The sequence below is a fragment of the Ptiloglossa arizonensis genome, chromosome 3, assembly GCF_051014685.1.
Source record: "Ptiloglossa arizonensis isolate GNS036 chromosome 3, iyPtiAriz1_principal, whole genome shotgun sequence".
NCBI classification, from domain to species: Eukaryota; Metazoa; Arthropoda; class Insecta; order Hymenoptera; family Colletidae; genus Ptiloglossa; species Ptiloglossa arizonensis.
Window position 1 is genome coordinate 23,195,484 of NC_135050.1, and position 72,089 is coordinate 23,267,572.

At 44.1% G+C, this 72,089-nt stretch overlaps 1 long non-coding RNA gene across 1 annotated transcript; it reads left to right on the top strand.

The window, feature by feature from the left end:
* Positions 1-37,491: 37,491 nt before the first annotated feature.
* Positions 37,492-39,239, top strand: LOC143144576 (uncharacterized). Its single transcript, XR_012991453.1, has 2 exons — positions 37,492-37,960; positions 38,890-39,239. It is a non-coding gene; the product is annotated as an uncharacterized LOC143144576 (long non-coding RNA).
* The last annotated feature ends 32,850 nt before the right edge of the window (positions 39,240-72,089 follow it).

A 72,089-nucleotide genomic window follows, 5' to 3' on the forward strand; every position in this document is an offset into this window, starting at 1 on the left:
GCAAACCGTGACTTATAACCCTGAAGAAATTCGAGTAACCAGCTTAAAGCTCATTTATACTTCCTCGTGTGTATTAACCTCTGTTCGTGAAAAAATTGTCAGAATTATCGCCCAACGACGCTTATATTTCCCACGGTACAGGAACCTTTGTCAACTTAAAAAAGACCGTCAAGAATATCGTTCAAAGTGCGTACATTGACCCAAGACTTTTTTTACAATCGTAAAAAAAAAAAATTCCCAACTATCGGGATTTCTCTCCACCCGGATGGCGGTTTATTAACGACCGTTTCGTTGAAATCGAGAATACACCGGAAACGTCTAGATTTCCCATTAGCGGCGTCAGCTAGACACGGCAGCGAGATTAGTCATCTATGTTACGTGCTCGTTGCAACAAATTCTCCCTATTCGCAGTTCGTACGTGCGCAGTTCGCACAAGATTAACCTGTAAGTCAGCGGTATCGGTCGCGAATACTCAATTGTTCCTCGTTCGGTGTACATACTGCAGTCAGACACGGAACACAGAGCGACGTAAGACGGCTGTGTACGCCCGACACGACGCCCGAATATAAACACGCGTCGTCTGTTCTCTCGCGGTGTGTACCGGGTGGGCCTATAAACGCGCACAATGGGTGCCAAGTTTGTCCGGTTACCGTGGAAGGAAGCCTCGACGCGACACACCGACGTACTACGGTTCCTTGCAACGGTGCGTGGCGTTAATTCGGACAAACACCGACCGACAGAGAGGAACTGTTTGTGTTTGTTTCGTGCGCATGACGTTTGCGGGACCGCGAACTATTCCGACACGGACCGAGAAATTCGACGTACCCGCGTACGAACCCGCCACTCCGATGGACAGGGATTCGTTACAGCCTGGCAGCGTCAAAATCGATCGAACCTCGTTATCCTCGCCGGGGTACGGAGACACTCTCCAACGGTGAAGAATTCTTTTTTTTCTCGCGCGGTTCTCCCACGAATTTCACGCGAACTTCTACGCGATCAGACGCACCAGTCGAAGTACTTCCAATTGAGTTTTTATCACAACAGATATCGTACATTTATACTCCGAATTGATTTTTATTACCCATATATTGCGAATTCTTTTATTATTGTGTATGTACATATACACTTTGAATCGATTTTTATTACGCATTTATACTTCGAATTTATTTTTATTGTATTTCTCTACTTCGAAATCACTTTTATCGCATTTCTGTAATTCAGAATAATTTTTATCGCACTTCTGTACTTCGAAATAATTTTTATCGAACTATTGCATTTCGAAATAATTTTTATCGCACTTTTGCATTTCGAAATAATTTTTATCGCACTTCTGCATTTCGAAATAATTTTTACTGTGCTTTTATTCTTCGAAATAATTTTTATTGTACATCTATACTTCGAATTATACATCTACTTGATACAATATTTCCATTATCGGAATAAAGAATAAATCAATCCCTTTATTTCATAGAATGTTACCGTGACACGAAATTTCAGACGAGATAATAATTTTCTATAAATCGTAAGCATCCGAGCTCAATTTATTATTCTTCCAAACACTCGTGTGCTTTGGGAAAAACTATGATTAATCTACGCATATCCGTAAAATGGAACAATCACCAAAGAGAGAGTGTTAATAATTGAAAATTAATTATCGTACCTAATGGGTGAACAATTTTTTAACAGACAATCTACAAAAAAATTACAAAAATAAACACTGTAAAGCTGTTACATCTACAGCGATTATTTTTACACGCAAAATGTTACTCGACAAACTGATCACCCGCGCAATTATTCACCATCGAGACACAATTTAAAATCCACGATTCGGGTACTGTTCGAACAAAACACGGAATAAAAACTCGCTCTCCACTCTCGTTGAATTATACGCCCGTAAATACCCGTCCACGATTTTTGGTAAATTTTACAGTTAAATAGGGAAGTACTCGTGACCGGGTCGTTTCGACGAGACGCGTATTAATCTTGTCTTTTTTTCCGACCGTTTGTCACGTCGGGACATAAGTTCGAGTCTCCGCCTATGCGGACACAATGTTCCGGACACAAATTGAATATCGATCAACATCGTCCGCGCGGACCAATATGAGAACAGATACATCGCGGAATCGGGTCAGAGCAAGGATAAATCGTTCCAATTTTACCGAAATCGATGCGGCCCGCGCACTTTTATTAAAGTCGAACTTGCGTGGTGGCTTTCCAGCCGGCTCGACGACCATCGCGCGTTCCGTCCATCGATCTCGGTGATTAAACCGACGGTAACACCGGTGTCTGCTAATTAAATAACTCTCTGCTCCATATACTTAATTAACCGGGTACAACCAGCCAATGGCTAAGGGAACCTATTCCGCCAGTGTCGCGCGTCAATAACCTGCTTCGCGCGATGACGAATTTCGTTTTCATTGTTCGCGTCGGCCTAATTGCGGCCTCGCTTACCCCGTTCCCAATTCTAACGCGCCAGAACCCCGACCACTCGGATTTCCCTTTCTCGTTCGCGAAACGGTGTCACGAATTTTCAAAAATTCCCCCTTCCCCCTCTTTACTTCTGAAAATGGAAAAGAATTAAAAAAGGAAAGAAGTTATTTCGTCGTGGGGAAAATATGGGTCGAATTCGCGTTCATACGTTGGATTTAGGTCTCTTTAAAAGTTACAAACTTATCGTGGACTGTATCGATGAAGAACAGGAGAGATGGTAGCGAGAGAACGTTTCACCGGATGCAAAATTTTAGCTTAGATTTATCGTGAATCCTCGGAATTTTCAAATTTATTCCGATTGAAATAATTGAGAACTTGAAGGAATATGGAGCAGTCAACACGGTGGAAAAATAATCGGTCGCTCAGAGATCCAATTTATGGTCCATATTGTACGACTGGAATATTATCAAGTGTACGGATATTACAAAATATATATTTCAGTGTTTTGTAGATAGTATAAAGTCTATTGTATTCTTTAGGTATTCTTTAACAATGAAAACCTCGTCTCTGGTAGAAATGTTTGGGAAAACGTCCTCCTTTCGATTAATATTATGCAAACGTCGAGGACGAGAATAATTAATCGATTCGAATAAAATTTAACGAGCACGTTTTTACAGCGAATTTCGAGTTGCAGCCACGTAATCACTCGAAGCTAACCAGTGAGTTTTTCTAAGTGTGTCGGAGAAGAAGAGGGAGCAAATTTAATAGCGAGTGCATCCGGTAAATGACTTACCGCGTATATTTTGATTCGTGCACTCTCGCGTGGAAACGAAGGGCAGATCAAACACCGCGATGGACACAACATGTCCGTACTGAACGATAATTGACACAATCTGGCTACTAATGGTAGCTGCCTTCCCCATAGGATTACGGGGAAGGGTACTGCCATGTGACTAATGACGTACGCGAACATGTGATCATTGCTAATGAGCGATACGACACGCGCGCAATATGAATATGTAACGTGGATAATACCAAAGGTGAGGATATTGCAACAAGTTGAGTCTCGCGATACCGTAAAACACGTGTTATTTTCACTCTTCGCTCAACGTCCAATTTCCGCTAGGGAAAGTATCCCTCGTAATTGGAAATTCGAGAGTACCTGGTCTCGAATCGTGTCGGATATTAGTCGGGTCGAGTCGAGTAACGTCGTAGACGTAGAAACTTCCTAACGAAGTATATCCGATACTTCTTCGTGATTCTTCGATCGGGTTTTTGACTTAGAGAATACAATAATCGATCCAAATCGGAGAATTTAAGTTGGAAATGAACTTGAAACATTGAAAATTGTCACGAGCCGAGGCCGAACGTCGATAATTTTCCGTATCCGAGCGATCCCGAGAAAAATCGTGCTAACACACCTTCGTGGAGGGTCTGCTAGGCGCGTGCGAGCGGGAACAACCGAAGAAAAATGTACACGGCGGGAATTCAGCCCGATATAAGCTGTCTAATATTTCTCAGCGTTTCTACCGATACCGTAGGAGGATTCTCGGGTTTGGAGTCGAGTGTCAGCCGGCTAGGAGGTGCTAAAGCGGAACAAAGCAGCGAATTCCGGGGGAAAGAATGCGGTGTGTGCGTGGTGGAAGTCGTGAATGGGGTTTCGGGATACGACATACGACAACGTCGACTACGCGCGGGACCGTGGTGTGGGTGGTACGTATTGGAAAAACTCGACGTGGAATTCACTGATTTTACACGCGTAGTGGAAAGTATTTCTGGGAATCGGTAGCGGGTAACGGGAGTGGAAAAGCTGTGCCGGTGTGCATCGCCATGGGAAACGGAGAAGACCTCGCCCGTCTCGTACGATCGCCAGCTGCGAGGAACACTGGCGAGGATAACGCACGAAGAATACTAACGACGTCCTTTTCGCGGCGTACGAGTCCCGGGATCGCGGTTTCCTCCAGAATTCGGATCCATTCATGAATGCATTATCGCCCCAACTTTCCCGCTGTCCTCGTTTGTTTTCCCTGGCGCAACACCCTTGGACCCGGTGCTGCTATTCGGGGAAAAGTCGCCGGGCCAACTTATACCGTGATACCTTGCGCCCGTTCGAGACCCGTCCACGAAAGTCCTCCGATTTACGAATTCGAGGGATGAACATTGACTGCGCAGACCCAGTGATGTAAAATTCAGAACGGGAACGTTTTTGAATATATTCGTAGATGAGCAAGATTTGTATCTAGACGGAAAATAGAAGTTGAAACGTGGACAAGGTATTTAGGGAAAGTCACTTGCAACGTATAGCGTGGTAAGGGTGAACATTGTGTGCACAGGAGAGTGATGTAAAATTCAGAATGGGAACAGTTTTGAATATATTCGTGGATGAGCAAGATTTATCTGTAGATAAGGACTGGAGATTCTTGTACCTAGATAGAAAGTAGAATTTAAGGTGTGGATATGATATTTAGGGAAAGTCACTTGCAACGTATATCGTGATAAGGGTGAGCATTGAGTGCACAGGAGAGTGATGTAAAATTCAGAACGGGAACGTTTTTGAATTTATTCGTAGATGAGCAAGATTTGGCTGTAGATAAGGAGACTGGAGATTCTTATACTTAGGTAGAAAGTAGCATGTGACGCTTGAACGCAGTATGTAGGGAAAGTCACTTGCAACTTATACCACGATACCTTACGAACGTTCAAGACACTACCGCAGAGAATCCCTAGGTTTACCTCGACGATGGTAATCGAACCGAGGCAATGTAAAATTTAGAAGAGAAATTTTTAAATACAAAAGTGCGATAAGCTTCAATTTAAATAAAACTTAGACTATCAACTACAGAAATTTGAACTAAGACCACTGCCGAGAGTCTCCACATTCACATTGATTCTACCAACGCGGATGATTATCAAAGACGACCGCTAAAATGGAATACAAAATTTAGGGGAGAAATTTTTAAATACCTAATCCGGACAAAAATTAGTACCTAAACCATAGCTATCGCCAGACCCTTCCAATGCACATTTCTACCACTGCCTGTGAACACGTTTAAGAAACAAAATAAGAAAAACACTGACCGAACAAGGAAGTAGACAAAACCTCCCAGCAGGTGGGTCAAAAAAAAAGAAAAAAGAAGAACATATCCATCGAAAGGTATTTTTACGAAACGCACCGCAAGACGCATAATTGCGAAAAGATTCCAACCCCCGGCGCGGTATCCGTTCGCTCATCTAACCGGCGCATTTCCTATCCTGTCCGTTTACGATCAATCTCGTTCTACTCAAGAAAATTACATCCAACTGGAATCCGCAACGACGATACACGTATACGAGAGCGAGAGAATCCAAGCGATCATCGCGGCGCAAAGGAACGATCGTGTAAATGCTTACCAGGGGATATCCATCGAACGGTCCCACCAACCCCGTATACCTCTCCTCCCTCCTCCACGTTCGATTTAAGCCGCGGAGTGCTGTTCAAAGATTCGAGAGTAATCTGAGATCAAACTAGATTTAAATCGCGGAAACCTGGCGAAATTCAGCTATAAATGCGCCGGAGGTCCGCTATGATCCTTTGTAATAGCATTACCGCAATTTCAACCGGCGCGCGGCGAAAGGTTTCTTCGCGAACTCGGTATTTTCCTGCCTTCGGGGGCAGTACCTACAGATTACGTCGAGCACATAGAAGGTTCAATAGCACCGGGGCGAATTGCATCCTCGGCGAGAGTCCGTGGATACGAGCGGGCGAGCGGTGGCGGTGGTTTTGGTAGCTACCGGTACTCACCTACGCTCCGCCGACTTCGAGAGATTTTCAAAATACTGGAACCTCCAAATAGATTTAACCGAATGGAAATTATACGAGCGAGCGAGGCGCGTTGTACTTCCTACGCCGAGGGGCCCGGTTGGGATAAAACCGGTCGGTCGTTTCGGTGCACGGGACCACCGACCCACCCATCGACCACGGTCGCTCGTTGAAACACGGTAAAGTTGAAATTCGCTACAGTAAGATGAAACAGTGAGCCACGGAGAACTTGCTTTTCGGCGCACTTCGTCGCCAGGGAAAAATTATTATTGCCCCGTATCCACGGGGAACGCTTCCCTCCCGATGTAACGCGCGAATGGAAAATTTCCTCAAAGAAACTTTCCTGCCGTAGCAACCGACAATATGGACGACCACGGTGAACTTATTTCCAACGCTACCGCGTCGTTCAACGAACGATTCGTTGCTCTACAAACGGTACTAATACGTTCTTGTAATGCACGGTTAACTTCTGCGAAAATCTACACGGTTAACTTTTCGCGATCCATTCTCGATCCCTTCTACCGAGGATTTCAGAGCTCGAACGAAACCAGAGCCAGCGGAAAAGAAAAGACGCACTCTGTGTATTGCGCAATGTCGCGTGTATCGGGTAAATTAATTGTGGCGCGATTCGGGGCGCGTTTGGACTCGTTTCTGATCGGAAGAATCAGAACGTATCGATACCATTTTTTATAACAATGAGGAGAAACATACGGAACGTAAAATTTTGAATAACGAACGACTTCTTTCATCACAACCTGGGAAACATTCACCGTTGGGTTTCGAATCTTGCGAAAATTAACACGACTTCGATAATTTTCATTCGATGTCTCAAAATGAATTCGATTCTCCAATTTCCCAGGCATTTGGATTTGAAGTAAATGTACTTAAAAAAAAATTTCCTCCTGAATCGCATCATATCGTGGTTCCAAAGAATGCTCCGTTTTAAACGAAAGAATCTTTCGTTCCGTTTGTATTTACACCTCGAAACTTTTCGATTCAATTCCCGGGTTACTCGTAAAAAAAATGCACCGGGAGAATAATAACGCTTGCGCGGGAAATGAAGCGGAACGAAAAGCCAATGTATCGAGGTGCGTGTTTGATGCAGCTGCCGCGAAGTTTGCCACGGTTGGCGTACCAGTAGCCTGATTATCCTCGAGTTTTCTCCGGCTGGAAATGCATTCGTCGGTGAATTCGATTACGCGTTCGCGCGTCTGCAGCTTGGAGAACGCACGCATCGGGAAAAATCTAAACGCGTACTCCCCGTGTAGTAATTTCTCCGTAGAGAAACGGGTTTTTCGCGCGTGGAATTGCACGCGTGCCGTCGTCGCGGGGGATTGACAAATATGATTCTATCGACCGTGGCTGCAGACGTTACTTGGACGCGTCGCGCGCAAATAGCTCCAAGGTAAACGCCGCGAGCCACCGGTGAATATATTAGTCGAAACGTCAATACCGTGTAACGATTCGAAGAGCATCGGGGGTTAGCGCGGACAAATTTCGCGTTACGGTTGTATCTCGATCCTAGTTTCCATCTACGTAAAGATTGCGTTGTCCGCCCACCGTGGACCGAGTTTTCAATTTTCGATAGGAATCAAATTTCTCTCGCTCGGTCCGCAGACGCGTACGTCCCTAGTACTGAGACTCGAGGTGAAATCATTCGACGTTCTGGCAACGACGATAACAATGTTACGCGAATCGATATAAATCCCTCGAAAGAGCTTAACCGTCGTTCCAGTTACAACCACGCGGCTTTCGAAACTTATTTACACGTGCATTTCGATAATTTCGGAAATGAAATTTTTCACAGAAGGTCGTTCGGTATTGTGTACCAAGGGTGGAGTATCTGAACGCACTCGCGACGTGGAAATAACTGTTAACGAGGATAAGGTTTGTAAATTTATTTACGCGTGCATTTCGACAATTTAAGAAACGGAATTTTTCGCAACGGATGACTACAAATTATACACTGCGGATAAATGTCGTTGAAATCACTTTTAACGTGTGTTTTTAAAGATACTTACGCGCCCGTATTAACCGTTTAGAAAATCAAGTATGCCGCAACTGATGTCTCAAAATTGTATACTCGGGATAGAATATCCAGCCGCGTTACTGTCATCGAAATAAACTTTCAAACGTACACCTGCATACGCGTTATAACCGTCCAAATGATAGGTATCTATTGCAGAAAATTGCTCAAAATTATACACCGAAGATAGTGTACCGAAACTAATATCGTCGAAATAACTTGTAAATACAATTCCACGGACCTTTCAACCGTCCGAAAAATCGAATCTCGCAACGCATCGTCTGAAATTACTATACACTCCGGCTAAAGCGTCCGAACGATCTTCGATGGACGAACCGGTGTTTGCAATTTGCATCGAATCGCTCGTAAGAGAATACCCAAACGAATCGACGAATTGCCCCGTCTTACAATTTTCCACGTATTTACGGAACTTCGATCGAAACTCGGGACGCGCAGATTGTTATCCGCAGACCGTAGCTACTCCGTAACATCGTTTCGAATCGAGGCAATTTAATCAGCTCTCAAACGTTGCATCAACGAGAAACGGAATTGCGATTCTTATCGCGGCGGGCTGCTTCTCCACGGACACATTGAAAAAGCTTCCGGTCGCGTCTACCTTCCACCCCTCCCCAACCCTCCCCAACCCTCCCCAACCCTTCTCGACTCTCTCGTCGTACTTTTTACACGGAGGATGGTTTCCTAGCGATTTCTTCCTCCCGACGCGAGTTGTCGAGTACAAAAATTGTTTCGGCATATTACCCGAGCCATCCGCGAAGACAGCTCGCGACGAAAGCTGTTGTACGTCCCGTGGACGTGCACGCGCGATCCTTCCACACCGAAACGGAAACTCGAATAATGACTGTGCGGTTCCAAGTCTGGAAAGAGGCTTTTCCCTTACCACCATCGCCCCTTACCAACGTGTACCCAGCCCGACTACTCGACACGCGGTGAATATCAACAAGTTCGGCTCGCTAACCGAGAACCAGCGAGGCTAGTAACCGACTATCCTGCGAGAACGACGCGTAATTAAAACGCACGGTGTCTCGTTTATCTTCTCGGGTATAAATATAGGTGATTAACGACCACTGCTGCCGAGTCGAGATCATTTTTTCCCGGTGTTACCGAGCCGTTAACGTACCTTCGCGACGACACATTTTTATCGCCGCGATCGCGAACCAAGCGGCGAACTCGAGAGACTGGACGCAATCTGTGGAATTCGAAAAGTTGCAACTATTTCGGGAAAGTTTACTATTCGAGAGACGACTCTCGATCAACGTTTCGATACAATTTTTATAGAAGTCGATTGTGTTTCGAGGGAATCTAAAAATACGAGGAATATCGAAACGAAAGACTTCTTGTAGGAATAACGGTTCGAGTTCAAAGGTGTGAAATTTTCGTGTATTTACGCGTTGGTTGAAAAATAATTCAAATCGACATATTCTTGACGTGGACGAGTGGATCGATCTTTCATAAACGGTGTAATTGAGCATCTTATTCGGGATAAAAATGTGGCAAATATAATTGGAACAGTAAACGATGGATAAAAGCAACTTACAGCGATTTATTCGGGAACGTTAATTCGATCGGAGGTTTCAATTATTAACGACGCGAAAATATTTCATTCGAATGATTTAAAGTTTCATTTTCATTCGACCGGTAACGGATAAAACGATCATCGAGCATAGAATAGGAAAGGTCATTTTTTTTAGCTCGGAAAAGGACACACGCTTCCAAAATAAATAGACCAGAATGTTTGTAGTTTGATGAATCGTATGTAAATTGTTCAACGTATCGTTTCCAACGAGACAATAGTCCCAAACACAGCTCGCGCGTTGGTAGGGATGATTGCTTTATAATGTCCCCAAATTATCGAGGAAGCAAGCCTAATTACCGGATCGTGATCCTATAGATCATTTATGGAGAGAGCTAAAAGCTCGATTTAAAAATAGAAAATAAAGAAACCGCGAAGGAAGACGTAGAAGAAATATGAAAAAACATTCCTATTTCCTAAAACGATTAATTGAATCGACGTCAAAACGTTTCTGCAGGTTGTACTCGTTATTACTCGGTTCCTTAAAAAAAGTATGCTTCTAATATACGTATACGTTCAATTTAGCGACTAGCTGTATCTCGTCCATGTTGTTGCTCAATGTTTTGAATAAACACGCTTCGAATTTAATGCTCAATTTTGCAACTATTTCGTCCATTTCCGCTCGAAAGAGTGTTTCCTGAGCGTTAAAATTCGCGACGAAGTACACGAATGGCGGAAGTGAGAAAATTTCGCGAGGAGAACGAAATTACAACGCCCAGTAACCGACTGGAACATACCTCGGCTCTGCGAGCCGGAGAAACGCGCGCCGTGGCTCTAGCCGTGACTCCAGCAGTGGCTCTAGCCGTGGCTCCAGTCGACGGGACGTCGCGCAGGGATTTCGGCGTCGCTCGAACGCGACCGTGTATCGTTCTCCCGTTAACACGTTCACTGTCACGCCAGCTTCCCGTATTTAAATACGTCCTCGACATTTGTACAAACCGTAGCGTAAAAAGTAGAAAGATTCGATCATTTGTCAGTGTTCTTATTACTCCAGAGTACTACATTGCGATTAATCCATACTTTAAAATACTTACAATTAATCTTTACTTTTCATTGTATTCTAAAGAATTTATCTCCATTAATGAACAAATAATAATTACTATTATCGTAGTATTAGGCATTCAGGCAGGATAACGACAACAACTCTTCGATGATAATAATGTAAAATATATTTAATCACGAAACTCCCACTCCACAATCCACGCGTCTCGACGTTCTGACCACGACCTGTTCACACGTAACAAAACCCTTTCTTCGTTAATCTCCTCCAGTCTAAAAACTCCAAACCCGTTCCCAATGTACACACTAGAAACCGATATCCTACTGTAAACTATAAACATCCGCTGGATGCCTTTCGCCCTGTCCCAAACACTATTATCTCGTACCTACTTATCTTTATCTTTACATTTATCTTATACCTACGATAGGCACACTTGTCTGATCGTATATACCAAATGTTCCTTTTGCTGCGTTACAATTCGCCACAATTTTTACTCTCGAGTGAAAATCGGACTGAACAGAAAGGAAGACGAAACAGGCGTGGTATTTAACGCGTTAAATAGCGAAACCTCCCTCCCGTTTGGCCCAGGCAGCCGAATATGAGGGATAACAGAGTCGGTCGCCCGTTACGGATGAAACGCGAAGACCTGGCCCGGGGCGCAACAGGAATTAGTAACCAACGACGTGTACGGCTAGTCGCACGGGAAACTCGCTGGACGTGACGGGAGCGTGTACGGCCCCGCCCACGCCGCGTACACACTGCGCTCCCCTTTCTCGGCGAGCAGACGGTGGCCGTTATTGAAATTTATATTAATGCCCCGGGTGAGCCCGCGGTCGAACGATTTTCGTAATTTTCGTACGGAAGCGGACACGTGCGTGCGCCTCGCGAACCCACGAGAGAGAAGACGAACGACCGCGTAGGCAAAGGTTGTTCGGGGTCGCGTGTCGGGGCCAACAATGTTGCTGCCTCGCTTAATGAAAAATGTGCCACGATGACGTAACGTTCTTCGCGAGCGAGCACTCCGTACTGTATATACGTAAACAGGAGGCGGCGCCCGAGCGAGCCGATGTTACGACCACGGGGAGCGCGCGATCGGACCAAGGGAAACCCACGCCTACGGGTAGTCATTTCAGAGGGGACGGGGATCCTAGTTGCGGACCAGTTTAATTTTTATAGAAATTAAATTACGCGCCGCAACACGGCGGTCGTTATCTTTTTTCTATTTTTTTTTCTACGAAGGAACGATTCTTTCTTGAGAGTCATTCTGAAGGAAAGAGAGAAGAGTCCAACCGATATCCATTTATCGCGAGTATTTTTCTACGAAGGAATGATTTCTTCTTGGGAGTCATTTTGAAGGAAAGAGAGAAAATTTCGAACCGATATCGATTTATCGCGAGTGTTTTTTTTACGAAGGAATGATTTCTTCTTGGGAGTCGTTTTGAAGGAAAGAGAGAAGAATCCAATCGATATCGATTTATCGCGAGTGTTTTTTTACGAAGGAATGATTTCTTCTTGGGAGTCATTTTGAAGGAAAGAGAGAAAATTTCAAACCGATATCGATTTATCGCGAGTGTTTTTCTACGAAGGAATGATTTCTTCTTGGGAGTCATTTTGAAGGAAAAGTCCGATCAGAATTGACTCTGGTTAGATCGAGACACGGCGTATAATTGTATCCCGCGAAGACACTGATAATCTATGTATATATATATGGTTAATATTTCCGGTGATTCTTAAATCTATACGGATATCATTAATACTTCCGCTGATTCTTACACTCGTGTGTACATGATTAATATTTCCGCAGATTTTTACAATACGAAAGTGTCTCCGGAAGATACTGGTTTCGAAAGCATTGAATTCATTGTTTTGGTGGAACTCCATGGTACTGCAATTATATAAAAAATCCTTCGTCGTGATTACTCAAAGTTTTTTCTTTTTTTTGTGTCATCTTGTTTATAAAAAAAAAAGGTATCGCCAACCTCGAAATCTCAAGGGAGACAACATTTGGAAAAAAATTTTATTCGTCGCGATACCACGACGTCCTTTGAATATTTATAGTCGTCGCGATAAATGGGACACCTTGTGTAGGGTACGTTTTGCATTCCCGTATAAAAGTTACCTACCTATTGTGTCACTTTTACATGCAAGAGAAAGATATCGTGTCTGTTCTACGCGAACAAAAGAGAGTTGCATAACGCAATTGTACATTGTAACAGTAGGAATATCGTGGTTTGGAAACACTGCATCGGGTCCGGGTCCGAGGTCTTCGCTATCGAGTCCCAGGAGCCCGAGGTCGTCGGTAATGGGTAGTATCGTATCATCTGTGTCAAGACCCTCGACTCCAAGATCGTGTACATCGAGTTCCACGAGTCGAAGATGGACGCTATCCTGTTTCACGGGTCCGAAATCAGGTGCATCGTATTGCAGGCCTCTGCGGGACCCTGGCCCGTATTAAAGTGCACTCTTTAAAATACAATTACACCCCTTTCGATACGCTGGTTCGATGTAGACCGTGAACCAAAATTAGCGACGCAAACCAAGTTAGAGAGATTCTATGATCACGAGTAAGACGAAAATATGGAACGACGAAATTGCATCAGAGGCTTTGTTTTCGAGAAAGTTGCACTTAAGGATCGGTTTAGCACAGATGCAGAAAATTGCACGTGTACACACCGTGAATCAAAATTTGTGATACAAACGTGGTCAGAAAGATTTTGCACCTGGAAATAAGACGAAAATGTGGAATAACGAAACTGCATCGAAAACTTCGTTTTCCAGAAAAATGCATTCGTAGATTGATCTGGTGCAGATGCAACCAACTGCTTATGTAATACACCGGGAGCAAAAATTCGTGATGCAACCGGGGTCAGAGAGATGTTGCAGCTCGGGGTAAGACGAAAATACCGAATAACAAAATTGCATCGAAGACTTCGTTTTCGAGAAAAATGCATTCGAAGATTGATCCAGTACAGATGCACCTAACTGTGTATATAAACACCTTGAACCAAAATTCGTGATGCAACCGGGGTCAGAGGGATTCTGGGGCTCGAAATAAAACGAAATACTATTCTATATGCTCCGATGCAATTTTGTTGTTCCATATTCTCATCCTATTTCGAACCGCAGAATTTCCACGACTCCATTTGTATCACGAATTTTATCCCACGGTGTATACTAACCAACGATGCATCGAATAACGAATACGTATTGATCGAGATTTTTCCGCGTAATTTCAATATAATAAACAAACTGTATCGTCGCGGAATAAATTTCAAATTCAATAAGAATAAATACTTTTATCTATGATATAATTTCTTCCATTCAATTTTTCGAGTTATCTTCGGTACGATAATGTTCGTTCGAATCCAAAAAAGGGAATGCTTGAAACTTTTAATCTTTTCTCGTCAAATTTAAAGGCACACCTTAACATTGTCAGCGATGTAGAAAGATATAGAATCTTCCGCATTAATTTGCATCGCGGAATCGGAATTATGTAACGCCACGCCTACCGATAATTCCCGATGAAAAATTACAATAAATGTACACCGTGGGATGGGTCGGGGCCGATCGAAGGCGTTTCTGGAATTACCGCGTTACACGAGCCGTAAAATTGTTTCGAACGTCTCGAAGTTGCTCCAATTACCTACGAAGGTTAAATGGTAATTCGAGTCTCCAATTTCTCAATTACACTAAGGATATTAACTTTTATATCGCCCAGTCGTGCCTTCGTTCCTACGCTTTCACGACCGCGATCGATGGGATCATGGGAAACGGTGCTTTACACACAACCGTAATAACTTCTTAATAGCGAATTAGTCTGCCGGGATCTGGTAGAGTCTAATCGACGAACGCTGATCTACGATCGATAAAATTATAACGCTTAACGCGTTAACTTTGGTTCATTTTCCAAACTACTCGTTGGGAAGGCGTTGATGTATCGTTTCGTTTGTTTTCGAATTTTATACAAGATTTGAAAAAAGAAATGTATACTTTAAGAGATAAATCCGAATACTGAGATAAGTGAAACGTTTAAAGTACGAAGGTGTGTAAACAGCCCCGAAATAAAATTGTTGAAAGTCAAAGAGAAGACTGAATATTTTCTTTAAAGATCTATAACTGAAAAAGTAAATTATATGGAACCTACGTTCGTACGATATTTTTTACTCACCTTTCGAAATATAGACATGTATTTTTGAAACAATTTGTACGCATGAAGCACGTTCGAACGAAATAGACGCGCTATAATTTTTTAATCAGACTACTCCGGAGCTAAAAATGGTTACGGAACATCGATACTTTCGCACCGAAATGAAATCAGCTTCGAAAGAATCGAGTACGTAATGTGTAATGTTCCACACTGTCGTGCACGATTGTCTCGAGACGATTTTAATCAAGTTTTCCATTTTGCTTTATTCGTCGTTCGTTCGGCGACGATATATTATTCCATGCAATTAGACCCTTCGATTCGTAATAAAATCGGCACGAAGTTCGACGACGACGACTACGGGCAAACCCGAGCGACAGATCAATATTGCGATAGGGAAGTTGGAGAAACCCAAATATAGTGATTCAATTTAATGGTACTGACTGATCGTAAACCGCTTCGACGCTTCGATTTGAGTCACGCTTGTGAATTTCGCAATCCTCTAACTTGCTCGCAATTTCATCGTGCGAGAAAGGCGAGGTGACCAGTTAAGAGATTAAAGAGACTCGTTCGAATAGTTCCATTTGAAAGATTGAACATTTTGAATCGATTTAACTCCGGAGAGGAGGAGGGGGCGATTTTCGTATCCAATCGGCCTGTAATTGACAAACAATATCTATCCTATGATCTCGCGATAAAAGCCAGCTTACGAATCTTTGGTAACTTCGAAATCGGCGATTATCGGAATCCATTGTTCCCGGCGAATGTGTCTCGATTATTTCTGGATAGATCAAAATCGAGATTTAATGATAAAAAACATCGCGATAAATAACCTACGATAGAAAATTTTCGATAACAATTTTCAAATTTCTCACCATCGTGATAAAAATCTTCGATAAGAAGTTTTCGATAACAATTTCCAAAAATTATCACCATTGTAATAACAAGCTTCGATAAGAAATTTTCGATAACAATTTCCAAATTTCTCACCATCGTAATAACAACCTTCGATAACAATTTCCAAATTTCTCATCATCGTAATAACAACCTTCGATAACAATTTCCAAATTTCTCATCATCGTAATAACAACCTTCGATAACAATTTCCAAATTTCTCATCATCGTAATAACAACCTTCGATAACAATTTCAAAATTCCTCACCATCGTGATAAAAACCTTCGATAAGAAATTTTCGACAATAATTTTCAAATTTCCCACAATCGAGACCTATCGTTGAATACGTTTCGATCGTGGCTCGATAAATATTCCCAAAATAAAAACCTAAAGACTTCTAACGATAAATACTCCCAAAAATGAAAACCTAACTTCTAGAGAACTCTCAGAACTCTTTAGAACTTCTGAAGAACTCGCCAATATCCGAAGAAATTTTTCACGGTGTTTAAACCAAGGTGAAAAGAAATAACGCGTTGGATGCACGACAGCAGAACATCGATAGCTAAATTACTCAGCAGTTGGGTGCCGCGTTCTGAACGCGGGCAACTACCCCTGAGAAGAGAAATCTCATCTCGGTTGGTCGGTGCTTCAACCTCGCTACCCTTAGAAGCGACACAGTGCTGGCTAGAAAAGAATTGCAATTTACGAAGCAGCGCCGTCGTTAAACAGCTTTAAGCTCGATATGGATGGCAGGGGTTAAGGAGGTCGTTCCCGGAATCGTACGAGGTGCCACGGGCAAAAGGGCGTGCCAGCAGTTGGCTTCTATGATTTACCAGCCAACCCCTGCTACCGTCGCTCGAGTTGTCCAACTGTTGTTCAGACTGTTGTGAGCACGGCTTGCGAGGCCGCTATATCGACTCGAGAATTATGAGACCCGGTGACGAATAGCTGTTTCGCGTTGTCGAAAAAAAGATACTTCGTAGACGATGCGTTTGTTCTACAAATATCCACGTTACCGAAATGCAAATATTACGAGGCGATGTTCAACCTTACGAAGGAGGTAAGATCCAACCTGGAAGACAGAAACCATTCAACTGGATAATTGAAAATTAATTAGTTGGAAACTATCAATAAGGATGGATGCACTTACGTCGCTGATTACGTTCGTAGCGAAGACAATGGGATTGAAATCAACATGTCCGATTTATATTGTTTTTATTATGTTGTTCAAAAATACAATGTATACTTTGTAGAAAATGGGTTTGCTCTGCGAATACCTACGTTGCCTAAAATCCAAATATTGCGAGGCAATATTCGATCTTAGGTACGAGGTAAGATGTGATCAAGAAGACAGAATCCATTGAACTCGATAATTGAAAATTAATTAGTTGGAAACTATCGATAAGGTATGGTGAACGCACTTATGTAACTGATTACGTTGGTAGCGAAGACGGTGGATCACAAAGGGACAAAATATCCGAATTGGAAAATAGTATCGTTGAAAGAAAGATTACTTTGCAGGAGATGGGTTTGCTCTGCAAGTGTGTACATTGCTAAATTGTAAAAATTGTGAGGCAATATTCAACCGTACGAGGAAGTAAGACCCGACACAGAAGACAGAGAACCCATTGAACTCGATAATTGAAAATTAATTAGTTGGAAACTATCGATAAGATACGGTGGATGCACTTACGTCACTGGTTACGTTCGTAGCAATAACATTGCATCAGAGAGGGACAAAATATTCCAAGTATAAAACAATGTTGTCGAGAGAAAGATACTTTGCAAGAAATGTGTTTACTCTGTAAATATGCACGTTGCTAAAATGCAAATATTAAGGATCCTTCGTCCCATTGATCCTAAGCGAAGCGAGTCGAGAGGTCCGGTATTAATTCAGTAGAAACGACTCCAACAATTTTTAAGCACTTAAGTATCTATTACAAAATAGATCGTACCATCGCAGTATGCCCGACACTGATCCAATAGAAATCTCAGTAACAACTCTCCGTTCGCTTTAAAATCTTCTAATATTTACATCGTTAATTGCCACACATTATCGTCTACTATGCACCTAACAGCTAAAAGCTTCCGAAGATCCTCGTACCCACATCGTCGTTTCTAAAACGCGCACGTTCACCAGTGACTGTACCTGTCAAAGAAAATAACTATACAGAAAAGCGCACGGTGTACCAAACATGAAAAACCCTTCGCCCCAGCGAACCGAGCGAGACGAACCCCCGGTGTCCCTAATTCAGCAGAAACCCAAATTCGACGCAAGAGTGCATCGTCGAATGGTCGGTCGCGACCTCCACTTGCTCCGACAAACAGGGAAACGAGCATTTAATACGGGTAACAACGCCTATTCTGTCCACGCTTGACAAAAAGAAAAAAAAAAAAGAAAAGGAGAAGAAATGACGCACCCTCGACCGAGAATCGGGGATTTCGACGCGGGTGATCGTCGAACGATTTCCGTTCAATTTCACGCCTCCTCTGTCAACATTAGCGAAAATACGTGGCTGCGGAGGCGCGGCAGATGCGCGACAGTTCGCAATGTGTACTTACATAAATTGCAAGGGAATCAGGGGAGCGCGGGACATATGTCGCCGATGCATCCACCGTGCCGGCGACAAAAGCGGAAAATATCGACGGCGTGAAATTAGGGCGCGCGTGGATACAGAGTGCACGATCGACCGTGAAACGACGCAATATAGGGGAGTGACACGTCTGCAGACAATCCGGGGACGCGACGCAAACGTACCGGCCCGTTACAGTTAGGCCCAACACCCCTCGAGACAACTTGGCTGTTGTTTCTCGAGGCGTTGTATCGAGCGATCAATTAGAAATCTTGGCTCGTTTCGCGCGACCGATTAAAGTCTCCGCGAACTGGGAAGCGTCTGCGGATTGCGTCCGCAAAGGTTAAGGTCGTTATAACGAGGCGACACCGGACCGATATATCGAGGTTAGCTCTGTAGTGTGTATTCGCGTGTTTGTAACTTCACTTGACGTTCGTAGATCGACGTCTCTTTGGTCGAAGGTCCTTGAAATGTTTCGTAGCTTTCTTATTGTTATACTGGTTGTTGTTAGAGTACTTTGTTTTAACATCGATTGTGTTAAAATCACGAATGAGAAGAAACTGATGTAAGGGAATGCGATGTAGGAAGATTGTAAAGATTCTTTTGTAGATTTTTCATTTTATGACAGAAATTATTTTGGTCTTCTTTTTCTATTGTTAACGATCGAGATTAGTAATGCAATAAATGGGAAAATTTCAAGCTGCGTATTTCTGATAGTAAAATGGTATTGAAAGAGTATGTATCGGTATCGTAAGGGTTAACTCGCGTTTCGTGCAGTGGCGTATTTCGAAGGGGATGATTCGTCGTTTTTTTTTTTTAGATAGAATTATTCGTGTCGGGGAGAAAATTGTTTTCCTGTGAATTTCTCTCTCCACGTTGGTGGAAAAGAACACGCGCTACGAATTACTGAAAATATTTATAAAGTGAGAAAAAAACGATGCTGTTGTAACACGGATGAGATGGCGGTGACACATTTTACGGTTCGATGGCGTTTAAATAATAGCCGATAAAATAAAACCGGTTCCCTCAAAGAAAGAACCATTAAACGTTGATTTCAAAAATATATCGAAATCGAATCAGGTTCCAATCATCCTTCGCATCCGTCCAACTCGACACCATCCTATTTCGTATTTGACCAGACCCGCGTGATGATACAATGTTCATAACGGGAAAAAATTTAAATCCTCCGAAAGACCGCGAAATGCACCTGTCAGAAGGGTTCACGGAAGAAGATAAAAAAATTTGTAACGTGCAACCATGCGTTTGCCCAGCGAATGGGAAAAATATCATCGAATAAATTTATTTACCAACGGAGGATTTTACTCTTGCGTTTTCATTTGTATATTTGTATTACTCCTGCTTTTAATTCGACTATCCGTACTTCTTTTTGCGTTTCATTCATCCGTGTTACTTCTTGCTTTTCCATTTATCCGTATTACTTTTGCTTTTCATATATCTGTCTGTTACTCTCGCCTCTCATTTATCCATCCATATCGCTCTTGTTTTTCGTTTGTCCATCTCTCGTTTTTTTATTCATCGTTCCATCTGAATGAATTTTTGGCTACCGCCAAGAGATACCGGTTACCTCGACCGAGTTGGATCTCGCGAAATTGTCATAAATCGCAGGTGTCGCGCGAGGGAAGAAAGGTATCCCGATGTTTCTGAATACCCGGCAACTGTTCTCGAACCGGTGTAAAACAAAAACGATTCTCTGCCATCCTCGGACCGTTAAAGCGGAAACACCGGGTTGACCGTTCGTTCCCTCGTACGCTCGATAATGCACGCTGAGAGCTAACGCGAGATGTTATACCGTGAAAAACGTGATAATTAACTGTCGGCACGGAACAGGTGGTCGAGATTTTTTTGCCACCGCGTGAGACGCTTGTCCTTTGTACCGAGAGCCGGTTACAAACTATTAACGAAATTAAGAACGTTAAGGAACGTCCACACGACCGCTTCTTTCGTGCAGTGTGCGTCGATAGCGCGGCGCGGTTGTATTTCAGCGACACCGCGACGATCAACAGGTACTTCGTTACGCATTCTCGTTTAATGCTAATGACCGATTCAAACGTGGAAACAATTAGTACGATTCGGTAGACGCGCGGAATCATATCGTATACCATCGAAAGATACAAGAGCGCGCGAGCCGTATCGACTCAATTAAGTTCCAAATTAATGATTATGTTCTGTACGTTGTACTCGACGGCGCGTTAACTTTTGTTGCGAAAATTATCCGTTTTAACATCAAGCGTTTAATAGCGCCGAGGGGTTCGTAGAACGTAAAACGACGAATGGTACTGTAAAATTATACAAATATTTGTATACTCAGTTTCATATTATATATAATTAGTTTTATCCATCAACAATTTGGAAATATTCTCAAAAATATACAAAAAGAATCTTCAACAATTTTAAAAATACTTATTATACATAATAAGAAAGATTACCAAAATTCTTTATCCGAGTCTTAACTCCGCCTTTTTCTACCAATATATTCGAGAAAAGTTCCTCGAGAGTAAAAACAAACCTGTCTTTCCGCGAGTACAATTTTCAAGCTATATGTTCGTCGATATTTCAAATTTCAAATTCCGCCACAATGTCCAGAGGAAGTATTTCCAAAATTCAGAAAGACACGAAGAAGAAAAATGATCGTTTTCGTTACCCCTGAAAAATGGATCGATTTTGTTCCATCGAATCCAGAATAAAATTTCCGGAAGTCGGAACGTATGTATCGTAACACCGTGTTCCATTGCGCGGTCACTATCGGTGCAGAGATAAGGGTCCGTCGATAAAATTTTTTAAAACAATAACGCGATGACTAAAGCTCGATAAGATAGCCCGAGTCGTTAAAGGCAACGCCTATCGAAGCGATGCCCGCGTGGCGTAGCATCGTCTCCCGGCTAGTTGCACGCAGCACCGCGCCACTGCAACGTGTGTGCAGTCACGCAGCATCCGTACACGCCGATACACGCGGCTCGAGCAACGTCAGTGTTGCACCCACCGAACGGTGCAACGGATGGGTGGAAGGAGCAGGAAAGAGGTTGTGAATGTGGAGCAAGGCTACAGATTGCAGCGCGGTAACGCGATACCTAGCACCGAACGAACCGACCGGCGCGTGTACCGCCGATCCTCTCGTAGCTGCTTCGCGTTCTATCCACCGCGGAACGGATTCGTGTTCCTTGTTCCGATACGTCCGCGAACGGACCAACGTCCCTCTAATTAACCCTGATCAATTGGGTAGCCTGGAATCACCGTTCGTCCCGTATCGAGTACAATGGAAACGAATCCAATCGTTCCGAGTTCCAAGAGCGGAGATGACGCGATGCGAACGCATACCTGAACCAGGAACTTCTCCAATTTCACTTCGCGAGATCTGCTACCACCTTCGTCCTCATCCTCCGAGACTGTTTTTCCGTACGAGTTGGAAACTGCAACGGTGGAGGTACCTCGAGTATTTTATTCCGCGTTCGCGTTGCATTCCGAGAACACCGATCTCTCGTAAATTGGCGAAAGATGTTCTGCTTGAAATACACAAATTGTCCCCATTTTGTTTCCATTTGTCGGAGATCCGAGTGAATTTTTCTCTCACGGATTCCACCGAGCGAGTTATACACCCGTTTGATTTTTACGGGAATTTTTCTTTGCGAGTTTTCGAGGTCTTCGTTATATTTTTTTTTCTCTTCTTTTTTTTTTGTGCAAGTACGGTACGACTTTAACGATCTTCCGAGAGAGAAGGAGAATTTATTGTTGTTTGCGTGGGGTATTAGCTTCGTGTATTTTCCATTCGGAACGTTGCGTTTCAACGACACAAATTTCCGTATCAGAGAACAGTCGAAGTTTGTCTCAATATCGTCTAAACGATAAATAAAAATTGTAGGATCGCGCGTTGAAAGAGCGAGTGAATTCGACCCGGATACAATATCGTTTATACCGTTCTCGAACGGTATAAACATTTAAGTTTCCGAGAAAACGGTAAGGATCTCTCGCGAGAGTAACGAATCACATTATTTACCACACTCCTCGCGAGCGATCGAAGATAACACGCTGCACCGTTTACGTTCACATCGGAGGTGAAAGACAATCGCAGAATCGTAATAATTGTAACATCTGTATCTGTAAATATCGCTCTACGCAAAAGAAACGAGAAATACTGCGTTACGGACGGCCCGAGCGCAAGTACACGATAAATGTTACTAGTCTCGAATCGAGTAGAAATGTTATCTATAATTTCTAAAGTTACTGCCCCATTTTTCTGTATCAAGTTTGCCAAGATTCTCCCACTCGTCCTTCTCTTTCGTTCTCGTCGTCTCGACGTTCAAACGATAAACAAACGACCACTAAAGACCATACTCTCTCTCGACTCTGTAGAGTAGACAATAACGGGAGAATTCTCCCGTGTTCGTGAAAGAAACGAGAAAGTAGGAGTCACACGAGTTGCCAATTACTCCAGTCCGTGCAGGAATAATATTTATGAAAAGAAGATTAAACGAGTTCTGATCTACCGGTATCGTGTTTCGTGGTAAGTACTCCGAGGATTAACCCTTTGAATACGGAGCTCTTTGGATTTAAGGCGAGGGTACATTTTGTACGCCGCGTGTTACACGTCGCGTTTTCTCCGCCGAAACGGGGACCGTGTGTTTTAACGCAGTTGACTACACAAGCGTGGAACACGGTCTGACACGCCGCCTGTCACGTGTCGCATGCGGTGACTGAAACACGGCCGTGTTGCTCCTGACCTAAGCGTTCACTAACGACGCGGTAACGCGGTACACTGAGTCCGTATTTCGATCTTTTATTCGCGCTGAATTGAATCGAACGTTTTCGTTTCCCTCGAACGTATATTATTGTTCATTTAAGGATACTAAATTTTAAAAACATCTTAGAACCCTTCGAGCGTTACGATTGCAGGTACGTAAGTGTCGATAGCTTTTACAGAGTATTTGCATAGAAAGTGTTTCTTTTATCTCGATACGGTAAAGTGTCTTTTAAGGAAGTAACGAGAAAAATGTCTCAACAAAAGACGAGCTATTAACATCGATTCGATAGTTTTATACTTTCTTACACACAATACGTTCCCATTGAAACGAATTCAACTTCCAACCAAATGAACGATCGATAATTGTGACAAAGATCAGTAATCGAACACTATATCTCGAGTTCCCCGCTATCGTGTCAAAATTGTTTCGATATGGACGCGATTTAACGTCCCAATTTACATTTCGCCTTAAAATCTCGCCAATGGGAGGAACCATCCGCGAGAAGAACCACAATACTCGATGGAACGCTCTTCTCGTGGATTCGATTTTACAATTAGTCTCTCGAACGAAGAAACGACAAAAGGATACCGATTAAAGGAATTCGTGGAGGGAGTGTAGACGAATATCGGGCTAAAGCTCGACACGCCGGCTATCAAAGCATACAATAAAAGTCAACGAACCGTGAATTTTCCGGCGTCACGCGTCGGTTACTTTTCCGCGCGTTTCTCGGCCGCGGTGAATATACAGACGTCGAAAAAGTACGAACGGGTCAACTCGGCGGGCATTACTCCTACGCCGTTGGCTGGGGGGGCATCGAACGTAACGCGACGCGTCATCCTCCATTCGGTCGCGCGAATAACTCCTCGGCTTACGAGCTTTCCGTCCAATTTCACGGGGCACACTCCGCCCGGAGCGGGGCTGGCCACCGATAACTGCAACGCTTTAATTCGCCGGGCAAAACGTTTATTACGGTAATGCACCGAAAGTTGTTGCTCGAGCGATTGCTGGTACCTAAACGCGCAACCCGAAGGACCGGTGGGCGAATTTCGCTCGCTCTTATCTCTTTGCGACTCGATTTCCTACATCGAGGACGACGGTGCAGCAACGCGAGCGAGCGAACGAGGCGGTTAACGTTTGATCGTCGATAACTATTCAACGACCATCGCGGGCAATTGTAATATACTTGAACGATAGGCGATACGCCTTGATAGTTTTCTTATTTCAGCGTAGAACGTGTAGCGACTCTCGGAAAGGGGAGTGGTCCCGTACCGATCCCTCCTCGATTTTAATGAAATTTCGCAGGCTTCTACTAGCTCCGGGTGTGTAATAATCGTAACCGGAATTACAACCGTGAACTCGGAAAAAATACGTCGAGTTTGAGAGAAAACCGACTAGTGTACTCGTGTAATGAAGCGTCTCGACCAATGGTGACTGCGACGCGATGACAAATGCAAGAGACACAATTTCGAGTATCGTTTCACCAGTCAAATTTCGTTAGAATCGGTCGAATGTACTCTCCTATGGAAAAGTAATCCCCCGTTTCGTGTTAAATTGACTCCTCGTAGCGAGAATAGAAAAACTTGGTCTCTCCGGTCACCGATGATCGTCCAAGCGGCTCCTGGAACGCAACGAAGGGGGGAACGTAGATCGTAGCAACAACTCGAGGGACATCGGGATATTTTCCCGTCGACCTCGGACGAACCTCGTAGCGCGTCGCGGCTCGCGTATCTGTTTCGTTATCCGGCCGTTTCGCTTTTACAGCCGGCGATTCGCGAGATGTATCGGCACGGTTCTAAATTTTATGGATCGTTCATCGTTATTCCAACGTCAACCCTGTGTCCAGGCGGTGCTAAACGATCGCGGAGATAGCGCGGGCCGCCGCCACGATGCGCCCGGCCCCGTCGATGTGCAACACATATCCGGAATCGATATAACGGATCGCAGGAAGTCAAAGCCCCTGGACAAGGAACCACTTCGAGCGGATTTCGCCCCGTATTGGCGCTCCAGGGGCTTCAACGGGTTAAAGGGTGGCGGTTACGTACGCGTTGCCGTTTGAGTACGGTTTTACAGAAGCTACGGGCACACACGGGAACGTCTACACGTACACGTGTTACCGTGTACACCTATACATCCGCAAGGAAGACTGAGAAGGAGCAGAAAGCCTTTGAACGGTGTTACCCCGAGACAAAGCCATCATCTCAGCATTGTCTGGGCCAAACCAAGCAAATCAACCGCCAAGCGCTCCTGCTGCTGTGCCTCTCCACCTCCCTCCTCTTTCCTGCTCCCGTGTCCGCTCATCCTTTGGCCTGCTTTCGCACGAGGACCTCGTGCAGCCAGCAAACCCCCTTTGGATACCTACTAAAGAGAGCATTGCCTCCGTTGATCCATCGTGTTCAACTTACAGAGCCCGTCCCAGGCCCGATGCGTTGTCCAGCGAACGTTCGCAGAAACGGATCAAGATTTCCACCGATCCTTGTCACCGAGTCGGTTGTTCCCTCGTCAACCACTATTTACCTTCCGCTCGTACGCTCCCGGCCAAATCGAATTTCAATTCGTCAACGTTACGTCTTCCTGTGCTTTCGCCTTTGTGCGGTTGTTTACAAAGAAGCGTCGCGATGATTCTAACAGGGTTACGGAGAAGATCATTATATATTGTATTATGTATTCGATTGATATGTGTATTACGATATTCGGTATTTTTATGGAATCGTATAGACATTATTGAACACGTGGTCCACGTATCTTGGGATTACCCTATCGGTTATAGCGTGAGAATTATACGAACAGTGGAAATATAATGAATAAAAAAATTGAAATTAATACGAAGTACTTGTTTTTGAGACGTTTTTAAAAATGTGGTTCACCTCTGCTAGAGGAGCTACCCTATCGGTCATGGCGCGAGAAATATATTTCAGGAACAACGTTACGAATGTCACGACAGTAACGCATAAATAAAAATTGTTTCGCAGTGAAATACATGAATATAATTTCCTAAAGAAATCTAGCCCAATGCACAATATTTTCACGGTATTCAATGTTAACGCTAGATTTACCAATCAGTCGTTTTGACTGGTTTCAATTCCTTTTACAAGAATATTTACTTTAAATTCAATAGCATATTTTCAAAAGATATTGCGACATTTTCTATCCTGTACGTACAATCATTTCACAAGTTCTCTTTTTCTGCATACATTTTCCTGAGATACATACAAGGAACATCTCAATATACTGTAATCTATCGGTAGTTCTCTAGCGTTAAGTTATTCTCAAAACGTGTTTCATCCGTTCCGGTAACGAACAAGTAAAAACTATTTCGCCGAATGATAAAGTACAAAGAGACGATCCACAACAACGAGATCTATCGATCTTGTAAGTCGTCCTATCGGCGATGACATAAGAAAACATATTTCAAAGAAATAGTTACGAACGTGACGGTCCGTTTCGCCGGATGGTAAAACGCGTTACAAATACAAAGACGTTAAACCGTCCCGTACGAATGTACGTGATCCACGGGACATCGATTTGCCGTAGGTTGTTCGTAAGTAATATGGCCGCCGCGTCGTGTGCCGGTCGAAGTAGGCGGCGATTCGGAGAACTTGAAAGGACCGAGACGTGGAATAATGCGTGTCCGTCTCGGACTTAAAAATACGTACGGCGTTCAAATTTAAACTCGAATGGATCCGTGGACGCTAAACGATCGAGGCAACCCCCGTGAGAAAGGATCGTTGGGAATTATTTTTTTTCTACGTAAACAGAAACGCCGTGTTGCGGTTAAACATCGTCGTCGTTGTCGTCGTCGTCAGCGGCTCGTTTCGAATTCACCGGAGTACGTTCACCGGTTTCCGGCGTTACCGAAAAATGGCGGGGAAACGCGCGAATATATTTTTGGCATGTACAACGGACGAGACGGACCGATAATGTGGGAGAATGACTCACGCCGCTCACGTAGGATGCAGAGAGAGAGAGAGAGAGAGGAAAAAAAAAGGAAGGAAAAAAAAAATGGGAAAAAAAACTGCCTGGATGTAATTTCATCGCGTGGCATCGGATTCATCTGGATATATTATTATTCGCCGCGGACTCTTGGGAATCGTAATAAGCGAAGTGAATGGTACACCGTCTTCGAAATAACTTGTCCACGCAGCGAACGTGCCGTAGCGTAGGCGAGCTTCGACTTCCGATTGGTGGGAACGGGGTCGGTGGCGCGGACCGATTGGCGCGACGTTTCCAACGACACGGCCGAGTTTTTTCGAAGCCGGTGTACACCTTGAGCCGGTGACGCGCCGTGAAACAATTCTCACGCGTGACTGGTAATATCCTTCTATTTGGACGCGATACGTACCCGACGAGAGCGATAATCAACCCACTGAGTAACGAATTCGCTTCTACCGATCCGATGTTCACTCTCGTGTTGCGTTCAAGTATAGATTTCCGAACGAGAAATATTCTATTTAAATATGTATTGTATCGTATTAAAATGTACATTACCACGTGAGAAATATTGTACCGAAATGTGTTCTATTAAAATACACGTTACCGAACGAGAAATATTCTATCGAAATTTGTTGCATTAAAATATACATTACCGTACGAGAAATATTGCATTGCGACGTGTCGTATTAAAATATCGATATCCAAATCGGAAAAATAACTCGTTTACCCCATTCGTCGTGTCCATCGGACGATTGGTATTTCGATTGCGATATCAACCGAAGCGGTTTTCTTTCGCGGATTATACGAGTTGTCGCGCTACCGGTAATCGTGTTCGGTGCGGGTAATCGTGTACGTTACGATTTATCAATAGCTCGATAAAAACAATCTACACGGTAATTTTTCTTCTCGCGATACGTACTTGCGATAGAACGAACCGAAACACGCTGATATAATTAACGTTCGTTATCGCGCGTACTACAAATAAGACATCGGTACTCGAAGGGATATTCGCGCAACGTGGAGTGAAATCAAGCTTGTGTAAACATTTTGTTGATAAACGTTCGCAATCGGATTTAATCCGATGAGACAAAATTTTGAAATACGAAAGTTCTTTTCTGTTTCTAAATAACGTAACAAGAATTACGTTACGCTTTCGAATCGCGCGGTATCTTAAAAGTTACAGTGTATTCGAATCGCGTGGTATCTTAAAAGTTACAATGTATTCGAAAAGTTACACAATGTTCAAAAAGTTTACACTGTATTCGAAAAGTTACACTGTATTCGAAAAGTTACACTATATAGAAAAAGTTACACTGTATAGGAAAAGTTACACTGTATTGGAAAAGTTACACTGTATTCTAAAAGTTACACTGTATTCTAAAAGTTACACTGTATTTGAAAAGTTACACTATATTGGAAAAATGTACACTGTATTCAAAAAGTTACACTGTATTTGAAAAATTACACTGTATTCGAAAAGTTACACTGTACTCAAAAAATTACACTGCATTCGAAAAGTTACACTGTACTCAAAAAATTACACTGCATTCGAAAAGTTACACTGTATTCAAAAAGTTACACTACTCAAAAAATTACACTGTACTCAAAAAATTACACTGTATTCGAAAAGTTACACTGTATTCGAAAAGTTACACTGTAATCAAAAAATTACACTGTATTCTAAAAGTTACACTGTACTCGAGAAGGTACACTTTCGATGGAACTCGTGTTGTCACTCGAAACGCAGCGAAACGTTTCGAATAAATTCACCCGTTTAGGAGTTTAGGGCTTCCTAGAACTCGTCGTAGAAACGGTAAAACGGTGAATAAAACGGAGAGTGGCGCGTTAACCGGAAACGCTGACCCGCGAGCACAGGTGGTTGCGTGAAACCCGTCTCCACCCATGCCGCAGGAGGGTTCACGCTACGTTACGCACATTCCACCTTGCCACACGAATAGTACGCGTTCTTCGTGCATACGCAGATGCGACTACGCGCGCGTTCCGATTGACGCGAGCTTCAAAGCGATCGAAAACCGCTTTTACCATCGTGGCTCCCGTTTGCGTGCCACCATTGTTCTGAAAATTATACAGGATACGCAACAAAAATTTGGAGAAACTTCACCCCCTTGCGCGTGACACGCACGAGAAATAATTCGGTGAATCGACGCTTCGTGCGAGCTCGAAACCTCGAAAAATGAACAAAACTCAAAATATCGAGGAATCGTTCCGAAAATGGTGATGATCGGTTCTCTGGATTTGGGTTAGCGAATCCGACATCGGAAATTCAAGATGGTGGATTCGATACAGGGCACAGTGATCCGAAAAGGAAAATTCTTGCAATATTTTTTTGCATCGTTTCTTTTCGACGAGGAACTAATTTCTGCGATAGATTTGGATCAAGTATGTTTGCGGTAACATTTTGGAAATAAGGGTGAAAAGAGAATTGTTTAAATATCAAATAAGTCACTACAAACTATCCAAAAGATGAAACTACAGCCTGGAAGAGTAGTTAGACATATAAATTAGATAAGGTTTAATAAGTAGGAGATATTCGTTCTTTTTATTCTAATAACTCGAGTCAAAGTGACGAAATCAATCTCGAAAGTTCAACCCTCGAAGAGTCAACTTGGAAACGGTCAGAGATTAACAAATTTTTAACGAAAATTGTACACTTTTCGACACGTTGGAACAAGACACGTTCGGTGTTGAAAATTATATGGCAATGTTTTCGAGTCCGAGGAGTTCAAAATATTGTCAAATTTCGACGTAACAGAATACACTACGATGTATCGTACAATCTCGGTATTACAATTTCAACGATGGTTATTTGTAAAGCCGCCGAACGGCCTCGACGCGTGTTTAAACGTCGCTTAAGAATAAAGAGACACTCCATGGATTCAGACAGCGCAATTCCTGAATAATCAACGTATCTTTATCGCGTTCTTCCGCTTATAAGTCACCGTCGCTAAAATGCCCCTCCTGTCGGAAGGATTAAAGCGATAAGATCGAACACGCCTTATAGTAAAGTACACACAAGTCACGTAACTAGTAAAGGCGGTAATCGTTTGTATATCAGGATCGGAGCGAAAGAATCCGCGAATGGTTCGAGCGGTTCAACTGGTTGGGGCAGTTGACTGGCGGGCAAAAGGGTTCCGGTTCAGTAGACCGTACGGCCGATTCATTTTCTTCTTGCTGTTAATTTCAGGATTCGTGCATTCTGGTTCAACGCGTCCGAGCCGATTTCGTAAAATTTTCTCCGAAACCCTCTCCGGGTTTTCGTAATTTCTATCTTTATCTCGATCCAGTTGGTCGTAAATTCCCGCGCGGGCTATACTTTCGAGGGACTGTTGTAATTGGTGTTCGAACGAATCGTCAGTTAAGAAACAACGTTCTCTCGCTTCTTACACGTGGGATTCGATTTTTCTAGACTATCGTGATATTCTACACGAGCAAATCTGAGAGTGCATTTGTTGTATCGGTGTAAAGAGTTTAAGGTACATACTTGATTGAAATACAAAAGGAACACTCGTTGTTTCTCCCACTTTGCCTTATGGTGCTCCCCAACTTACACGTGGAATTTAGCTCACTTTCTCAGCTACGTTCTTTACATCTTACGCAAACAATCCTCAGAGTATATCTACTGGTATACCAAATGTAAGATATGAAGGTATACTTAATTAAAACGCAAAAGAAACACCCGTTACTTCTCCCACTCCACTGTACAAGTACGATACTCTCCGCTCCTTACATTTTCGACTCACTCGAAATGTATACAAACTCGACGCAATTCGATTTATTTTTCCAGCTACCCCGGACTCGTAAATCGTGTTCGTTGAAACATTAGAAAATATACACCGCTTTTTCCACCCGTATCTAAACGTGGTAACCGACCATAAATCTGTCTCCAGCGGTGAAATAATCTCCGATCGAGAGCTCGTACGAAAAGCACCGGTGTTGCGCCCGAAGACGTCGCGAACGTCCGCAATATCCACGGTACCTGCGCGCTTATACATCAGATGGAACCGCGCGCACGAGGAGCAGGAGGGGGTGAAGACAAGCAGGCCGTGGACAGTTACGACGATGACTATGACGAGGTCTGCGGGTTTGCGGTTAACCCTATGTACCGGCCGGAGAGAAATAGGGTCAGTGCGTTGCATGCGAATAACAGCTAATCGCTGTCTAATAAGTTTGCCCCCATAATCGATAACAGACGTCGCCTGGAGCGGCGCGATCAAATAGAGCGAGGAGGAAACCGCGCGGATTTCACGGCAACGTTCGATAAATGATATTCAATTGATATTCCGATTACCCCGACAATCGATTACGTACGGCTGACAGATTGCCGGCATTGTCCGATTTATGTGGACGGAGAGGGCGTGCGTGCACGATGCCCAAACAGATTTATAATACGTAACCTAATTCGAGAACGATCGTTCCGCGAAACAACAACGCGACGATACCATCTACACCTACCCCCTTTACGAGCATCTCGGTAACTTCGAACCGAACCGAAACGCTTCCCGGTCGTCGCGACGGGTAAACGGCGCCGCTCTGTAAAAAAAGAAGGGAAAAAAAAAATCGTTTCGTGCGTCACTTTTTCGAGAACAAAAATCGAAACAAAAATGACCCGGTTGTGTCCTCTCGACGCGAACCGAGCACCCTGATACACGGAGGCGCCTATTGCTGCTAGCAGTCGCGATCGACAGCAATATCGAGGGGGTTATACACTCGTACCTCCATCGATGCCTTTTGCAATCACGCGTACGTAGCTGACGGCAGATCTCGTTTCAGTTTCGACGATTATACGCGATGAGTCGGCAATAATGTCGAGTGCTACGATGCTTTCCCTAGTTCCAGTTTACAACAACGGACAACCTGTCAGAGTTTCGCGATAAAGCCGTCGAACGGTCGCTTATTCTCTTACAAATATAACATTCGCGATGCGTTCTGTATAGCTGTGCAACGAACATCGGATACAAAGAGAGAAACAGAGATAGAGAGAGAAACATTGTAAAATTCTTGCTCTCGTTCGACATAAAAACACGGCGGTCGTACGCAGGTGCAATTTTCTGATCGAAGGGACGATACATCGCGTAGGATTCGATTAACAGGGATTGGAAACGGAGAAGAAAAAGAAAAGGAACAGTTGTAAATCGGGATCGCGGTTTTAATTCGCTTCTTTCTCCACCGGCGCTTCGAGAATTATGATTTCATTAAGAAACGGAATCGTCCGATGTCCTCCGTGCTCCGTTAGCCGCGATCGTCTCGTCGAGAGGAGAACAAGGGGTGTATTTCTAAAAGCGCTGCCAGCTACCAGAGAAAAACTGAACCGAGTTAATTTATCCGAGTTACGTTTATCTCCGGTTACGGGGAATTTACACAGCGGCGAAGACAAGCGGCGAGGAGAGAACAGCGATAGTTGAACAAATTTTACAATCCTCCGTGTATATCCGGACCACACTCCCCCGTGGTGCTATTATTTTTTCTTCCGCGAGACTCGAGATTGTTCTTGCGAACTTTCGTTAGGAAGTCTTCGTTCGGTGCTAAAACGATTTAATAATAGTTGAGATTTCTTGTAAACCTCCTGCCAAGATGGAGGAATTTTTCTAGCGTTGATAATCAATTTTGACGAGTTTGCGCGATAATTCTCCTTTCGGTTATCTCGTGTACGAATGCCTCGATTTTTTCAATTTTCATCGAGAAAATTGCACGAACGCGTTACTCGGATTTTCTTGATTTTTAAAAATTTTTTTTCTCATTGGATAATCTTCCAAAAATACGTCAACTATTGGTACACAAAAATTTGAATTCAAAATCCCATAGTAGGCATACCTTTGGTTGAGTATACACCTTCACAGTAGGTATACCCACAATTTCTCAATTTCACTAGAATATTCCTTTATAATATTTTAAACCTTGTTCATTACCTACAAACTACTCGAACCATTAAATTCTCCAACGTTTCAAATTCTACCATACCTCAAAGAAGTCAATATTAAAGCCAAGTAAATACCCTGTCAATATCCTTCTACTTCCCATTTTGGAAACCACCTTCCAAAACTACATCAACCACAACAGCACCCAATATTATCAATGCACAGAAAATTCCCATTCAAAGTCCCCCGATAGCCCAACGTTTCCCAATTCCGCTACTAACAGTACCTTCGCGATACCATTACCCGTATTTATTATTTCCAAAACAATCCGAACCCTTGGAAGCTCACGAAGTTCGATCCAACCCCCTGGTACAATTCGATCGTGCCCCGAAGAGGAACGAAATCCTCTCTAACGAAGTCGAGGACCGGCTCGGTACGGTAGTCGAAATACACCGACGATGTCTGCCAATTTACGAGGAAAAGAATCGCGGTTCGACTTGATCGTGGTCTTCTTTCCCCCGGCTTACGGGGCATGTCGTTCCCGAGAGCGGTGGGTCTCTCGCGATTCTGCACTCGGCCGCGTGGGCGTCGAATGGTTAGACGGGGGAACCCCCTGCTCCTCGATCCGCGGCAATCTCCCCTTGCACTCCTGTGCATTACGGGCGTCGCTCGGGTATCGTAGACAGACCGCGTCCGCCGTCCATCATGTTGTTAATGTACGTCGTTTTCCCTCCTGTGTTCCCCACACACCACCGACCCGATCCACCGACCCTTTTTCTCTACGTTCCCCCTCTCACTCTCTTCCGTGTATCTTCTCTCATAAATGCATTTATCCGTCTTGCCTCGACGCGCTTCCCTTCCACTTTCCGTACACCCCCCCTCTCTCGTGCGTCTTCCGTGTCTTCCCCCTCCTCCTCTTTCTCCTCTCTCATCCAATGTCTCTTCAACCTGGCCGTACCTACGCGTCTGGATGTTCCACATTCTGCGATTCCACGTTCCAACGTTTTTCCACCGAGCGACGACGTCCTCATCGAGGTTCCCCGTAAACCCCTGTTCCGGTACCCAGGGGTGGAGACACTTACGCGTAACTGCGCATCACCGTTTCACGGGTGTCCTGGACGAACTCCTGGCGAACTCTCTTCCAGAGACCACTGGAGGAGGATTTTCTACGGGGACATCGAGCGAGAAGTACGGGTTGCGATAGTGGTGAACTTTTTGAGAAAGATGTAGTCTTCTCTGGGTACGATACTTCCGAGTTGGTATCGGTACAATGATGAAGACTTCTTTGATAATGGTGCACAGAGGTTTCTGAAGTGTAGGGGTCATTAGTGGATCGAGAGCTGATTTTAGATGGGTCGAAGTTTTAGGGGTCGTGAACGTTTCAAGAGGTAGATGCAGTCTTCTCTGCAATATTTCCGGGGACTTGTGTTTTGCTTCGTTGATATCGATACACCGATGAAGATTTCTTTGATAATGGTGCACAGAGGTCTCTGAAGTGTAGTGGATCGAGAACTGATTTTAGATGGGTCGTCGGATGAAGTTTTAGGGGTCGTGAACGTTTCAAGAGGTAGATGCAGTCTTCTCTGTAATATTTCCGGGGACTTGTGTTTTGCTTCGTTGATATCGATACACCGATGAAGATTTCTTTGATAATGGTGCACAGAGGTTTCTGAAGTGCAGGGGTCATTAGTGGATCGAGAGCTGATTTTAGATGGGTCGTTAGATGAAGTTTTAGGGGTCGTGAACGTTTCGAGATGGAAATGTAGTTTCCTCTACGATACTTCCAGGTACTTGTGTTTTGTTTAGTTGGTATCGATACACTTCTGAAGATTCCTTGGTAATAGTACACAGTAGTACCTTTGTCTTGTTTGCTCGACGATATTTTTGAGGATTTGTGTTTTGTCGTCTTGGTATTGGTACACTGGTAAAAATTCTTTGATGACAGCACAGAGATGTTAATCCTTTGCACTTGAAGATTCTTCCGTGACGAATAACTAGTTGCTCGATGAAATTATAATACGTAGAATTTTAAATATCGCTTCGTATATTTTTACGTTCAACATTTAAAGTCTCGCAAATTTTATGATGCGACAAGAGTTTGAACGTAAAAGGTTAAAATATCAGAGAAATTTTAATATTCGTTAGGGAAGCTTTATACCGTAATCAACTAATAAATTTGTATATTGACTAAGTGTACTAGATGAAAGATGTTAAAAATAGTAAAGAAACATTTTTTATTCGACCCTTCCTTTTCTATTATGCGTTACAAGTGAATGGAAACAAGTGGTAGCGGGAAATTACCATTTTTGAAAATGGGTCTCGACTTGTAAACATTTGAAAAAATGTCCACAAAGAGTAGAATACGAATGCAACATCGAGTTGCAAATATAAGACGGTAAATGTACAATCGTATGCGCGAAATTGCGTATAAGTTTCCTTAACGAGTTTCAAAAGGAACCCGGTGACCCAGAAAAGTATCTAAGGCAACAGTCGACCGGTACATGTGTACACAGTTGTTTTCACCAGTTGCTGTAGCCATTGGGAAACAGATGGTAAGTCTCTCGAGTGTTCCAATTGGAGCATTAATTTTAAACGGTTTAAAAATTTCAAAGCGACTATTAAAACGTTCGAATGCAAACGTCGAATCGACAACAGTTCCACTCTGTTTACGTGTGAACGGTTTCAGAAGTCGTAAGAACCGATCGCGTGCACGGCGCGTCTTTGGTGCATCGCGACGAACGCACTCGTTAGTTAAATGAATAAATAAAACAAGAAGATGGGTGGATTTTGTTCTCGTTATTCACTTTCTCTCGGGCATTACTGCAGGGCGCACGTGACGTCTGCGCGGATCGTATGGCTGAACGACAAGTGTTTGGAACGGAGATCGAGCGAATGTTTATACTGCCATATCGGTTGCGGAAGGAGAACGAATGGATTCTAAGAATACGCGTGAATTTTTCAGCACGTGGCGAGAGGTTGCATCAACGTACGAGGCCGTTTAATCTTTTACATTCGAGGAAAAGAAAGAGAGACATAGAGAGATAGAATGATAAAATTTGACATGGTAACCCGAGTCGCATCGTATCGTGGAAAAATTGCAAGATTTCGCATTCGTAGATTACGTCTTGTAAAATGTACAAGTACACGAAACATCGAAGTAAACAAGTTCCATTTAAAATATATACAATTTTTCATTGAAAAGATTTTATCGTGGTAAAATCTTCGAGCGCAAACGGTTAAAAATACAAGACGATCGAAGACCAGAGAGTCAGAGTATCGAGATAGGTCACGAGTCAATTTTTTTCAACTTGAATACACGTTACTATCGCGTAACGATTGTTCTACAATTTTACACTTTCGAATCCGTATCGGATCTCTAGATCGTGACGATTCGGGATAAATCATCTCGAATTGTTCCACAGAGCCTGCACTTTCGAACCTCCATTAGGTCTCTGCACCAGGGTTAAACCGTTTCAAATTATACCACCGAATCTACACTTTCGAACCTCCATTAGTTCCCTGCACCAGAGATAAACCATCTCGAATTATTCCACAGAGCTTTCAAATCCCCGTTCGATCGCTACACCCGGTGTTGCAGCGAGAGACCACGTTAGTGCCAAAGAAAACGATCCCCCACCGGTAACCGAAACATCGACCTCGGTGTCCACCGTAGCCGCGTTGAAAGAGTTCCTTCGTTTCGGAACGTTCCCTCCGAGTGACATCCATTTTCTTCCGCAACGGCTACGGAAATATCATAATTAACCGTATCTCCTACGAGACTTCTCGAGCGAACACCGTGGCGACTCCTTTCTCAGCGACCCAGGCGCGTAGAGTAGTTCTCTCTCGCTGGATCTCGCTCGGCCCGGTCGTTTATTTCTCGAACGTGTCTCCTCATGAGTTATTCATTGTGTATATGCGGGTGTTTATACGCGGCTCTCTCTCACTTATCTCCACTCATTTCCCCGTCTCCAACTTTCTCGATATATCATATATACGTACATATAGATATATATACATACATACATATCCAACGAACGAAACCGGAGACTATTACACCGATAAGGCGAAGGTCTATTTTCTCGTATTCGTCTCCTTCCCTCCGAGTCTTCTTCACCTCAGGTACCATCGCACTTGCCCTCCTTGTAATAACCCTTCCATCTTACTTTTATCGGATGATCGCGCCGCGTATTTATGCGCCCCTCTCCCCTACCCCTGGCACGCAACCAGTTTAATTATAAATTCCGCGAGCCAATCGATCCCGATAAATTAAACGAGCGTTTCGCGCCGATCGCCTCCACGAGCCGATCGATAAACCTCGTGCTCGTTGAACCGTCCGCAATTTTCTACCGTGATCTCCGCGAGTTGGTTCCGCGTCTCGGCCATTCAGGCCTCGATTTCGTTTCTGGGCGAGTTAGGGACGCGAGAGAGAGAAAGAGAGAAAGAGAGAGAGAGAGAAGCACGTACCGACACACTCGGCGCGTTTGTAACGCCGAGGAAGCTTATCAGCGTTCAACGATGACCGTCATCAAGGAAGAGAGCTCGAATCATGTCGATTGTTAAGGTCATTACGGGTCTCTCTCTCCCGCGTCCCTGTTTCCGGTACCGGATTACGAACCGACCAGGCCAACGTTTCGCTTCTACGGAGCGGTAATTCCGTAGTTTACGATCGGAGCCTCGTGGTCTTCGTCGTCGTGGAATCGGGATGTTGAAATACATCCTCCCCACCTCGATCCGATGAATCTCGGTATCTCTGAGTCATCCGAAAGATGACGAACGCGGAAACGCGCTCACTCGCGGAGCTCGATGGATATCGGTGAACGGAACTAATGCGGTTCGTTGATGATTGGAACGAATGTTTCGATAAGAGAGGTCTTGGAAGAGAGCAGAACGAGACACGACCCAGGTAACAGAGTATTGAGTGATAAAAGTTTCAAGACGCGTAAGTATCTTCCACTGGGTCGTATATAGTAGCGAAGTTTAGGATTTATTAGCTAGCGTTGCAACTGACGCACTGTGTTACGCGTGTCCCGCGAAACCTGCAAATGCACTTCGTGTTAGTAGGATTTCTAATTTTAACCGATGAATATTTGAAGTGCCGTAACTTTGCGAAGGATAAACGTAGAGAAACGTACCTATGCTCGTTTTAAAGGTAAAAGTTTGTACTTTCTCGTGCCTGAGTGGAATTTTTTCAAAGATGCTTTTCCACTCGGATTTGAGACGGAAAAGCGAAGATAGTTTTTTCCGACAATTTTCAAAATTCGAACGACTCCACGGGATTCGAGAAATTTTTTTGGCGACTCGTTTTACAGTGAATTCGAAGGCGGAAGTTTCTTCTTTACAACGAGCCATTAAAAGTTGGCGCACGATTTTTTTTCACCGAGTTATCGCAGTTCGAACGAGAAGTGCGCTGCAACTTCCTTGTAATGTACTTTGGGTTATTTTAATGCGACACGCTTCGTTCAAAGTGCGATCAATCGGTGACAAAAAATCGTACAACAATTTTTAATAGCTCGTTGTAAAGGGAAAACTTTTGCCCTTCAATTCGTATTAAATTCAATTGCGCGAGAAATTTATTAAACTTCGCAGTCTTCCAGAACGAAGAAAGATTCCACCGAGGATATCACCGTTGTAAATTATACGATACCACAGTCCAGTTTTATTTTATTTTATTTATCTAAATACCGCGCAATTGCCAGTAGAGAATTGCTATAAAATTCAATAGTCCGAACAGGTATGTACGGTTTAAAATAAATCGCGAGGCAAGGGGTTAATAGCAGTGCGGTCGAGCCTCGCCTTTCACATCGCAGATGTATTTTCTTCTTGCACGGTATCATAAAGACGTTCTTATTATCGTTGTTATTAATGTAGGAGCTAAAGTCCGACCGAAGGAAGAATCATCTGGATAGACTTTCCAACCAGTCGTCGCGATATGGAGAATTCTACTCCCCACTTCGTCGAAAGACGACCAGCGATGGAATCGAACTAATCGCGAGTCGTATCGAGATGTTTATAATTTTTGCGTTGCAAAACACGACTGCTCGAGCCGAGAGAAAATTTATTCCCAAAGATCGATCATTTCTCGATGAAAACGAGAAAAAGAAGATCTCGATGCGATCGATAGTTTCGGAGATAAAAATTCAATTCTTATTTATCTCGCGAAGTATAGAAGTGTAATTATTACTCTTTTAATAATTGAAATAAAAATCATATAAATGTGAGAGATTTGAACTAAAATTGAAATTAGTAATGGTCGTACAAATTTGGTATTCTCTGTTTAAAAAAAAAAATGTTTAATCAGAACGACTTGAACAATCGTAATTTCACGCGGATTGCAGCGTATTTCAACTTCAACGAAATCCCTGACCTCGTGCGCGGAAAGTGTGATCGATTAGGGGTGGAACGACCCACATATGTTTAATACATTCGCTGGTATCGTTCGGTCGGTATACCGTTCGCCGCAGACCTCGTTGCACTTTTGCTAATTTTATTCAACGCAAATAAATTTACGCGGGCAAATTTATTTAATGCAAATCGGTCAACTGTACGCAACGACCCGTTACACGCAATACTGTGTGCGTATAATAATACAATATGGACAATAATACGACGGACACCGAGTCCATGGTTCTCCGTTCGTATGTTTACAAAATAAAAAGATCGTCGGTGTCGCGCAACGTTGGCCCGTTGCGAGAATTCGGCGCAAATACACAGGGTGTCCCGTAACATCTGGTACCCATTTCGAGAGTTCATTCAACACCCGAAAGACGATATAAAAAAAATCGTATAAAAAAGTCTCACTTTGTGAGATATACAAAATTTTGAAAAAGACATTTAAAATCTATCCGTACACGTCTACCGGAAAATCTTTAAAAAATTACAATCTGGAATAAAACAAAGTAACCGATAAATTCGAGAAAAATTAAGAACCACCGAGAAGCTGACCTGATCGACAAGACGCCTATGTGCATCTACGTGCATTCGCCTGGAATGCAAGGTGGCCATCTTGAACATTCTCCGTGCAACTGATCGAACGACAAAAAATTCCCCGTATCTCGTAAACGTGGAAAAATAAGGCACAAGGTATCAATTTCTTTCTCCGTGTTCGATCGTGCCCCGAACTGTCTCCCAAAAATTACAGGACACCCTGTACGTAGCATCGAATGCGTGAACCATTTAGTTCGCGGTTGCATCAAGGGATCAAGGTCTCAGGACCTTGAACTCGCCGGCTGGACGACAACTCGAAACGAAGATCCGTCCGATATCAATCAGCTGCGAACTTTTCGCTCGTACAGGGTGTGTCAAAAGTTGTGCGACCCTTCGTGCGATATTTTATCCGCGGTTTACTTTTTACTTTTATCCGTTGTTCACCGCGACGTATCGCGCCCCGTAAATTGTTAGGTTTCCGCGAGAAACCGACGAGTCAAAGCGTTAATTTCGCGACTCGGCGCGCACTTTGCCCCACCGTAATCTTACATATGTGACTTTCAATTAAAACTTTTCTCCGTGCTCGCGAAGAGCGTCATTGTGTGCCCGCACTCGAGGCGAGCAGCTGTAACTCTTAATTCCTCGACTAGCGGACTCCTTAGCTAGTTACTGGACCAACACGCCGAGACTCTTAACGCTCGGATCAACATTGTCACACGGCACGGAACACACATTTCTCCGTACCTGTACACCGTGGAATTTCACGACACCTACTTGCCACGTGGAGCACACGCTATCACCGATGAACTGCAATTAAACAGGACGAAAACCGGTGCGAGGGAAGCCCGTAACTCGATTAACGCGTTGATCGCGTTGCGTACTTAACTTTTCGATGAAAAATTCGATAATTTCTTACCAAACGTGCGGTATGTTATTTTAAGAAAGTTATAGCATCGTTTGCAAAATATCTATGTATTCGTTGTATTTATTATTTTCGAATGATGCACCAAATCTAAGGCCATCTGCCTTTGAGAGAATGCGATCTTTGATGTGTTGAGGTTGTGCACGATATTTGTTCAAAGAGTGTAAAAAGTAGAAATAGTCTACAATTTGTTCGTGTACTTATTATTTTATAATATTACCAACGAGAGTAATGTTACTTCAAAGTTTAATATTAGAGTTCGTATCTTGTGAGCGCTTTAGAGAATCGTTGGTCATCGAAGGTCGTATTAACCTTTTGGGGCATAGTGGGTTAAGAAATTTATTTTTCAAAATAAATGAAAAATTAAAATAACTCTATACAAGTTTCACCGTGAGACTATTAATGTTTCATCTCGTAATTACATATCTAATTGATGTATTTTTTAGCTTTAGTTATTTCCTACCGTTTCGTTCGTTCAACTGTGCCTCGAAGAGTTAACACCGAAACGTTCTCTCTCTTTCGAAGTGTCCTACATTTTACATAAATCGGAGACTATTCAAATGTTACGGGACAACCGAACGACTCAACTCGAAGGATTAACAGCCTCGAAACCCAGGGAATAAGACTCGCGAAGTATCGTTGGACACCCGAGGTCGTGGACCTCTCGTTGGAATCGCGAACCACCTCCTTGTCGCGAGCCATTTGTTCCTTTGTCGAGGGACATTTTTTTTTCTCCATTCGTGGAAGTTAACGGACTTCGAAACTTACGGACGATTGCGTTACACGCAATCAGCACCTTGTTCTCTCTGTTCGGGACGCGGAACAGTCGAAACGACTCCAACGCGACGATTGTTTAACCCTTTCGCATCGCGCGACGGCCATTGCCCGTCATGGAGTTATTTTTGAGTTACTTGTAACATTTTTCTTTTACTATTTTTTATCCACGAGTATTGAACAGTCTGTTGTATTTGACTTAGAGTAAAAAATGGGGACACTTTCTCGATCGTGTTTAAATATACTTTAAAGAACGTCTTTCAAGATGTCACGTACGCTGCAACTGAAAACTTCGTGACGATACAACGCGGCGGTGTAACAAATACAAAATGGCACTTCATTTGCCAAAATGTTTCAAAACCTATCATCCATTGCGAAATTATTATTTCTTATATCTTTTTGTATAAAAAAAAAAAAATACAGCGGTGTAACAAATACCAAATAGCACTTCGTTTGCCGATACGTTTCAAAACGTATCATCCACAACGTATCATCTTTTCCATACGAAAGAACACATTTGACTTGTACTTTAATCACATCGTGTAAGTAAATTCAATTTTCACCGGCTGAATTTAATTTTACTTATTAATTTCTTCGTACACGGAACATTAAATGAAATCCACAGCCGGGGCGCGCGTGCATCGCGAAGAAGTAATTGGATCGGAATGAAAATTATTCTAGATGGGTGTATATAGCAGGTGATTACTCGAGGCAGGTACGCAGCTATAGCACGCGAAGTGATTGAACGAGATTTTTATTTCTACGAGAGAAGAAACAATCCTCGTCGTTTGTTTCTATTCGAAGTAAGGAGAATAGAATTCCAGGACTTCGCCGAATTCGTGTGATCGATAAGCCTCGTGGAACCGATACAGCGAATTCTCACCGCAACTGTTCACTTTTAAAGCCGCGTTCGAAACTCGAGGAGCCATTTTTTATCGCGACGCGAGGCAAAAACTGACCACAATCGCGCAACCATTCTCGCGGCGAGCCGGCAGCCAGAGTTTTCTCCCTCCAACTGGTCGGGCTGTGCTGTGACCGTTAACAAAGCGCGGTCTCACGATACTAATTAAGCAGATCACAATTTTACGATGTTGAAACTGAGACGACGAAATAATTCGTCGGACGAGAGCCCGCAGCAATTACGCGGCTTACCGCTTCTTCGATTCTCGCGTATTCCCGTGGCGAGTTACGCGCGGCGATAGTAGTACACCTAGACCCTTTTTTTTTTTTTTTTTTTTTCCCTCCCCGGACTAAATTGAAAGCGTTTTTCCCGCTCCGTGCCCTTTCCGCGCGCTTTCGACAAAGCGTACGCCGGTACCGCACGAGCGCGGGAGGTTTATCGTTGTTCAACGGTGCTCTAACAAATTTTTAATCAAGCGCCAGAGAAAATGCCCAAATAACGGGAAACACCGACGGATAAAAAGCCCTCGATGACAATTCGAAATACGCGGTAAAGATAAGCGGAGGGAAATAGTATTTATACGCGATTTAAATGAAAATAAAAAACAGCGACGGATCGACGACAAATATTTACTCGCGTCGCGTATAGAGTACGAGGGTTGAAATACTTTTTCGAATTGTTCGAGTGTGCTATCACCGTCGATTGTCCAGAGATGGATAGAGAGTGTAGGGTTAGGTGTAATTTTCTGGTTTCATTTTACTCGAATCTGCAGAGATTTCGATGATTGTCCAGGAAGATTGTGAGCAAAGACAGCCTTTATCGTTTGAGAAAGAAGTGAAATCGACTTTTTTGGTAGTTCCGGTGTTAATACCGCGTGTCCACCGATCGTACTTAGTGGAAGAATGTTATTTCAGCTTTCATCGGTTGAAACGCAGAAGTCGCGCGACAACGCGGGCACGTAGATGCGCAGCTCTCTTCCCGCTTTGCGAGCCATCGAAGAAGAAGAAGAAGAAGAAGAAAAGGAGGAGGAAAAGCTCGGAACGAAATCTGAAATTCGCGAGTACAAAGGAATGACATCTTCGTAGAATTGCTGACGCAAGCGAACACCGATCGGTCCGTGTCTCGGCGTACGTAACGCGTTCGCCCGGGGCACGGCTTCGAAAGTATGTCGAATATTTCTTTTCCTCTCCGCGAGAACAAAAGCTTCGTCGCGAAGTTTCCGAGGATCCGCTCGGGGGCTTGTCGCGTTAAGGTGTTCCACCTCCCGAGCACCGACCTCGAACCGAACGTACACACGCACCGTGTCTGACGTTCGAGAGAGCGATTGTCTCTTTCGCTTCCGAGTTACGCTGGTAACCCCTCGTTAAAACGCACACCGTGAAATTCGCCGGAAATATTCGAACTCTTAGCTGTCGTCGATGCTTTTTTACATCTAACTTGGTGCTAGGTTGATACTTCTCTTGACCTAACTCGATAAGTTGCTACGTTTCTTGACCTAACTTACTAAGTTGGTACTTTTCTAGAATTAACTTGCTAAGTGGATACTTTTCCAGAGCTAACTTGCTAAGTTCGTATTTTTCCAGAGCTAACTTTCTAAGTTCGTATTTTTCCAGAGCTAACTTTCTAAGTTCGTATTTTTCCAGAGCTAACTTGCTAAGTAGATACTTTTCCAAAGTTAACTTGCTAAGTTGATACTGTTCCAGAGGTAACTTGCTAAGCTGATACTTTTCCAGACCTGTCTTACTGCTAGGTTCATACATTTCTAGACCTAACTTGCTAAGTTGGTATTTTTCCAGAGCTAACTTGCTAAGTAGATACTTTTCCAAAGCAAACTTGTCAAGTTGATACTTTTCCAGAGCTAACTTGCTAAGTTGGTACTTTTCCAGAGCTAACTTCCTACTAGATCGATACTTTTCAAGACCCAACTATAGGGGTCTAGAAAAACTTATCGACTTCACCTGATAAGTAAATAAAAAATGTCGCACAAACACTATTCTACAAAAGAACATTTTATTACGTAAAAACACATATTTCAACATTCTCAACTTGTTGACATTTTTTGTGTCTCGATCGCGTTGATCACGACTCGGTACGTTTTATCGAGGATCGAACGCGTCGTTTTAACGAGGGGTTAGCGTATCGCTGGCGGCAATGCGGCACAGACGGTTCGTGCAACGTGGGAACACCTTTACAGACGAAAACGAGACAAGGTTTCGCGCGTAGCTCGTCTTTTGTGGACCGGGATGGAGGACGTATCGGGCGTCGCGTTGGATCGCGCCCTCGAGAAGAATCGAGTCAACGATAGAGGTGCTTGAGCCGCGTATTGTTCGCGCCTCGACATCCTTGCCGAAGGACAGAGAGTAAATTTTGTCCGTTCCCTCGTTCTCAGCGGCTCCCCGCCGCGGAATGAAAAGGATTTGTCTTCCTTAGTTAATAATGAGTTTCATTCACTCGACGAAACGGAGAACGAACTGCAATGTGCCTGTCGCGGTGCAAGCGGTGCATTTTTCAGCTTCGCCTCCGAGAGACAATAGTCCACGCAAGAAGAGATAATTGCGCGGCAGGGCTTTTTTCGCGAGAAAGCGGGGACCGGTTAAATTAATCATCTGCCGCGCAAGCAAGAATACCGAGCCCGCGCTGCTTTGCGCGTTAACCTTTTAGTTCGTGGCTTTTTAGCGAAAGGAAAATTAGTAGTACGAAATCGTAATTTACCCAGAACGCGATACGTATTCTCTTTCGAATCGAACCGTTGCCCCGAATCGCGATACCGCCTCCACGATCACGATCGTCGAATCTTTCAACGAGGCACACGTTTCGTCGAACGACAATAAATCGACAACGAAAAATCGTACATCGACTTTCAACGGCTCGTTGCAAAGAGGACGCTTCCGCCTTTAAATTCAGCGCAAAACAAATTTCCTACAAAATTTACCAATCCCCGTGCAGTCATTTTGGAAAATATTCGAAGAAAAGAACCTTCTCGCTTTCCCGCCCCGCATTCAAGTATACGAATTTTGTTGCGAAAATTCTATCCACGTAGAATAAAGTAGAATCTTTGCCCTTTAAAACGAACCTAGGTACATCGCCGTACGATGTTTGTTCGCAAAGTTACAGCACCTCGAACATCGAGAAATTTTCCAGCCGAAAATTAGCGATCCTACGCCACTGGACCGGTTCGCCCTCGATAAGAGTCATCGAACGTTCAAATTTCTTTCACGATCGTTGTCAATTTACCACGGTGACCTCTTGCTCGTCCCACAGTCCGCACATTTCTTACGAAACAAAAAACCGATTGTCAGTGAAAACGCGGCTAACCAAGAAGCGACGCGTTTCGAAGTGACGCGGGCTTTTTCGAGCGTAACCGCGGCGACGAACCACGGTTAACGGTTCATTAAAGCGTCCGCGACTCGTCCAAGGCTCGAGTTGCTAATTAACTCGGCAAGATGTCGTCGTTCTTGCCTGGCAGGGAAAAAGGTGCGACCTCTGCCGTAACGGTGGCAGGGAGGGCCGGGCCAGTCGTCGCTACGCTCGCGCGGATTCGTAGAAACACATTTCCGAAAGTTTACGACTCAATTTTCAGCGGGGAATTTATCGTCGCGGCGGTGTGTACCCGCGAAGAAACAGTAACGAGACCGCAGTTTTACGGGCGTTGAAATTGACCCTAGAGACGAGTTAAATTCCCGTGAAACAAGCATAGGGAAACATATTGCCTTATCCGCGTCATGATTGCTGTCCGCTCGCTCGTCTTGCTTTTCGCGGAAATTCCTCCTCCTCCTTCACCTCTTTCACCGTCAAGTCCTCGACGTCGTCGTTGCAACGGACACTCGCTAGGTTTCGCTCGTCCATAATCACGCGACCGTCACACCGTGGTTGCTTACATCCATTTCACGGCGACCATCAAACTTTTACATTCGCGCGACGACGTTAAAGCTCCCGTGGTGAAATTACTCGACACACTCTCGGTCACGAAACCGTCCCGCGGCCGAGATTACCACTCCGGGTGATTGCACCGACGGAATTATCGCGACACGCCGAGGAGAGACCGGGAAATGAATTTAAAACCGCGCCGATACGCCCCGGATAAGATTTCCCCGTTGTCACGGATTTCGATGTCCGCTCTCTACCATTGAAATCCCCATTTAGGTGGCTTCGTCGGAGATAGGAATGCGACCATGGACCGACAATGAACGCGAACACGATCGTATTTCGCGCGATTGCCGATAAACGCGACCATTACGGGCTCGGTGAATTCGATTCGGATTAATCGAGAAAGGGTCGGGTCAAAGTTCGACCAGAGAAGACGGTCGACCCTTTTCCAAGAGTTTCTCGTTGAAATGAAGGTGATGCTCGTGGCTGCGCTGGCTATGGAAAAGGTTTCTGTAAAGTCTCCCAGGGGATGAAACTTGATATTGGTAAACTTTTGAATAACGTTAGCGTGGATACGGATGTTGCGAAATGTGCACGGCGATTAATTATGGAACTGTTCTATTTTTCACGTTACAGATTGAATAATTGTCGAGGACGTGACTCGCTCGATCTTTAGTTATTCGGTGACTTTTTACAATATTTTACACCTCGATGTTTACAGGATAAGGATAATGTTACAGTCTTTCAAGGAATAAACTTTGATATTTGTAAACTTGTGAGTAACGTCAGTGTGATTACCGATGTTGTTAAATATATACATTAATCAATTATCGAATAGTTTTACTTTGTTACAGGTTGAACAAACGTCGAGGATATTATTAACCTACTCAGCCTTCAGTTATTCTGCAATGATATTTTATAACATTTTACTTCGATGTTCGAAATTATGATCGAAAATTGTTCAAGATCGTCAGCTACGTGTTTAACTCGCAGTCTTGACCAAATGAGTCAAACACGAAAAACTGACACGGAATCCGACGTATTAACGTTAAAAATCGGTATTGACGATTACCTTTGAACGAGGGTCGGTGGAGAATATGTTCTCGGAACGGGGTAGGTACGGAAGAGAACAGCAAATGCGATCCAACGATGAGAGTGAACGAGATACTGCGACCAGCGAGGAATCCCGACACCTGTACGCGTGGATAGCTGGAAATTCGATCGCGCACGGACTAAGCTTCAAAGCGATGCCAGTGCATCGATGCTAATGCGGATCAACATTTGTCTCTCGTTAGTATTTTTACATTCGTCCTTTGTATCTTTGTGGGAATACTATCGGTCGATTTTTCGATTAAAAAGAAAACCATTCGTACTGGAGGTTTTTAACCATAATTCCTTCGAATCGTTTCCGATGATCTGTCGAGAATAAAAATGAAGCGTACAAATCCCGATTAAACTTTTCAACCGTGCACCGCACCGTATCGATTAACGAGATCGAACGGACGAGTGATTCGAGTTCACCAGTGACGAAAGTCGGCTCGACCAGCCACGCGAGACCGTGTGCCACATCTCGCCTAATCTCGTCGTTATTTCGATGCAATTTCGTACGCAGTATTCATAAATTTTATCAACCTGGTTCTCTGTTCACTGCACACGCGTGCAGGGGATATTCTACATATGCATGAGAACGATAAAGATCCGTTTCGACGCGTGACGCCGCGTTTCAGTTATCGACAGATCGTCTAATTAAGCTATTATCCGACAGACATGATCGAGTGTTCCGCGCAACTGTCCGATCGTTGTGTTCCATTTTCAGGAATCGTTGCGCAATGGTTATTTTTTTCCTTGGCAAGGATTTTCTTCGTCGAATCTCGCGCAATGTGGATAACTTGTACCCGATCGGTGAATCCAGGTCGAGTGCCCTCGAGAAAGTGGAAAGATTTCGCGTCAAGTTTCGGCACACGACGTGTATAGGCTATGTACGGTTTACGATGTTCGGCAGCTACTTGATAACCGAGTGTCCGGTGCATGTAAGTCACACGCCGTAGGAGCCTCGTTTCTTCCAGCTCGACTTTCAAAAGTTCTGCTAAGACACCCGTGAAAACGAAGACCCACACTGTCGTTGACGACCTCCCGAACATCCTCGACGTACTGCCGGGTTTACGGTAAACCTTTATCCCCACCGTTCCTGACAACTGACCTCGCGCCGTGTGCCGCCTCGACGATACCTGTTCCAAGATAAATAAACACGACCCAGTCGAGTGTTATCGTCTCGCTCGTACTCGATATTTCTCGCTCTACCCAATTTCTGGAACGTATCTTCTTCGAAGGATACGAGAGAGCGAGTTATCGCGTGTTTTGAGACTGCTTCTAACGCAGACACCTAAAAATCCGACGTTATTCGTTTTCCGAGTGTTATACGGTCGGCTCGGACGTGAATAGATCCCTGACACGAGCCACGAATCCTCATCGAAGGGCCCGGTGGTCGAGTGTCGGATGACGTTGTTTATGAAACGTGAGAATTCAAAAGGATCGACTCGACCTTTCGGTGCCGAAGAATAGAGACTTTGTTCATGAAGGATCGGGCCACGTTGGGGAGAAGATCTGGGATATAAGAAACGATAAACATTCCAGCATACGTCTCCGTTTTCGGACCCGCGTTTGTCATCACTTTTCCACCCACTCGGACCAATGTTAACCTCTTTCCTTGGGTCAAGAACGCGGAGATTTGTTCCAAGTTTCCTGTTATTTATTCCAAGTTTCGTATTGCGTACGTTCGTATCGAAGACAATGAAATAAATGTTCATTGCATTCGGTGAGATGGAAGTTAAAAATTATTTTCGTTCGGTGTAGTTATAACAGCGAACAATGTTCAATTTTAAGTAATGAGGAAGCACAGTGTATTGGAACGAGAGAAGTAACGGGTGTTCCTGTTGTATCGTAGTTAGGTATACCTGGTGTAGCAATTCAACACTAGTACACATCCCATTACTTATCCCATTCCGCCACACGGTACTCCCCCTCTTACACATAGAATTCAGTTTACTTTCCTAGCTACGCAGTTCCTATTACATTATAGTTAGTACACCGCCGTACCTTGTACACCAATACGATAGATACACCCATTATTTTCCCCACACCGGCGCACGATGCTCCTTCCCTCTACACATAGGGTTTAGTTTACTTTTCTAGCTACACAGTTCCTATTATATTACAGTTAAGCGTACCGTTATACCTTGTACATCGATATAATTAATACGCCGATTGCTTCTCGCGGTCCACCGCACGATAATCCCCCACCCCTCGCACACGCGATACAACTGACCTTTCTGGTTAGGCTGCTCGCGAGTCACGAGTTGCCGGACCTGCTCTAATCGTTCCGCGCCAGCGTTCCGTTCGATCTGAAAACACCGACTCGCGTTGAGCCCCATCTCGACGGTACAAGCGTGTGTTTTGCCATCGTCGGAGTCCTGTGTCGAAGGGAAGCTCACGGAACGAGATTACGTCGAGTTAGCGGGATGAATCGAGCCGCAGCTCGTGCGCACACGCTCTCGCTCGCTCGCTCGCTCGCGCAATATTTATCTTCCGAAGTCGTTTGCAATTGGCAAACACACGTGCATGTACCGTTATAGTTTCGCCGTTGCCGGTCAAGGAGCTACCTTTGGTCGAGATGCTTGCGTGGCCGCCACGCATGACCAGCATAACGTCGGAGGTCCGTCGTGTTGGAGCTACGCGAACGGAATGGGGTCAAGTTTCTTTGGAATCGACCGAACATCCCATAAATTATTTATTCCATCGGCTCGACGATACCGGCCGAGACACTGGGCTTGGATTTACGCAGCATCTCTGTTCCATCGATTTTTTTCGAAACTCGAACCAGACCGTTCAGGGTTCTCGAGAAATTAACCGTTCGAGAGCCAAGAGTCGCTCGCCAAAAGTGCGGGAAGACGCCTCGGCGTTTACTCACGGTATTTGTTTTTGTTCGGGGGAAAAAAAAGGAGAAATATATAGAAATTGTCGATAAAGGTTTCGCGTCTCGAGCAGAGAAATATCCTTCGCGCCGGTTTAACTTGCCGAACTTGTCAGATTCGTTTGAAAATTTAAACTTAAACTTTAAACTTGAGATTTCCCTTCGAAGCTTACGAGATACTGAACTTTTTACGTCGGTTATAACAGAACTTCGGTGGGTTTTCGAAGTTGCTTCACGGGAGCGACTAGAACGGCGAATGAGTTCAATAGACCTTTTCGGAGCCACTCTGAGCGATGATTTCACGAATCATCGAGTCTGGTACCGTGTAATATTTTCGGATTGTATTATTATATTACATTGTATCGTCCCTGTACGATTCTAAAGGGCTTACTAGTCTGTAAATAAAATAATAATATTAAAAAAGTATGTACACTCAAAAATGTATTCACTGGCTCTCGCTGATAACACGTGCTTTTGTTACCACTTTCTCAATCCCTATTATAAATACAATTAACCATCTTGACCTTTGTAGTCACTTTCGCATACAACAAAACTAAACATTGCTATTGAAACAATACCTACACCGAAATAATTTTCAACCTTTACAACAACAAAAAATAAAATATATCCAAACCCAACGACCTAAAAAGATCAAAACCCATGTATTCGAATTCCAACTAACGAAATTCGAGTTCCGGTCAGATTGGCCTTGTTCGAGGATCAAAACCGCGTGTTGTCACGAAACGAACAAACGGATCTCGGCGAGAAATCTCGAATGAAAGCAAAAAGGACATTTTTTCCTCGAAGAATCGAAGCGAAGCTCCTCGAGGGGACAGGATGGCTTTTCATGGCCCAGACACGCGACACGCTGTTCACCGTATCGCACGCGATGAGGTCAGGAGTTGAAGTACCGCAAGCGAAGCGGAAAACGAGCGGAGAATTCGAAACGTTCGTCGGTGAGAAAATTCAACCGTCGACCAAGCTTCCGTATCGCGTTCCCGCGCGACCAAGAACCCGCGTAACGGAAAAAGCGGTTCGGCTAAATATTCACCTAAGCTTTTCCACGTTTTCCGCGCGGGGTTTATCCCGCTGCGGATCTAATCCGCGCCGATTCGCGTCGCATTCGCCGCCGATTACCACGCGCCGGATAATGCACGAGAAACGGAGCGGATTCCGGCGAGGAATCCGAAAGTGTCGTTCCGCCCGAACGTAAGAGTCGTTCTCGAGCTCGTAAACTCTGAGAGGGGGGCCAGGAAAATACGTTTAGCGGCTCAGGGGTTCCGATACCGTATTTGGAGCACACCGTGACAGTGTACGCCGAGAGATTCGCTGGAAAAGTTGAAATACATCGCGAAGGAGACGCGAATTCGAAGATTCTCGGCGGAGGATCGAAGAAGATCACCGAGGGGGCGTTCAGGGGCACGCGAAGAGGGGGTTGGAGAAGTCTCTCCTGACTCTTACGCGAGGGATAAGTCGGACAAAGTTCAAGCAAGTTCGTCCACCTTAGCCCGTAGCGAAGAAATGTCTGTCTCTCCTCTCGGGCTGCGGCTTACGTCGATTCTGAATAAAATATGCATGTACAAGGTTAGGGGAGTACAATTTTCACGGGGAATGGCCGTGCGTCGCCACGGTTCCCCCCGTAGCGAGTTTTCCTACCGAGGAAGTATAAAAGAAGATATCCACCGGTGTCGGTTCTCGGCTGACTTCTTCGCGGACGAACGCGAAAATCTGTTACTTACAACGCGGCACCGGAAACGCGCCCGCTATGCGTCCATCGCTCGTACACGCGAGCGATTCGCGGTCACAAGGGCTCGTTCGTGGCGGAACATTTTGAAAAATCGACCGATCTTTTTATTTCTTGTACGAGCGACTATTGGGAGTTTCATTCGCGCTTTGAGATGTCATTGACATTGAAGGAAAATCTTAATTTTTTTGTTTTGCTTCTTTGGGGGACTCGCGATGGAGGTTGATATTTTTGTGAAATTTTTGCAAAGATTTGCATCGAGGTGTAGAAATATACTCTGACTAGAACTATGTAGCTCTGGAATTGTAAAATTCGTCGAAAGATGTTGCAGATAAATTTATTTTTGGAGGACTCTTGTAGGAAGAATTTTTGAAGAGCGTGACTCTGATCTTTCTGGTATTTGAGGAATCTTGGAATAGAAATGATAAAATAATTATGTACTTTTGTTCAATAATTCAAATATTTTGAGTAAAGTATTATAATTATGAAACAAAAAGGATAGTAGTAAGTTTCTATAGTATTACCCGGATAACTGAACAACTATGACCCTCCATAAATATACCAAAGATATTACCCTCCATACTTGTACCAGAGATACCTCCATCAAAGCTACTCGACCTCAGCTCAAGATAAAAAAAATTCCATCCCTGTAACAAAATCACTACCTTCTGAATAAACAGTAGTAACTTTCTATAGCATCACCTGGATAAGTAAACTATTTCCCTGCATAAATATCCCAAAGAACAAATATTACCCTCCATACTTGTACCAGAGATACCTCCATCAAAGCTACTCGACCTCAGCTCAAGATAAAAAAAATTCCATCCTTAGAACACAATCACTACCTTCTGAATAAACAGTAGTAACTTTCTATAACATCACCCGGATAACTGAACAACTATTCTCCTCCATAAATATACCAAAGAACAATTATTACCCTCCATACATGTACCAGAGATATCTCCACCAATGCTACTCAACCTCAGCTCAAGATAAAAAAAATTCCATCCCTGTAACAAAATCACTACCTTCTGAATAAACAGTAGTAACTTTCTATAGCATCACCCGGATAACTAAACTATTTCCCTCCATAAATATACCAAAGAACAAATATTACCCTCCATACCAGTGCCAGACACACTCTCCACCAGTGCTACTCAATCTCAGCTCGTGACAAAGAAAAAAAGATTTCATCCCCAAACAAACAAACAAACAAACAAGCAAACAAACAAAAAAAATCGCTACCTCCATCCCCAATAGTATCGATTCTCGATCGCAGTAACCCGAGAATCGTTCTCGACCGAGTTCGATACTTTTTCATCGGTGTGTTCGGTTATCGTGCTAGCAGACTCGGATCGAAGGAAACGGGTTAGAGACCCCCTGTATTCTCCGGGAGTAATTTCAACGGATACCGTGCCCACCTCGGAAGTTATTTCTTGCCAATCAAACGTAGTACCCACGGTGCCACACCGCCGGGTATGTAAATAACCGGACCATAAAGAATTCAGCAACAGGGGCGCTCGTAAAGAAAACGGTGAGCTCGCGCGTACCAGGTAAATATAAGTGCAGGAGGCTGTATCGGATGTGTCGATATTTCAGCCATTTCGAGATCTCGGAGAGTTTTTCCCGATCGTAGCTGTCAAGCCGTTCACGTTCCTGCCGCATTTCAATTTTGCTTCTCCGGCTGCCGCTGGAATTCTTATTCCTTTCGACGCCGCCCGCCGGCCCAGACGACGGTTCAAGCAACGCCGGATTTTTCGATGACAATTTCGGCAGGTGTTCTCCCACGGAACCCGAGCATTCGAATGAAAAGACACAGGGAGCTGGTTGTTGGAACACGCTGGAAATCTCGCGGGAATGTTTCTCCACTGAAAAGACCCGGGCAAGATCGTACGCGACGCTCGCGACGACACTACCGCACACCGTTCTTCTTCGCGCGACTCCGCCCGAGGAAAAATTGAAAACGGGAGAAACGACGCAGTTCCGGGGAAAGAACCAGACCGCGTTGTTGCATCGTCCACCGTTAACTCTTATCGTGCCAAGACAGGGCCCTTCGGAGACCCCGATACGTGCTTTCTCGATACCATTCCGCAACCGTTGGTAATACGTGGCTCGCGATACTTCTCGGTGTTGTTAATCCCGATCGTGAAGGGAAGAAACGAAGTAGAATCATTTTTGGGAAAAAGCGAAGGATCAATGGGGAAAACTGTAGCGATCGGTACGGGGAAGAGTGAGAGAAATCGACCGAAATGATTTTTGTGAGAGAATTTTAAAAAGTGGAACTATTCCGTGGCAAACGACTTCTCACTGTTTTCGAACGAATAAATACTATAGAAAGTCGATATTTTTATTTACCATTTATTTTACGATAGTTTTAGTTTCAAAAAGTAAGCTTTCCTTGAAAATTTCTTTTCCAACTCGTATAGTTTGGAAGTTAAAAAAAGAAAATCAATAATGGCCGAATATTCGAGGGTGAATTTCTACCCCTTGAAGTGAATCAGGGCAGCAAAAGAAGAGAAAGTGTAAAGTCATCGTGTCTCGATAACGAAGCGCGAACTTAAACGGAGGAACGTATTTTATAATTAAGAACTTTGATCAAGTTTTCGAGAAATACCAAGATGCTTGTGTACGTAGTAGAAGTTGAAAAAATTGGTAGAACGCACACTGAGACGATGCCAAGCTACAATTATCGATGGAGTATTAACTCGTTATTAAATAACAGTGTGTTAGTGTTTTAGATGTACGTTACGTCCGTGCGAAGCTCTTTACGAATAAATTTTTATTTACATACCGCCGATACATTTCTCATTTGACGCATACTTGTGTCAACGATTGCGAAACTTGTCCAACATCTGTCTAAAATCGAACTTAACGTTCATTTTTCGTTATCGTCGATTACGAAATATCATCGTTACGATAATATTCGAAAGATAAATGAAAAAATATCGACTTACTTTCATAACCAGCTGTACAATTTTTTACTCGCAACGCTATATCGATCCTTCGTACCGCTCTCGCGGAGTTATTTATTTCCGCTCTTCGCCATACTTCGAAATTCCACGCCTCATTTTTCCATCTTCACGTTCGATAACGACTCCCCCTCCCCCTCTCCACCCTTGAAACTCGTCTCCCCGTTCTCGTACGTGCCAACGAATCTTTAATTCGCTCGCACTTGGTCGAGCGCTGCTCCTCCTTCGTAAATTTCCATCTCGATCGATCGATCCGTTCGTTCGGGTCGCGCTCGTCTTATTTACCAGTTGTTAACGCGTTAACGAACGTTCGCGGACTTCCATCGTGCGATCGGAAACTTGGCAAAACAACGGGGTCCGAGGATCGCTAACGACCAGAAACGCCCCACGGACGTAATGAACAAAATCCGATTAATTCGTCATGCGTCGCAACCAAGTTTCGAAACGAAAGTTTCTAATTGTCCCGCGGCGCGCCGTTTATGGTTTTCCAGCGGCCTGGTTTCCACCGGGGCCCCGAACGATCGACTTTTCCCAACGATCGGATTTAATAATCGAACGGCGCGCACCGTTCGACATTTCGTACGGGGACAACAACAGAGCGAAGCAACGAGTAGGTGATTTTTCCAGAGAGTTGAATTTTGGCAATCGATACCGCGAAAGAGAGCTCTAACGGCGAAAAGACTTTCGGACAAGAGCCACGAATATTAAGGCCTTGTAAAAATTGCACATTACGTGTCCACGGCGGGCCGCGAGCGTTAATAAATAAAATGCCGGGAGTTCTTTATTTCTAGCGCGAGTGACGCACACGAGGAGTTATAATGAATCTCATTTGTCTAGGGAATAAAGAACGGACGGCTTGGACACGGTGATCGATGGCCCTGCCCCGCGTATATATACCTAGTGCTTCAACCACCCGCTAACCGCACTTTCCCATAATTTAAATACGTAACCTGTTTCTTTTTTTCCTTCTCTTTTTCCTCTTGTTTTTTTCTTTTTTTTTTTTTTTCAAAGGACCTTCGTTGAGAAAAACCGACAACGAGTTAAACGCGCCGACCGTACGGTTCTCGGAAGGTTATACCCCACTTGCGAATCGAGATCCGAAGGAAAGATTTTGCACGATAAATGTTACGGAATGGCGGTACCGGGCGATTCAAAAGTGGCGGGGTAAAATTCTCGGAAGAGTGTAACCATTCTGTGAATCACGATCCGTAGGAAAGATTTTGCACGATAAATGTTACGGAATTACGGTACTGGACGATTCAAAATTGGCGGGGTAAAATTCTCGGAAGAATGTAACCATTCTGTGAATCACGATCCGTAGGAAAGATTTTGCACGATAAATGTTACGGAATTACGGTACTGGACGATTCAAAATTGGCGGGGTAAAATTCTCGGAAGAGTATAACCATTCTGTGAATCACGACCCGTAGGAAAGATTTCACACGATAAATGTTACAGGGTGGTGGTACGGACCGATTCAAACGTGGTGATGTCAAATTTTCGGAAGAGTATAACCATTCTGTGAATCACGATCCGAAAGAAAGATTTCACACGATAAATTAAATGTTACGGAGTGGTGGTACGGAGCGATTCAATAATGGTGAAACGAAATTCTCGGAAGGGTATATTTCTTGTGAATTGTGATCCGAAGAAAAGATTCGCGATAAATATTACGGATGAATAGTTCGAGACGATACAGAAATAGAGATCAAATTCTTGAAAGGACGTATCTTTTGTAAATTGTGATCCGAACGAAAGATTCGCGATAAACGTTACCAACAAGATTTACGCGATAAATGTTACCGAATGAAAGTACACGGTAATTCACAAGTGACGCGATTAATTGCAAAGACAATACGAAATTATTATACGATCAATCCGAGGACTAATTGCAAAGACAACGAGTAGTTATCGTACGATTAGTCGCGCGACTAATTGCAAAGATAGTAAGAAGATATCGTAGGATGGGTCGTGCGACTAATTGCAAAGATAGTATCGACTCGTCGTACGACCATTCTGACCATACGCGTAACGACCTATGTTACTACGATTTAGTTCTTTTCCCCGGTAGGGTTGCAATAACCCCGTAAACATTACGATTATGTTCGAAAGGTCGTAACGAACGAATCGTGCTGTAAATCGCACGTCCCGAGAACTTGGAAAACTTTTGTTTTCGAAATATTAAAGTGTATCGTGATACCAAAGAAACGTATTATAACATCGATGCGACCCAAAGGGAACAAAATTTACAAATCTTCTCTTGGTCTCGAACTTCGAGAAAAATGTTACGGTACGAAACTTTCGAATCACCCTCTACGCGTCGACAATCGCGCGAGACAAAGGAAGATGGATCGAACGAAACTTGGAGCATCGATAATCGACGCCACGCGTACGATTTCAATCCCGTCGATTCTCGAGTATGTCGAACACGCCCCCGATTTACGAAAAACGTTCGCAATTTTCGTTACGATCGTCGCGAATAAGACACGCCCCCGCGATTCGAACGCGAGACTCGATCCGTAAAAGTTACCCGGCCGAGACACGAATCGAAGATCGAGTAATTTATCACGAAGCGAACGATGACGCACGGCCGAAACAGCTGACAGAATCGGTGATCGTGTTCCGTGGGCGGACCTATCGGTCCGATCTGTGTAGATCTCTATCGTTAGGATCGAAATTTTCGCGTCATTTCACAATCCGGTCGAGTGAGAAATTAAAGCGGTCCTTCCCCTAAACATCGGGCTGCTTTACGATCCGTGGACGAATCATCTTTTGTGTACACCGATCGAGCGTGTACCCTTTCTACCGCGAACGCGTCGATGCGATCGAAACTCGAATTACATCGTGTAATTCGACGCGAATTTATCGAGCAATTAAGTGTACCGAACCGGTGATTAAATTATCGCGATAAACACCGATTCGATCCGGTGAAATTTAAATCGTACATCGAATCATCGAATCATCTGGGGGCTCAAATATATTGTTGTATCGAGACCGCGGTGGAGCGTAGAGAAACCTTCGCGCGATGTTCACGGGCAAAAATGATCCGTTGTGTCGTTACGTGAGCAACGTACAAAAATTGCCAGGTCGAAGAAAGAAGCCGGCATTTCACAGGCACCGTGGTTCCCGATGGAAAGATTATTCGGAGATAGAGGGACGGACGGAAAGAGAGACCACCAGCCAGAGACGAGGGAGAGAACCAAACGGAGCATACGTAACAGTACGATTCATCAAGGTTCTGTCAAACTAATCCTGTCGGCCTTAGCCACGTGAATGCACTTCCAATCGGTTAAAGGGTCCGTATGTCCCTCCAGTCATCCGAGAACACTTAGCACAAATCATCGTTAGCCGTTGACAAAGTACAAGTTTGGAAATTCCGACCGACTCCACGTCACGACGCAACTCTCGTCGTCGACTTTAATCGCCGAGATAATAACGTTCGTTGTTGGTCGTTAAAAAAAAAAAATAAGTAACAAAAGGTGAAATATTATCGAGTTTATTTCGTCTAGTTTCTTTTTTTTTTGTAAATAAATCGAGGTCGTTAAATATGATTTCGTTCTCGAAGTTCAACCGGGTTAAATATCCAACGTTCGGTTAGTTAATTTTCCCTCGATTTTCGCGTTTCGATTTTTAACGTATCGTAGACAAACCGTAACAACGTTTTGTGGAAACACTTGTCAAAATGGTGAAACTATTAAATATCGAACGTTCGGTTAATTTTACCTCGATTTTCGCGTTTCAAATTTTAGTATATCGTATACGATGCGTAGACGCGTACGCAGAACTGTGAAACTCGATAAACATTGTCAAGTATCGAACGCGCCGTTAATTTCGCAACGATTTACGCATTTGAATTTTTCGAAGGTAAACCGTGTATAAACCGTAGATACGTTCGTGGATACACTTGGCAAAGTCGTGAAACTCGGTAAACACTCGGATGTAACGAAGGAGATTAGGGTACCGAACCGACGATTAAACGTTCAGTCGAGTAGCATAATGGGCCGCGTCATAATTAAACGGCGCAGCGTTTCGAAGTCGCGCCGATACGCGCGTAAACGCGCGGTAAATGGATACTAATCGATGTAACGACCCAACGATTATCAACTTCTCGATATGCGAACGACTGGGAACTTTACGAAACGGAGTCCGGTCGTGAACGTCGTGGAGAGTTTTCGCGAGTATCGACGATATCGGAAAGGGATGGAAAATCGAATAAAGAATTGAATAAAAATCGTAAGGAAAAAGGGCAACTGGAATAATGCAAATCTGTAACGCGATTAACAATCGTCGTGTGCACCGATGTAAATATAGTCGCGAGTCCAAGGTGCATCGGCGCGGCGGCACGTGTTCGGCATAGGTATACGCCTCGATCTGCGATACGATGCGCTCGAAAGTGCACGAAGGTCGAATTTTACCGAATCGAACACGAGGTGCGAGCGTGACTGTCTTAAACGAGACAGGATTGTTCGAAATTTGGAAAAAATTGATTTTTATGTCTCGAATGGTAGTTTGAAGTCTTGGGAATAAAATGTGAACGATCCCGGTCTTCGAGAGTGTATATTTTTTTGTAGGTGGAAACGAGCGTAACAGATCCGTATACGTGGCGCAACGTCTCGCATAACAGACCGTTTGGAAACTTCAAACTCGTTTTTCCTCGAAACTGTGTCCTCGGAAACGGTGTGCAAGGTATCTCGAGATCCAGCTAACCGATTACTTCGAAACTTTCTGGATAGATTTATCGTGACATTTACTCAGGGAACGACGTGGCAATTTTTACTAAATTTTAATTCTCTCCGAAACTATGAACGAAAAACGTACAAACTATTCAATCAAATTCATCTTCTACGATACAAAGAATTACCGTTTTGACAAGATTTTCATAAAAATCAAATTGTTCGAACGTCGATCCCTAAAGAATCTATTGTATTTTTTAGTAGTTTTTGAATTCTTCTTGCACTTCTCGTTTGACTGGAATCGTGCACACCGATAGGTCGTATTGGAAAAGGATCATCGAAAAATAAGAATTGTTTTTCAAAAGATTACCGCTGTTCTTTACAGTTCATTCTGTTGTAAATTAAATAACGAAAAAAAAAAAAAAATATATATATATATATAGCAATTAAATGTTTACTTTCAATTCGGTGTTGATTTATAATATGTATTACTTTTTAACGCGTCGAACAGTCCTGTCACCTTAACGACAGTTGAATGCATTTTCGGGCGGTGCACCGACGCGACGGGACGCGACGCGACGCACCGAGTGCGGAGAATGCGCAGTACCGAATCCAATCTAATCGACTGCTCGTCAAACAATCTCTGTACGTTGTCAATCCCGCTTCGTTTGACGATGTCCACGATACGGTGTGAACCGATCGATTCGACGATTCCGTGGCTAATTGAGTGCCGTCAGCTACGTCGAGTGGTTTTGGCAACCGCGTTCGACTCGAAAGACAACCAACGATCCTGTTCGATCGGAAATCGGTCGGAAGGTTGCTAAAAATATCGTTCACAGTCGTCTCGATTGTTCTCGATCCGTGAAACACTTGTCGATCGAACGACGAGTGTTCCAACGAGTGTCGAAAGGAAACTCGAGTATTACTCTTTAACCTAGCAGCTTGAAATATTAACAAATTTCATCGATACTTATCGCGCCTGTTTGAATCAGCTGGTAAATTTTTACTTAATACTTTTGTAAAAATTATTCAGTGGATATTGTTTCGTGGATTTCGAAGAATATGTATAGATTGTTGCGCTTATGATTCTTCTTTAAATTGGGTCGAAAAATTATCGATATTTATCGGAAAGAAATCACACATTGGTGTTCCATGTTCTACGTTCCACAATTCGCGCGACTCCGCTTTAATAAATTTGTGTGGCGATTCGTTCTACGACGAATTCGAAGGTGAAAGCCTCTGGTTCGCGACAAGCGCGCAGAAATACGAGCACAGGTCTCGAACCGATACACCAAGTTCCCCAAATAGACAGAGCTTCCGACGAAGCATCGTTTTCAATCAATTATCGATTTTCCCGCGCATAGTATCCGAACATTTCGACGATCGTAATACACATAATTACGTACAATTGGATACATAATTGAACGGTCGTGTATCGAGTCGAACGACACGCGAGAACCGTGACCGATTAAATTCAATTGAACGCCCGAATCCGATCGGAGTTTTAAGAAACCCTATCGATACGAGTATTCGTTAATATTCAGGCTGCGGCTGAAAGTTTTCGGGAACGACGCGACTCGTCGGAAATTGAGTACCCGGCCGTAATCTCCTATTAATATCAAGCTTTAAAGTTGTTCCCTCGTTAGGAAGCTCCGACGACGACACGGCAGCCGTACCTTCCACCTCGTCTCTGGATTACGAGGGCCGAGTGACGTCGCTGCGATTAATGCGCGTTGTCGTGCCCAACGAAGAAATTTCGGGCATCGCGCGTGCTGCACCTGCGGTGTGCACCTGCTCGTGCATCCGCGTGAACTTGCAATTGGACGGTGGTGTCCGTCGCCGGTGACCGAAATCAATTTCCACGCGAGCGTTTCGTTCGCGACGATGACGCCAGTAATCGAAAAGAATTACCACTGGAGTAATTACCACTACCTCTAATTTACCATTAGAGTAAAGAAGAATTTCCACGTGAACGATAATGGCCGAAGGTTCGATTGTGCGATGAAAATTATTGTGAGCGTGCAAGTAACGGTTCGAGTTTCGAATGACGGCGACGGGACGTGCGATCGGTAGCGAGAGGATTTACAATTGGTAGCGATGGAATTTTTAATTGGTGGCGATGGAAATTGCAATTGGTAGCGATGGAATTTCCAATTGGTGGCGATGGAAATTGTAATTGGTAGCGATGGAATTTCCAATTAGTGGCGGTGGAATTTCCAATTGGTGGCGATAGAAATTGCAATCGGTGGTCATGAGATTTCCAATTGGTGGCGATGGAAATTGCAATCAGTAGTGATGAAATTTTCAATTGGTGGCAATGGAATCTCCAATTGATTGCGGTGGAACTTACAATTTGTAGCGATGGAATTTGAGGTAAGTAGCGATAGGATTTGCAATTGATGGCGATGGAATTTTTAATTGGTGGCGATGGAAATTGCAATTGGTAGCGATGGAATTTCCAATTGATGGCGGTGGAAATTGCAATTGGTAGCGATGAAATTTCTAATTGGTGGCGATGGAAATTGCAATTGGTAGCGATGGAATTTCCAATTGGTGGCGGTGGAATTTCCAATTGGTGGCGATAGAAATTGCAATCGGTAGCCATGAGATTTCCAATTGATGGCGATAGAAATTGCAATCGATAGTGATGAGATTTTCAATTGGTGGCAATAGAATCTCAAATTGATAGCGATAGAACTTACAATTGGTAGCAATAGAATTTCCAATGGTTGGCGAAGTAATTTCCAATCGGTAGCGATGGAATTTCCGATTGATAGCGATGGAACTTACAATTGGTAGCAATGGAATTTCCAATGGTCGGCGAAAGAACTTGTAATCGGTAACGATAGAATTTCCGATTTACAGCGATGGAACTTGCAAACGGTAGCGTTGGGATTTCCAATCTGTAGCGACGGAACTTACAATTAATAGCGATGAAACGTGCAATTGGTAATGCTAAGACTTGCAATCGGTACCGATAAAACATACAATTGCTAGCGATGAAAATGTTAAATTAAATCGGAGTGCAGATACGGAGACAGATAGTCGAGAAATCGTTCTCCGCACCGTCGAACAGCTTCCATATAATTTCCCTTATCGCGACTGTGAAACGTTTATCGTTACCCCGTAGATCGATTCAAGAGACCCCTAACGACGCGTTACACGTACTCCTAGATTCCGAATTTCCAAATTCGAACAACAGAGTCATTCTCGAACTTATCTACGCGTCGGTTGTAATCACCCGAACGACCCGGACGACTCCGTAAAAAAAAAAAAATGACCCTCGCGGAAATAAAGCTACACCGATCGGGTACACCCCTCGTAACCTAACCCAGAGACCTACGCGGTTTTATTTATAACCCCCGGTATCTAAGAGAGACATTCCCCGGGTGTCCCGTTTCTGGTATCTCGGTCTCTACGTGCTCTTTACGACTCATAACCCCGGGTCGATACAATTCTTAACGCGCCTTCGACTACTTTAACGTTCGGTGGCGTGCATCCCGACACAAAGAGACGCACTGTGCCAAAAGTGCTCCTCGAGAATGCAAAAAGGGGAAATGATTTACGACGATCGAACCGGCGGTCGAACCCGGAGGAGTCCCGGGTGCACTGCCCGACCGGCAAAAAAGAATTGGTAATTTATCGTAATCGAGTCCGATGACTTGAAATATTCCAGCGCATTTGGCCGCGGCGTGCACACGGGCTCTTGCACAACGACCGCGTAAGAAAGCCAAACGGGCTGCTCGAGAGCCGAGTCGAACTCGAACGAGAAAAACTCTTTTTATTCCGAGCGGGCTGCTCGACTCGCGCGAGTCAAGCTACATTTATTTTCTAACGACGAACAATTCGTGGCTTCCAGGGATAGAATCATCTATCCCGTGCCCGAGAAACACTCCGAAACAAATTCGATCCGTAGAGCGCGTTTTGACGAGCGAACGACTCGACGATCGATTTTTTTCTCGTACCTCTTCGTTTCTCGACGTATCGAGGTGTCTCGTCGAGTATCGCGCGTTTCGAGTGCACGATAAAATGCAATTTTAAACGAACCGTCGAACCTCGCGCCGTATTTAATATCGTACAATTGATCGTTACTTTATTTTCGTATCAAACGATCGCGTTGAAAAGGTTAAAAATGTCGTATTTTTAATTTCAATTTTTAATTCGAAAAATTATCCATTAATTATTAACAGAATTATTTTCGTGACACGACCCCTTGATCGATAACAAAATATCGATTACACAGTTTCCCATTTCGTAATCGATTTCCATTTTAAATGTATCCCGGGTTCGACATCTTTTCAATTTCCCGACATTTTCAACGTGTATTCGCTACTCGTGTGTACGAATAATCGTACGGGGAAAACTCGCGAATTAAAACGACCTTTACAAATACTATTTCCGTATTTAAAGGCACGATCACGGCCTGCGCTCGTTACGAGCGTAGTTCGAGCAAGGTGCATATTCCGCGAGACACCGACCCGGTAATTGAAGGTGTATGGAAACGGGGAAAAGCTGGAAAAGACAACGGGGCCAGCGCGAACGAAGGAAGCTAATCCTTTGATATCCTCTCCTTAGCAAACGGCGAAAGAAACGAAGAAGATGGCGCGACGAAAAAGTAGCCGCGATAGCCGTCTTCGCCGGTGAGTTTTGAAGCATCGCATGAATTATGAAGAGGCGACAGAGGGGAAGAAAGAACTTACGAAGTGTTTAAACTTTAAACGGCTGGAAACCATTTTAAGAGTTCAAGCTGCACCTCCCCCACCACCCTCCTCCCACTGTGAATGTATATAGACTTTTCGCGTATATCACCGAGAGATTGCGTGCTTCGAGATCTCACCTAGAAGACGTTTCACCGGCAAGAAAACATACACATCTTCTCGTCACCGATTCGACGCCTGTGGACGCTTTAAAACGTTGAACGTACCTGCAACAAAAATAAGGAAAATAGTTAGTTAGTATCCGGAAACAAGTGTTAAACGAAAATTTTTTCGGATAAGGTAACTAAATGGGCGAATTATTTAACGAAATTTCAACCGTTGTCTCAACACGCACGGGTCTTTTCAGACCCGGATCATGAGTACGAAAACTTTGTCGATGAAAATAATTGATTTGTACATCGGTACAACATCGTGAAGCTTTCCGTTGAAAGTAGTACGACACGTTAGAAAAAAAAATCGTACGCCATTTTTCACAGAGTTGTGGCAAAGAGAAAAGTTTAAATTTCAAATTCAGGGTAATCATAGACGCGCAAAGAATATTTTCAACCGCCCGTGAACCAATTTGAAAGTTTTCAATCGTTCAATTTTTTACCAGAAAACGATCGTTGCTTTTTCAATCGTTTCTGCGGTGTAGGACGATTTTCAGGAGATTTCGTTCCGAAGACACGAGAGTGGAGGGTTCGACCTTTGAAACGACCCCACGATGGTTATTATACGACTATTTTTCACCAAGTTGGAGCAACTCGAAGATCGATAACCTTTCAAGTGGTCAAGTGCCCGGAAACTTTTTTAACGGCGAGTCCGCGAAGGATTTACAATACTGGATCGATCTTGATACAATTCTTCGAGGAGATCGTCCCCGTTTTTCTATTGCAAAAGAGCGTGCACGTTACCTCGCTCTCCCTCTCTCTCTTTCGGACGATTGCGCGCCAAAAAGAAGATCATCCCTCCTTTTATACCCTCGTTATTACCTCAACTTACGGACTCCCCCTGTCTCTCGCTCTCAAAGACGTCCAAACATCGGTGAAATTGAATCCCGAAAAGAGTACCGGCGTCTGTTTAACGTTTGCACGCCCGAGATTAAAGTTTATACAAGAAGGTACACCGTTATTTCGTTAAGCGAACCGAGAGATCGCATTAAGGGCGACCATTTGCAATTCAACGAAGTAAGCGCGCGCGTGTTTCGGTGACTCGGGGCAATGGAGGGGGTGGGGGGTTAGTAGAACTTTTCCAACACGGATCGGGGAGTCGGACGATAAATTGGAAAATTTTTATCGAGCTGGTTGCTTCAATCCCGTTCAATTACTCGCGCTTTTATCATTCGCGGCTTGGTTCGACGCGAATAATCCGGCCGAGATGTTCCAATAATTACAATCCGAGAGATTCGAGGATAGAAAATAGAATTAACCGGCGACTCTCGGCCGCTGATATTCATCGACAAGCGCGGATTAGGTTCTCGTCTATCCGACGGGTATAAAAGGGGAAAAGGGATGCTGGAAACAGAAAGAACGGGGGAGAGGGAAGAAACCACCGGGCGCAAAAACTTTTCACGGAAGTCGAAGTCAGAGGGAAAGGCTTTCAGGATATCGAGAAACTTCGGTTACCGGGGCTCTGCGTTTCCGCGGAAAATGATTAATTGCACTCGGAATCGAGGCGAGAATGCGCCCTCGTCCTCCAAAAAGGACTACCCCCACCACCACCACCATCGCGTTTCTCTTGGACTTCTCCCGGGGTCTTTTGCGTTTTTCACCGCGATTTCCTCCTCAATGGGAACCTTTTCGAACTGTCTGGGTCTCTTTAAAACTGCGCAGAAATTACCCGTTCAATATTCCACACCGTTCAAGGATAATCGTCCTTCTCGATACCCTGGATAGTACCTCCTCCTCTGGCTAGAGCCGCGTGGAAAAATAGGAGAACAATTTTACGCGAGAGGATTGAAAATCGAAGAGCAACCCGGCTTCGCGAAACGATCTTCGAGAGATCGATGCTCGAACCTCGCCAGGAGCAGGATTCGAGATCGAAGAGCGTGGATCCGATCATCGAAATCTCCGCGATACGCGCGATTTCGATCCGAGTGGGGATCGGGGAGAGTCATTTGCGATGCTCCTTGGCGCATCGCTAACGAAGCAATACATCATGATCCAAGGATGACCGCAATCACAGATGAAATTGCATGATGCAGCAGCAACAGCAGCTGGGGTATCGCGCGTGTTTATCAAAGGATCGGGGGATCCCCCCCTCCCTCCCTCCCATTTCGTGGCCCGCTTGCAGCAACACCCCACGAGCCAGGTGCACGGCCTCGAAAGACAGAACCCATTAGATCGACTAAATAGATACTTTACGAGCAATTTCTGGTCAGAGCGGCGTGCAAACCTATTATTTCATTTTACATACTGCCACGACCTCGAACCTATGCAACCGAGCGCGAGAGCGTAACTCATCGTGACCATTCGACTCGCGAGAGCCGTTCTCCTACTCGAAGAATGGATCGTGAATACTCCCGCGACCGATAAACCAGATGCGAAGTGTCTTAATAGGTCGACGTTGCGCTCGCGGAAAGAAATCTCTTCGCGGGAGCAACGCTCACTTTTTGTGTATTTTTTTTTTTTTGTGGAGCGATCCAAATCTACGAACGATTTCCAAAATGGATGGGATCGAAGGTATGGTAAATTATTGGGAATCTTGAGAGAGACTCGAATGTGACTTCGATCTGGTAGAATAGACGTGCATATGCTTTCGTATTGCAACCACGCTGAAAAGTAACATTGAGATAGTTAGAGGTTTGTTTACGAGACTTTTAAAAGGTGCAAGTTTTGAAAAATATTCGAAACCATTGACGATCGTGAAATCTTGCACATTCTTGGGACACTTGAGGATGTTGAATGTTCCTAGATTGTTTTTCAAATTGCTCGATTATAAACTATGCTTTTGCTCGCAATACTCCCCAACAATTGTACAAATAAATTCACCGTAATGGTACGCACGGTATAAATATTTGTAAACGTTGTTGCAATAATAGATAGAAATAATTAAAGAGGAAAAGGAATCACAGATCGTGCTCGAGGAGCGAGAGCGCAAAGTCCCTTGAACTCGGTAGTTTCGGGCCGGATTCTGATAAAGGAAGAATCGGAGCTGTTTCTCTCGGAAGACGAGGGGCAAGGAACGGAAAGAAAATCTGACCAACGGGTGTAGTTCCTTCAGGGTCCAACCGAGCGAGTCCAATGGCCACGAAACGGTATACGAGGACTTCGGGGACGTGTAAACGAGCAGTCGGCCGTAATAGCCGACCTGGAAGAAGCGGAAGCTGGAAAGCCGAGACGAGCCGATAAAATCTACCGACCAAGTGGCTCCGTGCGCGTATTAATATTCACTGTGTCTCCGCTGGTTTCTGTGAACGGCCGGCCTGGCCTCTCTTCGCGGCTGAAGGCATACGCGCGCGTTGCCCTCTCTCGTCTCCTCCATTGAGGATAACATCGGTAAACGCTCGTGCACCCAGAGTCGGCATTCAGCAGCGTCGATGTTACGAAAGCGACCCGGGCCATTTCGTGGCCGGGCAAACGAGAAGAAGAAACCACCAACCGGCGTCCCTTTTTCTCCCGAAGGCTTATTGGGTTGCGCGGCGGGCTAATTAAAAGCGTTCCGTACGGATGCTAATGGCGCCAGAAGGGATTTTCGGTTCCTCCTCGCGATGCAATTCCGTGTGTCGGATATCATCGTTGCTTGCTCCGACGAGAGATATATTTGATGTTATCGTTGTTACGTGTATGGAAAGAAATCTCGGATATCGTCGTTAGTAGCTTCGAGGAGAGATATTCTTGGTGTTATTGTTACGTGTATGGAAAGAAATCTCGGATATCGTCGTTTGTAGCTTCGACGAAAAATATCTTTGATGTTATCATTGTTGCGTATATCGAAAGAAATCTCGGTTATTATCGTTGCTAACTCCGACGAAAGATATTCTTGATGTTGTTGTTATGTCTATCGAAAGAGATCTCGGATATCGTCGATCGTCGTTGATAGCTTCGACAAAAGATATCTTTTTGATGTTACTGTTACGTGTATCGAAAAAAATCTCGGTTATCATCGTTGCTACCTGCGATGAACGAAATTTTGGATATTATCATTGCTAGCTCCACCGAAAGAAATCTCGGATATACCATCGTTGCTATCTTCGATGAAAAAAATCTCGGATATCGTTGCTACCTTCGATGAAAGAAATCTCGGATATCGTTGCTACCTCCACCGGAAGAAATCTCAAATATCATCGTTGATATCTCTAAGGAAAGAAATCTCGGATATCTTCGTTGCTACTGTTCATGAAAAAATTCTCGGATATCGTTGCTATCTCCGCCGAAAAAAATCTCAAATATCAAGTTTGATATCTCCATCGAAAGAAATCTCGAATATTATCGTTGCTACTTCCACAGAACAAAATGGATTTTGCGTAGAACTCTTCTATACTTTTTTTTCTCAATTTACGCCGATATTTATTTATCCGTCGCCTTTGAATCTACGCAAGGGGATCGTACAATAGAGAATTCTTCGGGAGAAACCGTTCGAAAAAACGAAGGTGAAATATCGAGGAGATACGGAGCGAACGAAAGGAGACTACCGTGTTCTCGAAACCGTATTAGCACGATGCACTATAGGCTTTGTACTTATCGATGCGCCTCTCTGCTCGACGTTACATCATAACGGGATCGAAAAGGTTTTTACCAGAGAATATCGGAGTATATCGGAGATTTTTATCAAAGTTTACGATACGTTCTATCCTGTTAAAAAACGTTTCCGTATCAACTATTCGCAACCGAGATACGATTCTCGGTGGCCAGCTAATGCACTCGAACGTTACTAATTTTTTCCCGATCTCCAAGAAAAAACTTCGCGGATAGAAAATAAATAACGTGCCTTGTAAAATACAAGAAACATTTCGACAAGATGAGACCATTCTTTGTGATTTTCGATTTAAAAGATTTCTTCGGAGTTTTCGGTTTCTCGTGGAAAAAAAAAATTCTTCAAACGCGAAAGGTTCTTTCTCGACTTATCGCGTCCTTCCAATGTATCGTTCTTCTATATTCTATTACAGCATATGCAGCACTCCCCTATTCCTTCGGCCCTCGTGGTGTATCGTAAAGTTACCGACGCGAATTTCATGCATTTTTTACCAATGCATCTCGAGTGTACGGTCGAACGAAAGAACGTTTCAAGATTAAAGAATGCTAATAAATGTGCCATCCCAGGGCGGTGGATTCGTCGAGGATCACCGTCGAAGCAATTTAAAGATAAATTGTCGTCGAGAGGCAGACGAGCGACGAAAACGGAATATTTAATACAAATAAACGAAATTAATCGTGGAAGAGGTCCGCCATCTCGCGGCCAACAGCACCGCGCAATATCGGATGGCCTGAATAACAGGTGGCGCACCTGCCAGGTGTGCATGAATATTATCAGCTGGCAATCGTTGACCAGGTAATGCGTGCTACGACGACGTTCACCGTACCTAGGCCCGACCTGGTTAGAAATACACTTTGCGACCCAATTTCCACCAATGAATCATATTACACGTCGCGCTGTTAAATAAAATCGAACGTTCGACGCGACGAGGTGTATTTCGTGTTCGAGTTTAATTGCGCGAATCCGTCGTGGTGGGGAGAGAGAAAAAAAAAGAAGAATTTCTTCAACGAACCGGTATGAAAAAATAAGAACGTATCGTAATATCGATAACATCTCGATACCGTTGCGGTAATCACTCCCTCGTGGATTACGCAATTCGACGTTCGTTTCAACGAACATCGTTATACACGGTTTAACTTCGAGGATACACGCACCTGCGCGGAAGTTCTCGAGTTATTTCAAGAAACGCTAAAAAAAACATTGCGAACAAGTATTCGCGAATAAAATTTCCCCGCGACGGTACGCGTCGAAATTATCGCGAAATTTAAAATATTCTTTCGAACGAACCGATCAGGCTTCTACTATCTACAACATCGTGAATAAGCGTTGTTGTGACAGGTAAATAGAAAAATTCGTCGCGAACATTCGTTATTTAATTTTCTCGACACCAGTCCCATGTTCGCAACACTGGAGAACTCTCGGGTAAGTTAGAGCCAGAGCGACGCGCACTCGTTGCAATAGGTAATTTAATTCAATTAATACCCTAATGAATTGCAAACGATGCAAACGGGCCTTGCGATATTTTCTCAAGAGAAGTTTTCCCGGGTTCTTTGGTCGTTCCGGTCACGAAACCGCGAATGGCCACGCGTTCGCTATTCATATCTGTCCGACGTGTGAAATCGCGTTATCTCACTTTCCGTTTCAATAAACCACTTCTCAGGGAACAATTGTTAAACGCACGTCCGTGCCTTTGTGCCTAATCTGGCCTCCCGTGAAACTCTCCGTCCGTGTTCCGCAGCGTATAGATCTTTGCTGCATTTTCACTCGGACGCTTCGTAGTGAATCATCGTTTCCGGCGGCACGAGCGGCCGGCCGGCTACCGACGGTGTTATTTTTCTTATCAAATACCCACCGAGTGTACGGACACGTAATATGTGTACGACCGTGATACGTAATTTCAGAAGCATCACGAGCGCGTAACCTGCAACACACGGGATCGATGAAAGTGGAAATACTTCCGCGTCGCGAAACCACCACCTCTCGCCGATGATTAAATTTACATGGCGGTGAACGACCACGTGGTATCGACGATCGAGCAACGTGCACGGAAAAGCCGCGATCGAGCCGCCGCGGAACATTTTCGACGATACTCGAACCGAGAAACCAGAAAAAAAATTCTCAACGCTACGAAATAATACGTTCGCAGCGACCGTTAGTTAACGCCGGTTCCGGAAACCCAATGGACCGGCCGGTTCGCTTCCCGTTATTTCGAAATCCTTGGTCGAAACACCGTGTACGTTTTCCCGCATGGTCGGCGATCCCTTTTCCCCGCTGATTACGAAAATGTATTTTTCATTCGTTCGCGTTTTCGTTGTTACCGTTGTATTTTCAGAACGAGAAACGTTCCGAGTTTCGTCGAATTCTCGCCGCCATCGCGAATCTAGAATTCCACTATCGAGAAACCAGCTCGGGATTTTTCGCGTCGAACGAACGGAATCGTGATGCCGGAAATTATACCACGTCGCAGTTTCGAAATTTCTCCTGTGTACCGGGGCGATGTTACATTCGTTACTAATCTTTCTTCAAAAATAAATCTGCCTTTCGACGAATGTGCGACATCACAATTTTCAAATGTGTAATATTTTTCAAGGTATGGTAGCTGAATATTTCATCTTACCGGACGATTGATAATTGCTAAATATAGTGTACTATTCGATCCCTTTTTCTCGAAAACGAATTTCCACTTCGAACTCTGTCGAGTTCCGACTTCTCGACTTCGAAATATATATTTTCCGGGGCAAAGATGTTTCATCGCAACGGACGATCGATAGTTACTTTTGCCAAGTTCTTTCTCCGAAAATCTCCGCTCGGAAGTTAGTCGACTTTCGATTTCTCCGAACCGTGGAATCACCCTCTTGGAAATATTTCCATCCAAGCCCTCGCGGTCCATGCGATTCGTCGATCGAGAATTCCACACCTTTCGCCGCGACCC